At 35.7% G+C, this 72,089-nt stretch overlaps 2 long non-coding RNA genes across 2 annotated transcripts in view; one reads left to right on the forward strand and one right to left on the reverse strand.

Annotated features, from left to right (window-relative positions):
• The window catches only part of LOC140635020 (uncharacterized), a 20,560-nt gene extending 1,740 nt beyond the window's left edge, over positions 1–18,820 (reverse strand). The window contains exons 1-3 of the long non-coding RNA XR_012032371.1: positions 18,710–18,820; positions 12,081–12,109; positions 7,964–9,100 (exon numbers count right to left, since the gene is read on the reverse strand). This is a non-coding gene — a long non-coding RNA (uncharacterized lncRNA). The remainder of the gene's footprint in view (positions 1–7,963; positions 9,101–12,080; positions 12,110–18,709) is intronic.
• Positions 18,821–29,187: 10,367 nt separating this feature from the next.
• On the forward strand, positions 29,188–35,188 carry LOC140635019 (uncharacterized). The gene is made up of 4 exons (XR_012032370.1): positions 29,188–29,293; positions 32,705–32,805; positions 34,835–34,929; positions 35,045–35,188. It is a non-coding gene; the product is annotated as an uncharacterized lncRNA (long non-coding RNA).
• The last annotated feature ends 36,901 nt before the right edge of the window (positions 35,189–72,089 follow it).

Here is a 72,089-nt window from a genome sequence, read left to right on the forward strand (position 1 = left end):
TTTCCATGAGCGCCTAAGCCCAACTCAGGGGGTCGGGTCAAACCACAATGCAAATAGTATTATGATGATATTATAATAACCTGGCTTTACTAGCGGACAAGGTCTTTCTTAAGTGCACATGCTCTAAAGTTAGGAAAATCCTGTAGCTGGTTGTATAAATCAGTTGTATTAAGCCACAAAAAGAGTTGGTCTAGGAGGGGTGAGGCTGTGTCTGGGCAGAGATCAGTGGTCCCTGGCAATTGTCCATTTGTCATCCTCCTTTTTCCCCTCCTGTTCATATCTATCTAACTGCCTACTCTAACACAGGAACCATACTTTGACTGTCACAAGTCAGTGATTTTCAAACTTGATTGTACCTTAAGTACCTTGGAGAGCTTTCAAAAATTCCTAGTAACTGACTGCACTCCAGACCATTTAATCAGAATTCTGGGGTGTGTTGGGGGTGAGTCCTGGTATCAGAATTTTTAAAGCTACCCAGGTGATTCCAATATATGCACAAGCGGGGGACCTCTGCCTTACAGTCTGCTCACTGGCAGCTGGGTGCCTTTGACATAACGAATACCATTAAGCTGCCAGTGCACCTGGGCTAGTTTCAACAGCTCTCCATGAACTCCTCCCTGGAGTCAAAGTCTTGTGTAAAATGAGAAATAGGATAGCACTATGCAAATATAGAACTCTCATCATCAAACTTGCAGCAAACATTTTGACATATATGGGTTTAACAAAGAGTAGAAATTTCTCCATGTGTCACTTGGTGCGAAACTAAAAATTAATTATTGGAGCTGAATTTTGCACAATGGTATAATGAAGAGGGAAAAGATACTCTTATTTTCAAAATGTCTTTTTGGATTATGCTGAAGCATTATGATATAACCCAGGATCTAAAAATTGACTTTTGTGAATATTTAGACTGTTTTATGGAGAATCAACTTAAAATGGGCAAACTGATTATAACTTGATTTTATTTAAGTATCAGTAGGTTTGTGTTTCTTTGTCATTGTTGAAGTCACTAGGAACTTTCTCATCAAAAATGGCCCCCTTGACATTGGCAGCTAATTGTAATATATAAAATTATAAATAAAAAAGTAGAGTTAGATGACACCATAGAACACTTACCATTCTGAACATAAATGAGTCAAGAACTTATAAATTTTTTGATGACACACAGGACTTGAGTTTAAGAGAAGCCCTGAGTTTATGCACTTGCTTTATGACCTTGGAAAATTCACTTAAACTTTTTGATGCTGAGTTTTTTTTTAATCTTTAAATTGGAGTTAATGACACCTACTAATGAGTATTACTGGGAGGATGAAGTGAGATAATTATATGACAATGTTTGCTAAGTTGCAGAGTACTGTACAAAACAAATATATTATGTTCAAGATAAAACATTATTAGGATGATAGTTTATTTTTCAGCAAATGTTAACAAATTTCAGTGAAAATTCATTAGACTGCAGGACTTTTGAGGGTAGGGGTTATACACTTATAATTGTATCTTCACTATATAGCACAGAGCTGGGGATACAGGAAAAGCTAAATTAGTGATTGCTGAGTAAATCACCAACTAGACATTTTAGCTTAGTTCCTTTTTAGATCAGTAGCTCAAGTTTACATGAAAACAAGGTAGTAAGCTAGGGAACAAAACTTTTCATTGTGTGAATATAACTTATCTCTGAGGATTAAAGTTCTACCCTTTCCCTCATTAGCACCAGAATCTAACCTCCTTAGTTAATGGGATCAGACACAAATTTATACATGTGCAAGCTACATCTTTCCCTTTCATGCTGTGAGCACTCCTAATTTAAGAGCCAAACAACCAGTAGAGAAAATAACTTTTATGTTATCAGAGGGATAGGTAGTTGACATGTTTCATTGTTCCTATGGCCTAAACTGCTTTTCTGCAAAAATGAGTCAGTCAGTCGTGATTTACTAATCCTTTTAGGCCACGTAATTGAGAACATACACAAAATGAGCACCTTAGAATTCAGAGTTACTGATTTTTGTGAAGCGCTCATTTTCTATAGCACCTGGAAGATATTCAGGAACCAGAGAGAGACCCTGTATCATTATCACCTTGGGTGTTTATCTTTGTGATACTGAAAGCAAAAATATGGGTGTGGGGGGTGCAGGCAGGAGATCAAGCTGAGTAATATAGTTCTAAGCATATATGGGTATGGATAAAGTAGGGCTACAGAAACCTAATTTATGAAATTAGGAATAAGGAGTCTTTTATTTATTTATTTTTTTAATTTACTTTTTTATTGGAGTTCAATTTGCCAACATATAGCATAACACCCAGTGCACATCCTGGAAGTGTCCCCTTCAGTGCCCATTACCCAGGCACCCCAAACTCCCGCCCACCTCCCCTACTACTACTCCTTATTCATTTCCCAGAATTAGTTGTCTCTCATGTTTTGTCACCATCACTGATATTTTCACTCATTTTCTCTCCTTTCCCTTTATTCCATTTCGCTATTTTTTTTATATTCCCCAGATGAATGAGACCATATAATGTTTGTCCTTCTCCGATTGACTTATTTCACTCAGCATAATACCCTCCAGGTCCATCCACATCGAAGCAAAAGGTGGGTATTTGTTGTTTCTAATGGCTGAGTAATATTCCATTATATATATATATATATATATATATATATATATATATATATATATTCTTTATCCACTCATCTCTTGATGGACACCAAGGCTCCTCTCACAGTTTGGCTATTGTGGACATTGCTGCTATAAACATTGGGGTGCAGGTGTCTCAGTCTTTCACTGCATCTATATCTTTGGGGAAAATCCCCAGCAGTGCAATTGCTGGGTCATAGGGTAGCTCTATTTTTAACTCTTTGAGGAACCTCCACACAGTTTTCCAGAGTGGCTGCACCAGTTCACATTCCCACCAACAGTGCAAGAGGGTTCCCCTTTCTCCACATCCTCTCCAACATTTGTTGTTTCCTGTCTTGTTAATTTTCCCCATTCTCACTGGTGTGAGGTGGTATCTCATTGTGGTTTTGATTTGTATTTCCCTGATGGCAAGTGATGCAGAGCATTTTCTCATGTGCTTCTTGGCCATGTCTGTGTCTTCCTCTGTGAGATTTCTGTTCATGTCTTTTGCCCATTTCATGATTGGATTGTTTGTTTCTTTGGTGTTGAGTTTAATAAGTTCTTTATAGATCTTGGATACTAGCCCTTTATCTGATAGGTCATTTGCAAATATCTTCTCCCATTCTGTAGGTTGTCTTTTAGTTTTGTTCACTGTTTCTTTTGCTGTGCAGAAGCTTTTTATCTTGATGAAGTTCCAATAGTTCGTTTTTGCTTTTGTTTCTTTTGCCTTCATGGATGTATCTTGCAAGAAGTGGCTGTGGCCAAGTTCAAAAAGGGTGTTGCCTGTGTTCTCCTCTAGGATTTTGATGGATTCTTGTCTCACATTTAGATCTTTCATCCATTTTGAGTTTATCTTTGTGTCTGGTGTAAGAGAATGGTCTAGTTCCATTCTTCTACATGTGGATGTCCAGTTTTCCCAGCACCATTTATTGAAGAGACTGTTTTTTTTCCAGTGGATAGTCTTTCCTGCTTTGTCGAATATTAGTTCACCATAAAGTTGAGGGTCCACTTCTGGGTTCTCTATTCTGTTCCATTGATCTATGTGTCTGTTTTTGTGCCAGTACCACACTGTCTTGATGACCACAGCTTTGTAGTACAACCTGAAATCTGGCATTGTGATGCCCCCAGCTATTGTTTTCTTTTTTAATATTCCCCTCGTATTCGGGGTCTTTTCTGATTCCACATAAATCTTGAGATGATTTGTTCCAACTCTCTGAAGAAAGTCTATGGTATTTTGATAGGGATTGCATTAAATGTGTAAATTGCCCTGGGTAACATTGACATTTTCACAATATTAATTCTTCCAATCCATGAGTATGGAATATTTTTCCATCTCTTTGTGTCTTCCTCAATTTCTTTCAGAAGTGTTCTATAGTTTTTAGGGTATAGATCCTTTATCTCTTTGGTTAGGTTTATTCCTAGGTTTTTTATGCTTTTGGGTGCAATTGTAAATGGGATTGATTCCTTAATTTCTCTTTCTTCAGTCTCATTGTTAGTGTATAGAAATGCCATTGATTTCTGGGCATTGATTTTGTATCCTGCCACACTGCCAAATTGCTGTATGAGTTCTAGCAATCTTGGGGTGGAGTCTTTTGGGTTTTCTATGTAGAGTATCATGTCATTGGCGAAGAAGGAGAGTTTGACTTCTTCTTTGCCCATTTGAATGCCTTTTATTTCTTTTGTTGCGTGATTGCTGAGGCTAGAACTTCTAGTACTATGTTGAATAGCAGTGGTGAGAGTGGACATCCCCTGTCTTATTCCTGATCTTAGGGGAAAGGCTCCCAGTGCTTCCCCATTGAGAATGATATTTGCTGTGGGCTTTTCGTAGATGGCTTTTAAGATGTTGAGGAATGTTCCCTCTATCCCTACACTCTGAAGAGTTTTGGTAAGGAATGGATGCTGTATTTTGTCAAATGCTTTCTCTGCATCTATTGAGAGGATCATATGGTTCTTGTTTTTTCTCTTGCTGATGTGATCAATCACATTGCTTTATGAGTGTTGAACCAGCCTTGCATCCCGGGGATAAATCCCACTTGGTCATGGTGAATAATCTTCTTAATGTATTGTTGGATCGTATTGGCTAGAATCTTGTTGAGAATTTTTGCATCTGTGTTCATCAGTGATATTGGTCTATAATTCTCCTTTTTGGTGGGGTCTTTGTCTGATTTTGGAATTAAGGTGATGCTGGCCTCATAGAATAGAGTTTGGAAGTACTCCATCGCTTTCTATCTTTCTATCTTTCCAAACAGCTTTAGTAGAATAGGTATGGTTTCTTCTTTAAATGTTTGATAGAATTCCCCGGGGAAGCCATTTGGCCCTGGCCTTTTGTGTCTTGGGAGGTTTTTGATGACTGTTTCAATTTCCTCCCTGGTTATTGGCCTGTTCAGGTTTTCTATTTCTTCCAGGTCCAGTTTGGGTAGTTTGTGGTTTTCCAGAAATGCGTCCATTTCTTCTAGACTGCCTAATTTATTGTATAGCTGCTCATAGTGAGTTTTCAAAATCGTTTGTATTTCCTTGGTGTTGGTGGTGATCTCTCCTTTTTCATTCATGATTTTATTAATTTGAGTCTTTTCTCTCTTCTTTTTAATAAGGCTGGCTAATGGTTTATCTCTCTATTAATTCTTTCAAAGAACCAACTCCTGGTTTTGTTGATCTGTTTCACAGTTCTTCTGGTCTCTAGTTCATTGAGTTCTGCTCGAATCTTTATTAATTTTCTTCTTCCGCTGGTGTAGGATCTATTTGCTGTTTTTTTCCAGCTCTTTTAGGTGCAAGGTTAGCTTTTGTATTTGAGTTCTTTCCAGTATTTGGGTGGATGCTTGTATCCATCCAAATATTTTTTACGATTGTATCTTCATTCTCATTAGTTTCCATGAATCTTTTTAATTCTTCTCTAATTTCCTGTTGACCCTTTCATCTTTTAGCAGGATGGTCCTCAACCTCCACGTGTTTGAAATCCTTACAAACTTCTTCTTACGATTTAGTTCTAGTTTCAAAGCATTATGGTCTGCAAATATGCAGGTCTTTTGGTATTGGTTAAGACCTGATTTGTGACCCAGCATGTGGTCTATTCTGGAGAAAGTTCCATGTGCACTTGAGAAGAATGTGTATTCAGTTGCATTTGGATGTAAAGTTCTGTAAATATCTGTGAAATCCATCTGGTCCAGTGTGTCATTTAAAACTCTTGTTTCTAAAAAAATAAATAAATAAAAAAAATAAAACTCTTGTTTCTTTTGAGATGTTGTGCATAGAAGATCTGTCTATTATAGAAAGCGCTGTGTTCAAGTCACCAAGTATAAGTGTATTATTATCTAAGTATGTCTTAACCTTGGCTATTAATTGATTGATATACTTGGCAGCTCCCACTTTTGGGGCATAGATATTCATGATTGTTAGGTCCTCTTGTTGGATAGATCCTTTAAAATATGAAATAGTGTCCCTCTTCATCTCTTACTACAGTCTTTGGGATAAACTCTAGTTTATCTGATATAAGGATGGTTACCCCTGCTTTCTTTTGAGAGACCATTTGAATGGTAAATGGTTCTCCAACCTTTTATTTTCAGGCTGTAGGTGTCCTTACATCTAAAATGAGTCTCTTTTCAACAGCAAATAGATGGGTCTTGCTTTTTTATTCAGTCTGAAACCCTGCGCCTTTTGATGGGGTCATTAAGTCCATTCACATTCAGAGTTACTATTGAAAGATATGAGTTTAGTGTCATCATGATACCTATTCAGTCTCTGTTTTTGTGGATTGTTTTCTTGGACTTCCTCTTTCTTATACAGAGTCCCCCTTAATATTTCTTGCAGAGCTGGTTTGGAGGTCACATATTCTTTCAGTTTCTGACTATCTTGGAAGCTTTTTATCTCTCCTTCTATTCTGAATGAGAGCCTTGCCAGATATTCTTGGCTGCATATTCTTCTAATTTAGGACCCTGAATATATCCTACCACCCTTTCTGGCCTGCCAGGTCTCTGTGGAGAGGTCTGCTGTTAGCCTAATACTTCTCCCCATAAAGGTTAGGGATCTGTTGACTCTTGCTGCTTTAAGGATCTTCTCTTTATCTTTGGAATTTGCAAGTTTCACTATTAAAATGTTGAGGTGTCGAACGATTTTTATTGATTTTAGGGGGCATCTATCTCCTGGATCTGAATGCCTGTTTCCCTTCTCAAGTTAGGGAAATTATCAGCTATGATTTGTTAGGAATAAGGAGTCTTGTTTTTAATTTGTTAAAGGTCTTTTATGAAATTAAGATCAAGAAATTTTAAAAGCAGACAAGTTGTCCCAAAGGAAAGAAAATTGAGGGAATATAAATTGGATGTAAGAATAATTTATTGATATTTGAAGGGATGGGAGATTTTATGTATAACCCATTCTCTGGTATTCTTAGTCCAGGTTTATCATCAACTGAATTGTGTACCCTCCACCTTCCCCCAGCCACATTCATATGTTGAAGCCCTAACCTTCAAAGTGAGTATATTGGGAGATAGGGCCTTTATAGAGGTAATTAAGTTAAAAGAGGTCAAAAGTGTGGGACTGTCTTTATAGGACTGCTGCAAACAGAGAAAAGGCCATGTGAAGACACATTAAGGAGGCACTATCTCCAAGTGAAGAGAGAGATCTCATCAGAGACCAACTCTACTGGCACCTTGATCTTGGACTTTTAGATTCCAAAACTATATATATATATTTACTATATTTAAAAAATATAAACTAAATAAAAAAATAAAACTATATATTTATATATATAAATTATATATAGTATATTAAGATATTATATATATATATATATATAATTTTTTTCCTGTTGTTTAAGCCACCCAGCCAGTGACATTATCTTATGACAGTCCCAGCAGACTAATTCAGTCCTGTCTTAGTCTGTTCATGTTACCATAACAAAGATACCATAGACTGGATAACTTAAACAGCAAACTGTTTTTTCTTAAGTTTTGGAGACTGAGAAGTCTAAGATCAAGCCATCAGCAGATCCCATGTGTTATGAGGGCCTGGTTCTTGGTTTATATATGGCAGTATTGCTGTATCTTCACGTGGCAGAAGGAGTGAGAGGGCTCTTTGGTAAGAGCACTCATCCCATTTATTAGAATTCCACCTTCATGATATAATCACCTCCAAAGGCCTCACTTTCTAATACCATCACATTGGGTTAGAATTCAGCACATGAATTTTGAGGGGACACAAACATTCAGTCCATAATAAAGGCTGTTATTTTTTACCTTTGAACAATAAATAAGAGGGTTGAGAATAAGGGGTAGTTGTAAAATAAAAAGGCATTTTAAAAAATTCTCTAACAGATGCTAACAGAAGGTAGCACAGAAGTGAGGATGAGAAGAATTACTCACTTTCTAGTCAGATAGCTTCAAAAACAAAAACGACACCATTGGTATTAATGGGGAAAGTAGCAGGAGAGCACCAGGAAACAGCACGGCAGTATGTCTTGGCACGTTGAAATCTCCATGCATTTAAGCTTAGCACAGTTCATCTTATGTAGGTACCAGTTGGAGATCAATCAGTACCAGTGGGATAGCTGCAGCCGAGGAGGCCTTGGTTGTTACTCACAGAGACAAGGTCCCAAACCCAAAAGAGAAAGGAGAACATGAGTAATTAAAAATTGATTAGGAGGTAGTTCAAGATGGCAACATAGGAAGATCTGAACTCACATCTTCCCATGAACACAAAAACTTATAGTTTTATATGGAACAATTCCCTCTGAAAAAGACATGAAAATAGTTGAATAGCTCCTCCACAACTAATGATAAAAGAGCCACATCTTGGTGGATAGAAGAGACAGAGATGAAGTCTCACCAAACTCCCACTACCCCCTTGTGGCAACCCACCATTGGCAGTAATATACAAAATACAGGGCTTCTTCCTGAGAAGAGAGGTGTTTCTGCCCCACATCACGTACCCCAACCCTTAGGACCTACACTCAAAACTTCTGAAACCCAGGAGAACATAGGGCTATAGGGGATGGAGATTTCTTTCATAAAGGGCTCATGCATGAATTCACTAGCCCTGAAACCCAGCAGAAAAGTAGCAAGCAGCTAAACCACTTGTGAAGGAGATTCATTTTTTAACCTTAAGTTGTCTGCCAGAGGGGCAGAAGCCTACTGTGACTCTCTCCAAGGACATGTTTTACTTCTCCCTCTACTTTGCTAATGCCAGCATTAGTAGGAGCCCTTTTTGCATTCTCCTCCTAACCTGCCAGCACAGTGGGTATACCCACTTCAGCACTGCTCCTGGGCCCCACTAAAGCTGCCAGTTTTTACAACTGTTGCCAAGGGGACACTTCCAGACTCCCTGGTCTGGAGTATAGCAGGATCTACAATTACTGTCTCATATAACTATATATTTGCATACCTTAAAAGTGGTTGCCTATGGGATTAGCTTCCAATCAGCCTGAGTTAGGTGCTGCCTGAGATCCTTCCTTCTGTAACACAGATCTTGGCACACAATTGAGCCCTATCAATAACTGGGACCTATCAGAAATAAATCAGGCTGCTTAGGCAATCAAAATATTTGAGAGACAATCAAGAGCTAGGGCACATTTCAATGATAAGATTTATCCCCCCCCCCCCCCCCCCCGCCAAGGACCACTCCTTCAAGACTGGGAGAGACAGAAGTTTTGCTTAATACATAGAAAAAAACCACAGGGGATGCCTGGGCTCAGGTTGTGATCCCGAGATCCTGGGATCAAGTCCTGCAGCAGGCTTCCCTCACGGAACCTGCTTCTCCCTCTGCCTATGTCTCTGCTCCTCTCTCTGGTCTCTCATGAATAAACAAATAAAATCTTAAAACAAACAAACAAACAAAAAATAAACACAGAGTCAGGCAAAATGAAGAAACAGAGGCATCTATTCCATATGAGAGAATAAGATACAATACCCAAAAAATCCTTAATGAAATGGAGATAAGTAATTTTCCTGATGAAGAACTCAAAATAATCATCATAAGATGCTCACCGGACTTGGGAGAAGAATAGATGAACACAGTGGGAACTTCTCAAAAAGATATAAAATATAAGAACATACCAAACACAAGTCATAGGCATGAAGAACACAGTAACTGAACTGAAAAATATACTAGAGGGTTTCAAGAGCAAACTAGATGAAACAGAAGAAAGAATCACTGACCTAGAAGAAAAGTAGAACTTAACCAAAGCAGCAAAAAGAAAAAAATAATTTAAGAAGTGAGGCTAGTTTAAGCAATCTGTAAGATAATGTCGAGTGGAACATTCACATTATAGAAGACAGAGATAAGGGGCAGGAAGTATATTTGAAACAATAAAGGCTGAAAACTCACCTGATCTGGGGATTAAGATCAGACATACAGGTTCAGGATGCCTAGAAAGCTCCAAATTAGGTGAACCCCAAAAAGTTAATATCCAAAATATATAAAGAATCTATACTATTCAACAACAAAAACCAAATAATCTGATTAAAACACAGAGGACCTGAATAGACATTTTGCCAAAGACATACAAATGACCAACAGACATATGAAAAGATGTTTAACATCACAAATCATAAAAAAAAATCACTAATCTTCAGGGAAATGCAGATCAAAACCACTATGAGATACCACCTTATATCTTTCAGAATGGCTGGAAACAAAAAGTTAATAAACAAATGTTGGTGAGAACGTAGAGAAAAAGGAACCTTTGTATGCTCTTGGTGAAAATGTAAATTGGTGTGGTCACTGGGGAAAACAGTATGGAGGTTCCTCGAAAAATTCAAAATACAAATACCATATGATCCAGTAATTCCAGTACTGGGTATTTACCTAAAGAAAACAAAACTACTAATTTGAAAAGATATATGCACCCTTATTATTATTGCAGGATTATTTACAATAGCTTAGATATGAAAGCATCTCAAGTGTCCACAGCTGGGTGAATGTATAAAAAAGTTGTGGTATATGTATAATGGAATATTACTTAACCATAAAAAGGGATGAGATCTTGTTATTTACAACAACATGGATGGACCTAGAAGGTGTTATATTAAGTGAAATAATTCAGAGAAAGACAGATACCATATGATTTTACTTAAATGTGAAATCTAAAAAAAAAAAAAAAGAAACAAATCTATCTATAAATAGAAAAAACTGATGATTTCTGGGTATGGGGTGGAGTGAGGGGAGAGGGAAAATGGATGGTGGGAGTGGGAGATACAGGCTTCCAGTTATGAAATAAGTCACAGAGGTAAAAGGTAGAGCATGCAGAGAATAATCAATGGTATTGTAATAATGTTGTAGTATGATGAGAAATGGTAGCTACACTTGTGGTGAGTATAGCATAATGTATAGACTTGTTGAATACTATGTTGTACACTTGAAACTAATGTAATCAACTGTACTTTAATAAAAAATGATGAACCCAAAGGGACTCACACCAAGACACATTATAAATAAAATGTCAAATTTTAAAGATATAATCTTCAAAGCAACAAGAGAAAAGCAACTTATTATATATGAGGAAATTCCCATAAGACTATCAGAAAATCTCTCAGCAGAAACTTTGCTGGCCAGAAGAGTGTGGCATTATATATTCAAAGTGCTGGTTGATAAATGCAAACTTCTAACCAAGAATACTGTACCCAGCAAGGTTATCATTCATAATTGAAGGAGAGATATAGAATTTTCCAGACAAGCAAAATTTAAAGTTTATCACCACTAAACTGGTCTTATGTGAAATGTAAAAGAGAATTTTTCAGGCTGAAAAGAAAGGACACTAATTAGTAACAAGAAACATATGAAAGTAAAAGTCTCACTGGTAAAGGTAAATATAGTAAAAGTAGGGGACTAATCACTTACAAAGCTAGTATGAAAGTTATAAAAAATAAGTAGTAAAGATTAACTACAATAATTAGATGATACACATAACAAAAAGATATAAAATGTGATATCAAAAATATAAAACATGGTGGAGAGGGAAAATGTAGATTTTGGGGGGATGTGTTCAAACTTAATTTGCTGTCAATTTCAGACCATATATATGTATATATGGTGGAAGTAGGTGGATATATATATATATATATATATATATGCTATTATATGTGAGCCTTGTGATAACCAAAAGCAAAACCCTATAGTAGATACACAAAAGGTAATAAGAAAGGAATCTAAGCATAACACTGTAGAAAGTCATCAAAACACAAGGGAAAAGAGCAACAGAAGGAAGTAATGAAGGAACTAGAAAATAGCCAGAAAATAATTAACAAAATGGCATTATGTGCATACCCGTCAATAGTTACTTTAAATGGAAATGGACTAATTTTTTTATCCAAAAGATGCAGAGTGGCTGAATATATAAAAACAAAACAAAACAACCCCAACTATGCGCTGCCTACAAAAGACCAATTTCAGATGTAAGGACACACATCCATTGAAAGTGAAGGGATGGAAAAAGTGTTTCATGCAAATGATAACCAAAAGGAGGTTGAAAATAGCTATACTTACATCAGACACAATAGGCTTTAAAACAAAGGCTGTAATAAAAGACAAAGATGGGCATTACATAATGATAAACCCCTCCAAAAAATATAACATTTATAAATATATATGCAATCAGCAAAGGAATACCTAAATGTTTTATATATTAACAGACCCAAAGAGAGAAATTGACAGCAATTAAATAATAGTAGGTGCCTTAATATCCCACATGCATCAATGGATAGATCATCCAAACAGAAAATCAATAAGGAAACATTGACCTTAAATGATACATTCTGCCAGATGGACTTAACAGTTACATATATGCCATCCAATAGCAGCAGAATGCATATTTTTAAGTACATATGGAACATCCTCCAGGATATATCATATATTAGGCCACAACCAAGTCTCAATAAATTTAAGAAGGTTAATATCCTATCAAACATTTTTTCTGAACCCAGTGGTATGAAACTAGAAATCAATTACAGAAGGAAAAATCACAAGTAGGTGGAAATTAAATAGCATGCTATTGAACAACTAATGGATCAAACTGAAATCAAAAAAGAAATGAAAAAATCTTGAGATAAATGCAAATGGAAATATAACGTATCAAAATCTATGGGGGTGCATGCAGAAAAAAGTAGTTCTAAGGGGGAAGTTTATAGCAATACAGGCCTACCTTAGGAAACAAGAAAACCCTCAAATACACAATATATATCTAAAGGAGTTTGAAAAAGAACAAACAAATCCCAAAGTTAATAGAGGGAAAGAAATAAAGATCAGAACAGAAATAAATGAAATAGATACTAAAAAGACAATAGAAAAGCTCAATGAAACTACGAGCTCATTCTTTGAAAAGATATACAAAACTGACAAATCTTTAGATTCGTTGAGAAAAAAAGAACATTCAAATAACATCAGCAATGAAAGAGAAGTTACAACTGATATAAAAGAAATATGAAGGATCATAAGAGACTACTATGAACAATTATATGTCAACAAATGTGACAAGCTAGAAGAAATAGTTAAATTCTTAGAAACATACAATTTTTTAAGACTGAATCATGGGGAAAAAACTAAATAGATTAATAGTTATGAGATTAAATAAGTAATCAAAAAACCTCCCAACAAACAAATGTCCAGGACCAGATAGCTTCACTAATGAATTCTACCAAACATTCAAAGATTTAATACCTATCCTTCTCAAACTTTTCCAAAAAATTGAAGAGGGCGGGGGATATATCCAAACTCATTTTATGAGACCAGCATTATCCTGATACTAAACCAGTCAAAGATACCACAAAAAAGGAAAATTACAAGCCAGTATCACTGATAAACATAGGTGCAAAAATTCTCAAGAAAATATTAGCAAACTGAACTCAACAATATATTAAAAGGATCATATACCATTGTCCGGTGGGATTATTTCAAGGATGCAAGGAGTCACAAATCAGTCAACATGATAAACTACATTAACAAAATGAAGGGTAAAATGAATATAATCATTTCAGTAGATGCAGGAAAAGCATTTGACAAAATTCTGTGTTTGTTTATGATAAAAACTCTCAACACAGTGGGTATAGATGGAATGTACCTCAACATAAAAAAGGCCAAATATGACAAATCTGCAGCTAACATTGTACTCAACAGTGAAAAACTGATTTTTTCCCACTAAGATCATAAATAAGACAAAGATTCCACCATCACCACTTTTATTGCACATAGTATTGGAATTCTTAGCCAGAATAATCAGGTAGGAAAAAGAAATAAAAGGTGTCTAAATTGGAATGGAGTAAGTAACACTGTAACTATTTGCAGATAAGATGATCTCATATATAGAACAGCCTAAAGACTCTACTCAAAACTTTTAAGGTCTGTACACCAAAAACTATGAGCCAATGATGAATGAAATTGAAGAAGACACAATAAATGGAAACATATTCCATGCTCATAGATTGGAAGAGTTAATATTATTAAAATGTCTGTATTACCCAAAGCATTCTACAGATTCAGTACAGTCCTTATTAAAGTGCCATTGACATTTTTTGCTGGAATAGGACAAATAATCCTAAAATTTGTATGGAACCACAAGACCTCAAATAGCTGAAGCAATCTTGAAAAAAACAAAGCTGGAGACATCAAACGCCTTGATTTGAAACTATACTGCAAAGCTATAGTAATCAAAAGAGTACAGTATTGGCATAAACAGAAACATAAATCAAAGGAACATAAGAGAAAGGCCAGGAATAAATCCATGCATATATGGTAAATTAAGTTATGACAAAGGAGGCAATGATATACAATGGGGAAAGGACTCTCTCTTTAATATATGGCATCATCAAAACTGGACAACCACATGAAAAGAATGAAACTGGAACACTACACCTTATAACATACACACAAATTAACTCAAAATGCATTTAAGACTGAATGTAAAGACCTGAAACCATAAAACTCCTAGAAGAAAACATAGGTGGTAAGATCCTTGACATTGATCTGGGCAATAGTAGTTTGGACATGACTCCAAAGGGAAGAGCAACAAAAGAAAAAAATAAACAAATGGGACTACATCAAACTGAAAAGCTTTTGCACGTTGAAGGAAACTATCAACAAAATGAAAAGTCTAATTACTGAATGGGAGATTTCTGCAAATCATATATCCAATAGTTAATATCCAAAATCTTTAAGTAACTCACTCATATAAATCAATAAGAAAAAAGACAATTTGATTTAAAAATTGGCAGGAGATTGGAATAGATATTTTTCCAAAGAAGATATACAGATAGTCAACAGACACATGAAAAAAATGCTCAGTATCACTAATCATCAGGGAAATATAAATGTAAACCTCAATGAGATATCACATCACTTTTGTCAGAGTGACTATTATCAAAAAGACAAAAAGTGTTGCTGAGTATATGTAGCAAAAGGAACCCTTGTGCCCTTTTGGATAGAATGTAAATCAATACAACCAGTATGGAGAACACTGAGGCTTCCTCAAGAAATTAAAGATAGAACTACTCTAAAATCCAGTAATTCCACTTCTGGATATGTACTCAGAAATTAATAAAGAAAATGAAAACACTGATGTGAGAAGATATATGAACCCTTATGTTCATTGCAACATTATTTACAATAGCCAAGAGATAGAAACAACCAAAGTGTCCATAGATGAATGGATAAAGATGATGTGATATCTATACATACATACATAATGGAGTACTACTCAGCCATTAAAAATAAAAGAAATCTTGCCATTTGTGACAACATGGAGGGACCTTGAGTGTATTATGCTAAGTGAAATATGTCAGAGAATGAGAAATACATTATGATTTTTTAGATTACAAAATAAATGAACAAATGAAACAAAACATAGATACAGAATACAGATAGGTGGTTGCCAGAGGAAAGGGGTAGAGGTATGTATGAAATGGGTTAAGGTGATCAAGAGGCACAAACTTCCAGTTATAAAATAAGTAAGTCATGGGAATATAATGTACAACATGGTGACTATAGTCAGTAATACTGTATTGTATATTTAAAAGTTGCTAAAATAGTAGATATTGAAGGTTAGCATGGGCAAAATAATGTTTTATAATTCTGTCAAGTGATGGAGAGTAACTAAACTTATTGTGGCAATCATTTTGCAGTATATACCTACATAGAGTCATTTTGTTGTACACTTGAAACTAATAGGGGTAGCCCTGGTGGCTCGGCGGTTTAGCGCTGCCTTCGGCCCCGGGCTGTGATCCTGGAGACCCGGGATCGAGTGCCATGTTGGGCTCCCTGCATGGAGCCTGCTTCTCCCTCTGCCTGTGTCTCTGCCTCTCTCTCTCTCTCTCTCTCTCTCTCCTTATGAATAAATAAAATCTTTTTAAAAAGAAACTAATATAATGTCATATGTCAATTATATTTCACTAAAAATGCAATTACTTTTCCTGAGCACCTATGAGACACCTCCTGGAAACTCCTAAAATAACTGGAAGAAGAAAATTTGAAATGATTTTGAAGACTTGTAGTAATAAGCGTGAATTTATTTCTTTAACTTAATGGAATAATGTCATGGCACATACAGAATGGCAATATTAACATAAATGATGTAGAAATTGGCATCAGGAAGAAACTAATCTTTGTAAGATGCCTACTAAATACTAGGCAGTGGGCTATTATTTGATTTATATCTCATTTTTTTAATAATAATTCTGCAAGTTGGGCAGCCCTGGTGGCTCAGCAGTTTAGCGCCTGCCTTCAGCCTGGGGCGTAATCCTGGAGTCCTGGGATCAAGTCCCACATCAGGCTCCCTGCATGAAGACTGCTTCTCCCTCTGCCTGCTTCTCCCTCTGCCTGCGTCTCTGCATCTCTCTCTCTCTCTCTGTCTCTTGTAAATAAATAAATTCTTAAAAAAATACTTCTGCAAGTTAGTATCCTTGTCCTTATTTTTCAGATGAGGAAATTGGGCCTCAGAGAGGTTATGGAATTGATCCAGGATCACCTAGGGACTGTCTTTGAAAACTGGAGTACATAGGAGATGTGTTTGACTATGAAGTCCACATATAACATACTGGTATTCATAACCTGTTAAAATTTCTGAGCTTTTTGTTTTAATTGTTGTATATAGAGGAAGAAATATCAATAGTTGTTTTAAGGTAATTTAAAGATAATGCAAACTGTTCCATGTCCCCTAAACTGTTTACCTACACCCAGTGTCACTGACCAGTATATTAACATTATTGTTGTTCCTTCATTTGTGGTATAATGGAGCTTTTGCTGTGTTTTAGGCACTGAGGATATAGTGATAAATAAAACAGATATAGCCGCTTCCAGTTATGGAATGAACAAGACACAGTAATAAGATATACCATAAGGAATATAGCCAATGGTATCATAATACCATTATACAGTGACAAATGGTAGCTATACTTGTGGTGAACACGAGCTAATGTATGGAGTTGTTGAACCACTATGTTGTATATCTGAAACTAAAGTAACATTGTGTGTCAACTATACTCTAATTTTAAAAAAGAAGACAGAGCCTGTCCCTTATATAGTTTGGAAATATTAAGCAAATTATCACATCAATAAAATATGTAACTGAGCATAGTGATAATTGCTGTAAAAAAGGGCCAGAGGGGGCATGGAAAAATAATAGAGATGAGATTTAGGTGGAGAAGAAGGAAAGACTTCTTTATAATATTGATATCTAAGAAAAGACATGATAGATAGATGTCATTTAAGTAAAGCTTTGGGAAAACTCAGCTCCAAGCAGGCAGAGAGAAGAACACATAAACACATAAGGAAACACAGGAGAGAACAGACTTCACTTGTTTCAGGACCAGAGTTAAGGTCAGTGTGGTTGGAATATAGCATAGAGGAAAGTTAAGGCTCCAGATGGAAGCAGGGGCTATGTTATTTGGGACGATAGAAGTCCTTATTAAGGGTTTTTATCCTTAATATTTTTATCCTTAATATTTTTAATATTTTATTCTAAGTGTAATGTACCTTGAAAGAACATTGAAGGTTTTTGAGCCAGGGAGGTAGATGGAGTATATTTGATCACACTGGCTATTGCATGAGGAATGAATTGGAAGGGGGTGAGAGAGGAATTGGGCAGCAAGTTAGGAAGGAGAAGTTGGCAAGGGAGATTGACAAGGGATACCAGAAAAAGGAAGAAGATAATGCAAACTAAAGAAATCAACTCCTGAAAAAGGCAGGTGTGGTATACTGCCAAAAGGAAAGGACAAAAGGAAGTGAGAAACTGAAACCATCTATGTCATCTAAGCTGAATAAGGATAGGAGCACTTGGGTGGCTCAGTTGGTTAAGCATCTTACTCTTGATTTTGACTCAGGTCATGATCTCAGGGTCATGAAATTGAGCCCCCAGTCGGGCTCCATATTCCACAGGGAGTGTGTTTGAGATTCTCTCCCTCTGTTCCTCCACACCACTGTGTATGCTCTCTCTCTAAAATAAATAAATAAATCTTTAAAAAACTGAACATGGATATGGATAGAAGTGAAGACTAGAAGAGCTGGTAGGAGAAAGTGAAGGATTCCCTGTGGCTGAGGACTGCTGAAGGACATGCAAGTTAACATCCCCAAAATAAATAATCAGTCAGGAAATGGGCAGAAGACATGAATAGACATTTCTCCAAAGAAGACCTACAAATGACTAATAGACACCTGAAAAGATGCTCCCCTTCACTCATCATCAGGGAAATACAAATCAAAACCACAATGAGATACCACCTCACACCTTTCAGAATGGCTAAAATTAACAGGTCTGGAAACACTGATGTTGGCAAAGATGTGCAAAAGGGGAACCCTCTTACACTCTTGGTGGGAATGCAAACTGGTGCAGCCACTCTGGAAAACAGTATTAGGTTCTTCAAAAAATTAAAAGTAGAACTACCCTATGACCCAGCAATTGCACTACTAGGCATTTATCCAAAGGATACAAAAATGGTGCTTTGAAGGGACTCATGCACCCCAATGTTTATAGTGGCACTATTTAAAATAGCCAAATTATTTACAAATTAATCTTTGTTTTTGGCAGTATTAATTATGAAAAATATGTTATACTATGAAGAAAACCTATTCCATATAGGCAAGTAAATGTACAAAACTTTCAGGGGATACTAAAGATAAATTTTACTTACGTAAAATGGTAATTTCAGATGGATTGCATAGTCACATACCCTTGCTCTTATTCTCATTCGGTGAGAGTTTCGAGAAAAATCAGTGTAGATAGAATGGAGTAGCAATGTCTGTGTTTCCACATACAATATAATTAGCCTATTAAACTGATTTTAATGATAATATGCTTACTCTATAATCAGTTAAAACTCCACTTCAATGAGATCCTATTAGAGCAGTGCCTACCTTTATGTAGAAGGAATGAGTGAATGATGTAAGACATATCACCTTTTTCATCTCATACCCATGTACCACTCAGACAGACTGTCTGGTTACTGTGGCAATAAAAAGTATTGAAAATTCATCCTGATAAAAAGAATATTTTAAGACATACAGTTTTTTCCTTTGATCTTTATTTGCTGTTCGAGCTGATGATCAAACTAGTTTGCCATGTAATAACCAAGACAGGTAGTATTGTCTTTACTAATGGCACCTGTACATGTAAATTACCTTGCCAAAAATAAATAATAATGCAAAAATGAACAAACGTCGTTACACATCATGCATAACAGGATCAAAATGAGTTGCTAGTTCATTCCCTACTACATTGTTTCCAAAGATCTTAGTTGGGGAGGGACTCTGAGTTTTCAAAAGAATGCTCTTTCAAGGATTTCTACCTGTTATTGACTAAAAAACAAGATTCACATAAATAATGTGTTTTCCTTTCTTTTCTTTTGGAGGAGGGGATGGAATGAATTTCATGTTCAATTCAGAATTTATTATGCACTTATGCTTTAGTGACAAAGGAATTTAATGTCATAATAGATATGATCTCTACATTTTGTTCCAGAGTAGGGCATTTACTGAAATTAGACTATGAATTCCAAATGTGTAAACACATTTTAGGAGTTTTATATAACTGTCCTCCTGCTCTGCTTGCTTATTGGTATTTATGTCTGCTAACTCCTGTTAATTGGTTAATGTTTGTAAAGTGCTTTTGAGATGAAAAGCTAATGATACTGTACTGTAGGAGGGTGTGGGTGGCTGCCGTGACAGCTTGCTGAGGGCGTATGCTGGGGATTTGACTGTGAGGGCTTGTCGTGGACTCTGGGACAATGAGGAATCCCTAAAGAGTTCTATGTTCCTGTTCCCCAAAGACTTTTGTGTTCAATTCTCCTGGTATTGCTAAGTCAGTCTGGACATAATAAATTCATCAGTCTTGCAAAGCTTTGCGAAGGGTCTTCAAAGACTTTTTACCCACTTTACCACTAGTTTGCTCTAAGGCAGTTGGACCACATCTATATTCCATTATGAAGGAAACCATAATAATAATAATAGGAATACTTTAAAAGTTCAAAAAAGCTGTTGCTCTTAAAAATTAGGAGCATATATTTTATTATTGTATCTTTTTCCTCTGCAATTATAAGCTTAATGGGAACTGCATTTTTATTTCTTTATTTTCATGTTTTTAAAGGTAGACATATAGTTGTCAAAAGTTGGCTAAGAAAAACACAATTGTGAAATGATAAAATTTCCACCTATTTCTACCACACACCTAAGGGAAGAAAGGGAAGTTAGACAGTTAAAGGGAAGAAAGACAGTTTTTAAAAAATTGAAATTGAAATTAAAATTAATTTTTTACTATAATTACTGAATTTTCTATAACTCCATAGGAATTGTATTGAGAGTTACTATGCATTGAACATGGGAATTTATTTTCCTTTTAAATAATAAATATTAAATAAAATGACAATTTTGATTTTGTTGGCTTATAGGCCTGTTTTTTTGTAAGTTCTATTTCTTGTTTTTCCTGGTTCTCTCTAATTTTCATATTAGCATTTCATAGTCACAACACTGGTTCACCTGCCTGACATCACAGCTCCTCTGGGGGCTCTCTCCTGGGGTTTGTACCATTGGTCCGATAGGGGAGAGTGGCATCCAGAGGGAACCACCCCATTGCCCAGAGACAACATTTTCCAACTATTTATTTTTAATCACCTGGTAATAGTGCTGTGAGTTTCTCTTTCTTTCTTTCTTTCTTTCTTTCTTTCTTTCTTTCTTTCTTTCTTTCTTTCTTTCTTTCTTTCTTTCTTTCTTTCTTTCTGATTTCATTTATTTATTCATAAGAGACACACACACACACAGAGGCAGACATAGGTTAGAGGGAGAAGCAGGCTCCCTGTGGGGAGTCTGATGTGGGACTTGATCCCAGGATAACGACCGGAGCCCAACGCAGATACTCAACCACTGAGCCACACACATGCCCCCTGACAGTTTTAAAAGTGACAAAGCAGATGGGTCCTGCAGCACATAAAATTGGCCCCTTAGCAAGGAGCTCCATTGAGTTTGCCCAAAATAGTACATTTCTGAACCTGTTGTTTAAACGAAGATTTGTTCTGATGCTGTGCCATACTTACCGCACTTAACTTTTAAGATCTTAAACGTTTTAAAGCTTCTTAAAAAATTAGAAAATGCTTCAAATAGAGTAACTAGGAATACAAAAAAGCTAAGTAAAAGACATATTTACATCAATTTTTACATAGTCAAGAAAAATTAGAGAAAGCCAAATGGCCCCTAACATAGACTATTTGGATGAATAATTGCACAACCACTTAACGTGGCTTTGTGCCACCACGATGACAACATTGGGAATGCTTATGCTATTATATAAAGTAAACAACAGAATAGAAAACTAATTATAAAATATGTTCTTAACTATGTAAAATAATCATAGAAACTGCTTGGGAAGAGATATAGCAAAACATTAAAAATAATTGTTTTTTTCCTTAACGATTAACTTCACATTTTAAAAAGTTTTTATGATGAAAAAATGTTTTTCTTTTTTAAATAGATGCTTAAAACATACAAAAGTATAGGATATGATGTGAAATAACAGATAGCCTTGTTGTATCTATAAGTGATTTTGCATGCTAACTTTTACAAATCTCATTTGCTAGATATTTTCACGTTTTTTGTTTTGTTTTGTTTTGTTTTTTGGTGTGTTTTATTTTTCTTTTTTTTGTGTGTTTTTATTTGAGAAAAAAAAAAGCGTTTGATTTCTCTGTCTTTTTTTCCTGGCGGTAATTACTATATTGAGGTTCGTGAGTTTTATATTTTTGTTACATGTGCAAGCATCCATAAACAATATATATATAGTATTATGTGTATTTTAAACCTATCTGTAACAATAGTGGTATACATATCTCTGCAATTTGCTCACTCACCTATATTTTTAAGATTTATTCGTGATGACATGGAGAGCCAGCTTGTTTTAAAATTATATATATATGGGGCACTTGGCTGGCTCAATCAGTAGAGCATGTGACTCTTGATCTTGGGTTTGTGAGTCTCAGCCTCAAAATGGGTGTAAGGATTACTTAAAAAAATCTGGGGCATCTGGGTGGCTCGGTTGGTTAAGCATCTGCCTTTGGCTCAGGTCATGATCCTGGGGTACTGGCCCTATGTTTGGCTCCCTGTCCAGTGGGAAGCATGCTTCTCCCTCTCCTTTTGCCCATCTCCCAGCTTGGGCTTCTCTTGTGTGCTCTCTATCTCGAATAAATAAATAAAATCTTTAAAAATATAAAATAAAAAATCTTTGAAAAAATGATATATAGGATTCCACTGTATTGGAATTCCACTGTATTTATTTATCTCTTTGTTCTCCCAGTAATTCTCCAAGTAGTATACTCTCCAAAGTTGTTTTAAACTTTTTGCCTTATAAAATGTTATAATTAATATCCTTAAATGTCTTGTACATATTTGAGAGTCTCCCCAGATTATACCTTGAAATGGTGTCATTGAGTTGAAAATAATTATAACTTAATTTAGATTTTACTGGATTATTCTCCAATTTATATTCCCAGCAGCTGAATACATGAATTACTGTTTCCCAAGTCTTGTCAACACTTGATATTGATAAATATTTGCCAAATGGATAAATAGAAAAGAATATTTTTAAAGAGTTTTTATTTGCCATTTCCTGCTTATTAGACTTTAGGATTTACTTTGATGTGAATTGTCTCTTTGCCCATTTTTCTATTAGGTCATTTGTACATTTCCTAATTGTTTTTAAGCATTCATGATAAAGTTGAGATATCAACACTATATGTGTTGCAAATTTATTCTTCTAGTCTGTAAATTGTTTTTGTATTTTAAGTTTCTTTTGATGAACAGAAGTTTTAAATTTTAATATAGTAAAACGTGTTCATTTTTTCTTCATAAGTTTATGCCTTTTATGTCTTGGTTAAAATATATGTCACTATCCTGAGGTCATAAATACATTCAATATTTTCTTTTAAAGGAGTTTATTTTCATGCTGTATTGTAGAAATCTTAAGTTTATTTATTTCTTGTATAGCTAACCATTATCCTCATAGGATTTATTAAATGGTCTGTTGCTTCCATATTTTGCAAAGCTGTCTCTATTTTATGTTAACTTTTCAAATATGGTGACGTTTGTTTCTTGCTTTTGTGTATTTGTCTGTTTGAGTATTCTTGTACTACTACAACAGTATTATAATTACCACAGCTTTATAATATGTTGGTATTTGTTAGAGCAGCTCTGTCTACCTTAGTTTTCTTCTTATAATTGTTTTGCCTGCACTGGACATTTTGTTCTTTCATATAAATTTTATTATCACCATATAAAGTTTTTTAAACAATGCTTTTGAAATTTGGACTGGATTTATAGATTAATTTTAGAAAGATTGACATGTATAAAATACTGAGTTTTTCCATCTGGGAATGGTTTATTTCTTCATTTAATTAGATCTTTTATACTTTAGCATTTTATGATTCTTTATACATCTTTTTATTGGATTTTTTCCTACTACTGTGTGTGTGTGTGTGTGTGTGTGTGTACAATATAACTACAAAACTGCGTTTTATGAATGGAAGTCTTTCTATATTCTCTGTCTCTAAGTCTCTCTAAGTCTCTAATTCTATAGGAATTCCTTTTTTCTATATTAATGCTATTTTCACAACTTTGTTGATCTCTTTTATTATAAGTTGATCTTTTGATTCTCTTGGGTCTTCTATGTAAAAAACCTTGTCACTGACAAATAGTGGCAAATATATTTCTTCTTTTCCACTTATACTTCTGATTTCCTGTTCCTGTTTACTGGTCTATCAGAGACTACTATCTACAGATTGCATTCATCCCTTCTTTCTTAAAAATGGGAATTAAATTACTCAAGCTAAAAAATTAAATTTTACAGCCTCCCTTATCTACAGGTATAGCTATTGAAATGTATATAGAAATAATTGGGTTGAACTTCAAGATAATTCTTTAAAGGACAAAATGAGTCCTATTGTAAGTTCATCCTTTTGCTTTTATCTTGTCTTCATTTCTGATACTTAGAACATAGATAGGATGTTTGGAGCTCCAGTCTCCATTTTGGGATCATGAAGTACCTCTAAGAATGTAAGCAAATGTTGAGAATTGAGGACCAGAATGAAAGGGGAACTTAGGCCATGATGAATTTATAGAGTTGCAATTTTAGGTCAGTACTGAGTATATCAGGATTTCTTTTAAGCAAGAAAAAATCCCCACTATTTTGTCTAAGGCACTATTACTTAGGTTTTCTGTAATATATAGCCAAATTTAATTATAAATATATGTAATGTACTGTATCTTCAGTAGCATTTTGATAGAAGTAATAGATAAAGTATTGATTTTGTTTTTAAATTTAGGAAAAAATGCTTCCAGGTCTCACTATGAAGTTTGTTGTTTGCTCTAAGTTTCTTGTAGAGACTTTTCAACAGGTTTCCTTTCTTTTCCTAGTTAGTTATCTAAGAGCTTTTATTATAAATGATTGTTGAATTTTGTTGACTGCCTTTTTTCTGTATAAGATACAGATGATAAAATAAGTTATACCTTTTTATCTACTAATGTGATCATTTACATTAATAACATTTTCTAATATCTTATCTTTCTAATATGTTTTTTCATTTCTGGGATAAACTCTAGTTACAATAAACTGTCTATAAATATACCATTACTTTTAAAAATATGTTGCTTGATTTGATTTGCTAATACTAGATTATTCATATAATCTCATCTGTAAATCTACCTTGGCCAGTGATCTTTTGGTGGGTAAAATTCAAATTATTTTTGAGTTGTAGATAAGACTCAGATTCTTTACTGGTTATACATTTTTTTCATTTTCTATTTCTGCATGAGATAATTTTGCTATTTTTAAATTTTTTGAAAAAATATTATATTTCTAACTTTTCATGTTTTTAGTATAAAGTTATTCCTTATAGTGTCTAATTAATCTTTATTTATATTTTTATCTATCCCCATGTTCACTGCTAATATTTTTTATTTGTTTCTTCTCTACTTTTATATTGGGAGACATCTCAGAGGTGAGTTCATTTTCCTTAATCTTTTTTTTAAAACATCTTTCCACTTTTACTGAGAAATAATTGACATGCATCACTGTATAAATTTAAAGGGCCCAGCATGATGGTTTGACTTACATATGTTGTGAAATAATTACCACAATAGGTTCAGCTAACATCCACCTTTTCATGTAGATATAATAAAAAGAGAAGAAAGGAGAAAAGACAAAGGAAAACAGTTTTTTACTAGTGATGAGAACTCTTATGATTTACTCTCTTAACAACTTTCCTACAGCAGTATTAGCTGTAGTTATCAGGTTGTACATCACACCCCTAGTACTTATTTGTCTTATACCTGGAAGTTTGCACCATTTTACCACCTTCCTCTGATTTCATCTGCTCCCATCCTCTGCTTCTGGTAACCACAAGTCTGATCTTTTTTTCCCCTATGTGTTCGTTTTTGGTTTTTTGTTTGCTTGCTTTTGGTTTTATGTATGTGAGAGATCACATAGTATTTGTCTTTCTATATCTGACTTATTTCATTTAGCATAATGCCTTCAAAGTCTATCCTTTTGTCACAAATGGTAGGATTTCCTTACTTTCTATGGCTGAATAATGTTTGGTTGTATATACATACCACAATTTATTTATACATTCATTCACTAATGGACACTTAGGCCCTTAGGGATCTTGATGTCCATTTCTCTCCCCAGATTTGGGAAGTTTTCAGCCATTATTGCTTTAAGTATACTTTCTGTCCCTTTCTTTCTCTTCTCTTTTTGAAATTCTATAATGTGAATATTGCTTCTTGCCATTGTGTCCTATAATTCCTGTAGGTTTTCTTCAATCTTTTAAATTTTTTTTTTCATTTTTTTTCCTACTGACTGGATAATTCCTAATGTCCTATCCTCTAGGTCACTGATGCTTTCTTTGGCATAGTTGAATCTACTTTTGAAACTCTCTAAAGAATTCTTACGTTCAGTTATTATGTTTTTTAACTCTAGGATTTCTTTTTCTAATGATTGTTATTTCCTTGATGAACTTCTCATTTTGTTCATTCATTGCTGTCCTAATTTTGTTTAGTTGTCTGTCTGTATTTTCTTGTAGTTCACTAAACTTCCTTAAGAGAGTTATCCTGAATTCTTTTTTTTTAAAGATTTTATTTATTTTGTTTTTTTAATTTTTTAAAAAATTTATTTATGATAGTCACACAGAGAGAGAGAGAGAGAGAGAGGCAGAGACATAGGCAGAGGGAGAAGCAGGCTCCATGCACAGGGAGCCCGACATGGGATTCGATCCTGGGTCTCCAGGATCACGCCCTGGGCCAAAGGCAGGTGCCAAACCGCTGCGCCACCCAAGGATCCCCTGAATTCTTTATCTGACAGTTCATAGATCTCCATTTCTTTAAGGTCAGTTTTTGGAATTTATATTAGTTTCCTTTGGGTGTCATATTTACTGACTTTTTGGTGATCCTTGATTCTTCATGTTGGTATCTGCACATTTGAATAATTGCACTATTCTTCCAGTCTTTAAAGGTTTGCTTCGGCAAAGAAAATTCTTCACCAGTCAGCTCCATATGGGTTTCTGGGTGAGTCTGTTGGTAAAGTCCTTGGGCAGGTGCGATCTGCTGTTATTGTCTAGTGTGGGGCAAGGCAACTGTCTCAGCTCTGAGGACAAAGGTGGATGAGTGTGTCACTTGCTGAGAACAGTTGGACAGGGTTGCTGGCTTGGTCTCCTACCCAAGTGAGGCTGTAGGATGGGCTCTATAGTTGCTTGGATCCTCTGGTTAAACTTACTAGATGGTTGGAACTGGGTCCTAAATTTTGTAGTAGATGGAGCTATGAATCAGCTTGCCTGCCTTGGGAGAAACAGTAGGCCAGGACCCAGGGCTGGTATAGTTCTGGGGACCTGAATCTGACCTGAGCATGCAGTGAATTCCCTGGTCATAAGAGGCTGCTGATCTTGATCTGTAGATAGGGAAACCATGTGCTATGCTCTCTATACAAGTGACACTGTAAGGATATTGAATGGCAACATAGCTTCCCCAGTACTCTGGTTAGATTCCCTAGTCAGACAGGTTTAAAGCTGTATTTAGCACTGAGCAGGGCTATGAAGCATATTCCCTGCCTGGGTGCAGTGAGAGAAGCAGCTCTAAAGCCAGTAAAGCTATTTGTTATATTAACTCAAGATGACTCACACCCCAGGTTCTCTTGTCTGAACAGGGCTATGGACTTTGAAAACTATCAGCTCTGCTTGTCTTCCCCTTGGTTTATGTCTGAAAAACTTCCAGGATAATCTCTGGCTCTTCTGGTCAGATGGGGTCATAGGACACTGTCCACAGTGGGTGGGGCCATGTCTCAGCTTCTTGCCTGGGTGTGGGTGAACCATACATACTCTAGGATTTCCTCATTTGAGAATCTAAATCAGGCAGAACTGCACCGCACCAAGCACCCTAGTCAGAGCGTGCTGGTTCTGCAGATGAGCAAAACCACTGGGTGGGATTACTAATTGGGCACTGCAGGTATGAATTTGGTCTGCCAAGATCCATGTGCTGGTTGTTGCAAGCCCTTCCTTTCTCCGTCAAAGTCAGATTCCCAGTAGTTGAGCCCCCTGAATTCTCCATACAATCCTGTGTTGTGTGATTAGAGTAGGGCTTCCATAAAGTGGCTCACAATGCTGGAGAAGTTAGCTGTCCCCCCAAGTTCTCTCTCTCTCTCTCTTTCTCTTTTTTTTTAAGATTTTATTTATTTATTCATGAGAGACACACAGAGAGAGGCAGAGATGTAGGCAGAGAGAGAGGGAGAACCAGGCTTCCTGTGGAGAGCTGGATGTGGGACTTGATCCCAGGACTCCAGGATCATGCCCTGAGCCAAAGGCAGATGCTCAACCACTAAGCCTCCAGGCATCCCCCCACAGGTTCTCTTTTTTCCACTGGAGGAACTAGAGGCCAAGGTCCTGAGCTGACATAGGGGAGGGGCAATGCAATCAATGTGTAGCTACTTCTCTTATCCTTCTAATGCAGTCTGTCTTGTTGCCTGAACTACAGGGGTGCTTTGGCCTAACCCCATGTTCTAGGATTCTCTCAGTGGTGTCTTGTTCATGATTAGTTGTTTGTTGTTCTTGTGAGGGAGAGTGAAGTGAGGAATGACCTATGTTACCATCTTGGTGATATCTAAAACTTTTTTTATTCTACATCCTGTTTTTTATTTCATTAAATACTGTGAATTTGGGGATCCCTGGGTGGCTCAGTGATTTAGCGCCCAGGGCATGATCCCGGAGTCCTGGGATCGAGTTCCGCATCGGGCTCCCTGCATGGAGCCTGCTTCTCCCTCTGCCTGTGTCTCTGCCTCTCTCTTTCTCTGTCTCTCATCAACAAATAAATAAAATTTAAAAAAAAATACTGTGAATTTTCTTACTTTCACCTATGTAGGGCTTATTTTATTTTATTTTATTTTATTTCATTTTATTTTATTTTATATTTTTGCTGTTTTCTGGCCTTTTGAGTTGAATGTTTACTTTTTTATACTATTAGAATGTATTTGAAAAACACATGTTACCTGTGGAGAAAGGAATAATTTGAGTAGTAGAAAAACTCCTTCTGCAGGGAATTCAGACTCCTGTGTTAAGCCCTCTGGAGCTGGAGTCTAGGGCATAGAAGAAGGTGAGGCTAGGTCCTGGTTATGAAAGACCTTGAATGAACTATTTATCTTCATTTGTTTCAAAGTTGTTTTTTCCCCTAACATTGGAAAAATGACTTTTTTCAACTTATCTCTTTATTTTTTTAAAGTCTACATATTAACTATAGTAGTCTACCCATACCCACAGGAGATACATTCCAATAACTCCAGTGGATGTCTGAAACCATAGGTAGTACCAAACCCTTTATATACTGTTTTTTTCTATACATATATACCTATGATAAAGTTTAATTTATAAATTAGACACAATAAGAGACTAATAATAACTAATATTCAAATAAAACAATTGTAATGATATGCTATAATAAAAGTTATGTGAACCTCTCTCTTTCAAAATATCTTATTGTATTGTACTTACTTCTTCTTGTGAAAATATGAGATAATAAAATGCCTATGTAATGAGATGAACTTAGGTGACTGACATAGGCATTGTGATGTAGTGTTAGGCCACTGTTAACCTACTGATGATACATCAGAAGGAAGATTATCTGCTTCTAGAACACTGTTGGCCATGAGTAACTGAAATAGCAGAAAGTAAAATCATGGATAAGAGGCGATTGCCTACTAGGTAATTAAGATAATCTAAGGTGTTAATAATCAAGATCCATGCTCCAAATTATCATACAGTGAACAGATACAGGATTTTGGTCCAGTTTCTGTCTTGGAGATGTGAAGGAAAAGCCAGTTCTATTTTGAACTTCTTAAGGAATCACAGTACTATTTTCTATAATGTCTGTACCAATTTATATTCCCGTGCACAAGGAATTATATTCCGTGCACAAGGTTTCCTCTCCTTCAAACAGGCTGCCAACATTTGTTATCTCTTGTATTTTTTGACCATTCTAACAGGTGTAAGCTGGTATTTCATTGTGGTTTTGATTTGCATTTTTCTAATATTTAGTGATGTTGAGCACCTTTCCATGTACCTGTTTACCCTTTATATATTTTCTAGTGATGTTGAGCACCTTTCCATGTACCTGTTTACCCTTTATATATTTTCTTTGGAGAAAATATCTATTGTTTCTCTAGCCATTCTTTAATCAGATTATTTGGGTGTTTTTTTTTTTTGTTTTGTTTTGTTTTTTTGCTATTGAGCTGCAGGAGTTCTTTACATATTTTATTTTATTTATTTATTTATTTATTTTTACATATTTTAGATATGAACCCCTTGTCAAATATGTGATAGAAAAAAATGACATTTTGCATCAACTTAGCAGATGCCTACATCTGGATTATATTTTGATTCCCTTAAATGATTCCATCTACTTAAATGAAATAGGAGTTGATCTAATTGATTTATTCTAATATAATTATATTGGATGAAATAAGAGTTTTTGAAATTCTGGTGCATATAAGTCACTCAGGAATACTATTTTTAGTATTTGCCATAAAAATATAATACTAAGAACTTTATTCCTGAATGAGATAGATATAGACTAAGCCGGGTTCTGCAGTTTTACTATGACAATTTCACATCACATGCTATTTATGCTACTTGTGATTTTCTGAAAGAGATACTAATAAGACTTGCAAATTAATGTGCTTAGCATTTTACTCAAAAATAATGATTTCGTTCTTCACCTTTATTTATAATCACTGCAAAGTTATTAAAAGGAACAAGATGGGGAGCTTTCACTAAATTGGTGAAGCTTAGGAGAGTACTTTCTAGACTAGTATGAGGTAAGGGGACGAAACTGGGAAGCACAAGCCCAAAGTCTTTTAAAATTCATTTATAATTATGTGTTATGCTAGACCCAGAAATTCACAAGAAAACATTTGTTATTCTAGTCTTAGTTTCAATTAAAATTTTAAGTAAATGTGACCTTTTATTGTATGCTAGTTAGTTTTTACTTAATCTTTTTTTTTTTTTTTTAAACCAATCCATCTCTATTGTTCTATCTAGGTATTTTAATGTCTGTTAGGCATTGAATTGAATACAATGAAACATAATATGTGGTTCCTTTGATCAATACCTTGCTATTTTCTACTTTTGCTTGTCTAGATTTTGGTACATAGGTCATCTTTAAAATGGATTATCTCTGATTTGAATTTGTGAACTACAAATGCCCCCAACAATCTGATCATGTGTGGTGTTTTCGCAAATGTGAATAAATGAGGATTAACTTTATACTACCTACTGTAGTCAGATCTCTTGCAGATCTGAAGCTAAATTGCAGAAGTGGATGGTGATACATCAATATAGTGTGATAGTTTATTTATCTTCAGTATTTAGAAATGTCTGAGTATTGAGAAATAATACAAGTTATGAGAATTATTAATTTTTCTTTCTTTTTTTTTTAAAGATTTATTTATTTATTTATTCAGAGAGAGCGAGAGAGAAGTAGACACACAGGCAGAGGGAGAAGCAGGCCCCATGCAGGAAGCCCGACATGGGACTCGATCCCGGGTCTCCAGGATCACACCCCAGGCTGCAGGCAGTGCTAAATCGCTGCACCACCGGGGCTGGCCTTAATAATTTTTCTAAGATTATTTTTGGCAAACTTGTAGATTGAAGTCCATTTATTACAAAGGAGGAAGAAATTGCAATTATTTTGCTGGATTTCTTAAAGCTTTACAAAAGATGCTATACTAAATGGAATTCAAAGCATTGAAATGTAAGCATTTAATTGAAATTGAAAGTCTGAAGAGAGTGCTGTGTGATTTTAGGCTCTGAGAAACAAGAGAAAAGACTCCTTGTCTCACAAGAAGTTATTCCATTAAATTGATCTTCTGATTTTAACTTTTAGAAGGAGAACCGGAAAGATAGTTTTTTAAAAACAAGGGAAGAATGATGACTCAGATGAAGAGCAAAATATAATAATAATAAGTGATTAATTAGGAGAGGACATTTTTACCTGGAAACATTAACTGTAACAAATTTAGCTGACATTTGTCATAGCAGTTTCAATGTTGGGTACAAAAGAAAACATATTTAGCTATCAATTTCAAAACAGAGAGGAATCACCAAATCTAAAAGTGATATCTCTTAAAATGTTTCCATTCACTCAGCAAATATTTATTGTTACTATTTATCAGGTACTATGTAAAACAGTTCCTCTCCTAAGGAGCTCTTAGGAGAGCTCCAGGAAGTGTTAAGAGGTGGCCAGGAGACCAGTGACTGCTTCCAGTTTGAAGAGTGTTGTGGATGAAAAGGGAGGGACGTTGAACTGGAACTGGAAAATGCTTAAATGCACATCTTCCTTTTCTGTGCTTTTATGCTTTTATCACATTCCTTTCTTGGTCAATCTGCCCTGTTTTTTTTCCACTTTTAAATAGACTTTGTTTTTTATGGCAGTTTTAGGTCCACAGAAAAATTGAGTAAATAGTCTAGAGAGGTCCTATTCATCCTATGCTTCCTTTCTTATCACCATGGCTCACCAAAGTGATACATTTGTTACAGCCTATGAACCTAAATTGACACATCATTATAACCCAGACCCAGAGCTGGCAGTTTGTCTTAGGTTTGCTCTTGGTGCTGCACATTTTATGGGTTTTGAGAAATGTATAAGGTTTTAGTATCATGCAGAATAGTTTCACTGCTCTAAAATTCCTCTGTGCTTCACCTCTTCACCTCTCCCTCCCCCTTATGCTCTTAGGTTTTAAGTCATATTATATGTCAGTGTGTGGTTAAAATTTTCATTTATGCTACAAATTTGAATGTGCATTAAAATATGCAAAGAATATACTTAAAATCTAGAGACTAATGCATATTTATCAAGGCCGAGAGCTTTAAAAAGATTGTTATTATTATTGCTCATGTTATAATGCAATTTTTAGTAACAAGTTATCAAGATTGAAGCTTCACTGCTGTGGAAGTTCCCCAGTGTAATTAAATTCACTCTTCAAGTCTTTCAGGAAGTCATCAGGAGTAGAGAATGTATGTAAATAGTGCTTTATGTGGTAAACAGACACACACACCTATATCAATGTATAGGACAGATTATTTCTATTTTAGCACAATAAATTATTTCTTTTTCAGTTTGCCACAAGGAAAACTAACCTGGTGTCCAGGACCAAGGATCTTTGACTTGAAAGCCATCACCTGCATTTATTTGGAGCTCATCATTTTGGGAACTGGATGTATGTGCATGTGCGTGTGTGTGTGTGTGTGTGTGTGTACATGTTCAGTAAATTTTCAGCATCAGAGATCAAAATAAGAAAGAAGTAAACCAGCTGGGGAGTGGGCAGGAAAAGATGGCAATGGATTTATTTTTTAATGATTTAAAAAAAAGAGCAGTAGAGAGATAACAGAACAAATGGGGGAAAGAGAAAAATAAGTAGAGAGGCAACATGCAGGTGCAGGAGGAATTGGGTCATTTTGGAGAAATGCAGTGAGAAGTGGCTAATGACATCAGGATCCTCATGGCAAAAACAACCTCTTTTTTCTCTAGTGGAGACCTGAGGAGCCCAGGGCGGTGATGAATATCTGTGTTGCTATTACTCACTGACTTTTCCCCCTGGCTGAGAAATAGAAGATTCTCTACCCATTACTTTATTTGGATTTTAACCACAGCCAGGAATCTATTACTTTACATAGGGTGGTTGATTTTTTTTAGCTTCCTCTCACCTGCTTATAAAGATTGTTATTGTTTCAATTTAAGCAAATTAGTCCAAGTTTCCTGATTTAGGTACCTCACTAGGAAAACCTTTGAAAACTTTTCCCACATGGGCAGAGAAGTTTGATGGAATAAATGTCAAATTGCAGTCTGTCGAGGTTTATGGAATAAACTGGTCTTCATAATAGATGTTTTCTGGGAGCCAAAAGAAGCACGTGAACTATAAGAAGCCACAGAACTAAAGTATTAACGTTGAATTCTAATCTTGCCACATCTTCAACATAACATGTTTTAGAGAATATTTTTATTTCTCATAATAATCAAAGCGCAGTTCATGGGTCCCTTTGCAAATTTGTACAACCCACCTTCCTTTGTTTCCTGATTTGGAAAAAAAGAGTTCCAGCAAAGAAGATAAATTATATAATTAAGATCCATTGCTATAATGCTATTAGCATGATCTTTTTCTGGTGGGATGAGGGGTAAAACATTGTTTAACAACATATGTTGAATACTCTTTTATAACAATATATCTTTCTTTTATTAGAATGGCAAGAAATAGTAAATGATTTAGAGCTTCTGAAAGGGTCTGTTGGATTCTTACCAGGATTTGATAAATAAATGACATTCATGCATAATTGTACTCTAAACACATGGTTTTTGAGTTTATTGATATTCCATTTCCTTGATATTTCTTTGACTTTTAGCCACTGCCTGCATTTTTATTGCTCACTTCAGGGCCTTTGTTTCTCATTTCAGCCATTATTGGCACAAATGCAAAGAACAGATGAGGAAGCAGGGAGGAAAGAGAGAACATAAGAGAATGACAACTCAAATAAGCCATGTCATGGTCCAAATCTGCACTAGAATTAAATTGGGCTACATCAACTGGCAATTTCTAAAGCTGTTTCTTTGGGATCATGTATCCTGGGTTCTAAACCAGTGAACTATAGTCAGGATTTGGAGTGTGGTAATGGTGATAGGGATAGGGTTTGGGCTTTGTGAGGATGGGTGGCTCCTCTTATATTATTATTATTATCATCAAGGCACCTGTCACACGGTCTAGTGATTGCTTACTTGTGCTATGCTTCACTACACTGTTAGCAATAGGGCCTTCTTGTTTTTTTCTGTCTCTGATGCTTAGTAGAGTGCCTGACACACAGTAGGCATGAAGACATCTTTTCTGGATGAATGAATGACAGGAGCAGAAAACTCTGCATCTAAAACAGTGGTAAAAATAATCGCAATAATAATTCTAATGATAAAGCTATAGCTAATATTCATTGAGAGTTAACTATGGGTTTGCCAACTCTTTAAAGTACTTTTATATGTTCTTATTTAATCCTCACAATAGTTAAATACTATCATTATATTTGTTTTATAGATGAGGAAGCCAAGGCAGAGAGCTGCTAAATTTACACAAGGTGTCACAGCTAAAAAATAAAAATGTGTTGGGACCAGTATTTGAATCCTAAACATCTAGCTCCAGTGATCATACTTGCTTCCCACCACAATAAACAAGCTCAAATCTCCTGCTCCCACCTCATTTGTTTCAGGTGGTTGTGATATAAGCCGACTCTACTCTTGTGGTGATCCATGGTCAAGGCTGCAGTGGAGCTGACTTATAAAGATGAAGCAAACATGGACAAAGGTAATTTGGTATGGGAAGAATTTCAGTCATGTGGTAGAAGGGAGACCTGGATGTAAGCAGCAAACTGTGGGTATGTAACCTGCATTCTCCTGATTTGGTTCATTTCTCTATGTAGCCAGACTTCAATGACCATGGACATTCCTGTGAGCCTCTGGGAAGAAGTAGGGAGCCAACAGGGGCCATATCCTTTGTCTAATGCTCATACCGATTATAGTCTTTGCACCATTTCTCTGCTAGTTTGGAAATAAACTGAAATAAAAGCCACATTCGACTGAATGCAAATTGTCATTATTCCTAGTCTTCCATTTTGGACAGGGTTCTGTGTTATAATTGACTCTTCTGGGCAATTCACTTAATACCTGTCCCTTGTTTGCCTCGTTTGTAAAATAGAGATAATATATTCTCTACCTCACAGGATTATTGTGAGATTAAATGAGTTAGTACATATAAATCTTTAGAAAAGTGCTTGGCACATAGTAAGTGTTCAAAAAAATTACCTCTTATTCCTATACAACTTTATATGCTTGAAATTTCAATTTAACTGAGTTTTTAGTAGTTGGATAATTTCAGTTCAACTAAAGTCATGGGGTAACCATTAATCTGAAAGTTACATTATTGGTTTACTCTGCCACGAGCTGGAAAAAAATGTGAAGAAACAAGGCGCTAGATTTTATGATAGAGAAACTGAGGCTGAATAAGATCAGATAATCAGTGCACAATTGCTGATCAAGCTTGATAAAGAATTCTTAGGCAGTTACTCTAAATGGAGTATGCTTGTGCATATGTTTATTGTGTTGGAATGAATTGTAATAAGCCTGGTGAATTTCAGGAAGGCAAACCTTCTGAGAAGACCCATGACCTATTTCCATGTCCCAAATGACCAGTAGCCTAGATTTTTGTCATGACTTTTGCCGACACTTTAGAGCAAAATTAAACTCTATGTACCTTTTGGAACACACTGCCTGATGATTACTAGTAAAATGCTTTCCATGTGATGCACAGGGAGAAATGATTTGCATGACCTATTCTATCTCAGTCTCCAGAGTGGTTTTTTAAATATTTTTTTAGAATGTATTCATTCGTAAGAGAAAGAGAGGCAGAGACATAGGCAGAGGAAGAAGCAGGCTCTCCATAAGGATCGAGTCCCAGACCATGGGATCACACCCTGAGCCGAAGGCAGATGCTCAATCACTGAGCCACCCAGGCATCCCTCCAGAGTGGTTTTTTTAATTGACAGAATTTCTTTTCTGAGAAGAAAGAAATCCCATTTTATTTTTATTTTTTATTGTTTTTGTTGGAGTTCAATTTGCCAACATATCGCATAACACCCAGTGCTCATCCCATCAAGTGCCCCCCTCAGTGCCCATCATGTAGTTACCCCAAACCCCTGCCCACCTCCCTTTCCACTACCCCTTGTTCATTTCCCAGAGTTAGGAGTCTCTCATGTTCTGTCACCCTCACTGATATTTCCCACTCATTTTCTCTCCTTTCAGGAAATCCCATTTTACCAGATTTGCCATTTGCTTTCCATGTGGTGAAAGGCTTGGAGCTGTACATAGAGTTTCTTGAGTTCCAAGAGATCTTAGGGACCATCTATCTAAATCTCATACTTGACTGATGAAAGAGGTCAAGAGAGCTTGAGGAATTGGAGCAAAGTTATATAGCTCATGGGATTAGAGAGGCTGCAGCTCTGGCTTGGTTTGTCCCCAAGTTCCACTGCCTCTGCTAACTCTTCCTCCTGTTGTCTGAGAATGATGCCATATGAAGATTGATTGGAAGATTGTCCAAATGACCATGACAGTGGTGTCTAAGGATCATCCTGAAGGCTATGTGGGATTCTAGATACTTCCTTTTAAATCACTCCTTACCTTGGAATTTAGCACCCTTAATTGACCAAACATTTGGAAATTAAATACTTTTTAAAAATTTTCTCTAAATGGGTATTTTAAATAGTTACAGTTTCTAAGAGAGCTAGTTATATTTTGGACTTTTGAAATAAGACAAAAAAAAGCATTAATTGGACTTATACTTCTTATTTGTATGGTTTGGAACTTGGTATCTTTTGGCATCTGTGCCATATATACTTAATATAACATTTTTATCCATTCATCTACTGATGGACTCTTTGGTTGTTTCCATATCTTGGCTATTGTAAATAATGCTGCCATAAACATAGGGATACATGTGTCCTTTGAATTAGTGTTTTTATATTTTGGGGGCTAAATACCCAGTAGTGCGATTGCAGGATCAGAGCATAGTTTAATGTTTAACTTTTTGAGGAACCTCCATACTGTTTTCCAGAGTGGCTGCACCAGTTTGCATTCCCACCAACAATATAAGAGGATTCCTTTTTTTCCACATCCTTTTCAACACTTATTGTTTCTTGCATTGCTTATTTTAGCCATTCTGATAGGCGTGTAGTGATATCTCATTTAGTTTGATTTGCATTTCCCTGATGATGAGTGATGTTGAGCATCTTTTCGTGAGTTAATCGGTCATCTGTATGTCTTCTTTGGAGAAATGTCTGTTCGTGTCTCTGTCCATTTCATTGGATTATTTGGCTTTTGTGTATCGAGTTGTATCAGTTCTTTATATATTTTGGATACTAACCCCTTATTAGATATGTCATTTGCAAATATCTTTTCAAATATCTTCTCCCCATTCAGTAGGTTGTCTTTTGGTTTTGTTGATTATTTCCGTCACTGTGCAAACACTTTTTACTTTAATGTAGTCCCAATATTTTATTTTCGCTTTTATTTTCCTTAGCTTGGAAGACATATCTAGAAAAATATTGCTATGACCAACAGCATTTTTTTTCACAAAACTAGAAAAAGCAATCCTAAAATTTCCATAGGAACCACAAAAGACCCTGAATTGCCAAAGCAATTTTGAAAAATAAAGGCAAAGCTGGATATATCACAATTCCAGACTTCAACTTACATTACGAAACTGTGATAATCAAAACAGTATGGTACTGGCACAAAAACAGACACATAGGTCAATAGAACAGAATAGAAAACCCAGCAATAAACCCACAATTATGTGTTCAACTAATCTGATAAAGCAGGAAAGAATATAGAACAGTAAAAAAACTGTCTCTTCAACAAATGGTGCTGGGAAAACTGGTCAAGGACATGCGTAAGAATGAAACTGGATGACTTTCTTAACACCACACACAATAATAAACTCAAAATGGATTAAGGAACTGATATGAGACCTGAAGCCATAAAAATTCTAGAAGAGAACTTGGGTAGTAATGTCTCTGACACTGGCCATAAAATAGTTGTATCTTCTGATAGAATTACATTCTCTTCTTTAAAAGTAAGTTACCATAGAAAGTTGCTTTACTGTTTAAAAATATGGTTTTTATACAGAGCTCCAGTTTCTTCTCTCACATCTTTTGTACGTTAAGTTTCTTTTTTGAATTTCAAGATCATGTAATACACACACATTTAGAATGTTTTAGAGAATTATTATGTTGCAAGTCCAGAATTCAGGATGAGAATTCAGGATGAGATAAGTGGATGTATTATTTTTGAACTGGCCTAATTTAGAAGGCTCACTATCACATATAAGGTACATTTCAATAAGTTTTTTGTTAGCAACCTTACCCATAAAAAATCATTTTTGTAATATTCCTGTTGACAAAAAAAAAATGACAGACTTAATAAGATTTCTGGCCCATTATAGATCCAACTCAACTCTTTTGGGAATAGTAAAACTTGTAAAACTCTTATAAGCATAAATCCTCATGGGTTTTATTATATGGTCTTTAAATTGTAGATTTTAAATGCAATTTTAGTTTCTTAAAATTAAAGATAACTCATAAAAATAGAGGTAGGCAGATTACATTTCCAATAAGATAAATAAAATAATATGAAGAATAGAAATTAAAATGTAAGGATGCCTGGGTGGCTCAGTCAGTGGTTGAGCGTCCGCCTTTTGCTCAGGGCGTGTACTGGTCACAGGATCGAGTCCCACATCGGGCTCTTTGCGAGGAGCCTGCTTCTCCCTCTGCCTGTGTCTCTGCCTCTCTCTGTGTATCCCTCATGAATAATAAATAAAATCTTAAAAAAAGAAGTTAAAATTTAAATTATTAATAAATCTGTACTGTGCTACCATATGAGTAGTTCTCCATTTTTCACCGTATCGTATAATGTACTATTCTCTCAAATTGTGCCCTCTTTTGACATAAACTCACTAAAACAGATGATATTGAAACCATGAGGCTTTTGCAGGTTTGAGAGATGTGCTTTGCTTTCCAGAGCTAGTATGAATTTAGTGCTGCTGAATATTATGGAAGAAAACCTGATTTGGTCAAATTTGTATACATGTGTTGTTTTGTGGGAGGGAAAGTAACAATTAAGGATTTGTTTCATTGAACTAGAAACTTTTGTGAGGGAAAAATCAATCACACATTTGCGATGTGGAAATAACATGAATTTTTAAGCACTAGATATGCCTTCCATACTTATTAAGTAGAAGATTATTTTCTAGTTCACTTGGTATATCTTCACAAATGTTTTCAGAGCTCATAAAGAAATAACTGTTGGATTCATTCAGCCACTTATTCCACAAATATTTATTTACAACCAATCAGTTTTCTAATGGCTGGAGATATACAATAAATAAAATAGCATATCTCTGCCCACATAGAATACGCACAATACTGAGGTGAGAACAATTAAATATATGCATGTGTGTATTGTATATATGTACATATCCTTATAAATAAAACATTGTTTATCAAGTATCATGAGCATTAAAAAAAAATGTTTGTGTCTCCTCAAAATTCTTATGTTGAAGCCCTAACTCCTAATGTTTGGAGGTGGAGCCTTTAGGAGGTAGTTAGATGTAGATGAGGTCATGAGAATGGAGTCTCCATGATGGGTTTTGTGTCCTTATGGGGAAAAGAGACCAGGGCTCCTCCCTCTTTCTGCCATGTGAGACACAGTAAGAAGGTGGCTACCTGCAAGACAGAAGGAGGTCTCATCAGTGACCGAATCAGCTGGCTTCCCAATCTTGATTTTCCAGTCTCCAGAACTGTGGGAAAATAATTTGTTTTTAATGCCATCTGGTCTACAGTATTTTGTTGTAGCAGCCTGAACAGACTAAGACAGAAAGAATAGGGGCGGGGGGAGTCTGAGAAAACCTCACTGAAAAGATAATATTTAATCAGACTTTAGGAGTTGAGTGAGTGAGCCATGTCTTGGGATGCATAGGGAACTGCAATGCCATGGTCTTGGGGAGGGAAGGTACCTGGCTTTTTCCCAGAACAGCAAAAAGGCAAAGTGACTGAAGCAGCAAGAACAAGCACGAATATTAATAAATGAGTTCAAGGAGATAGTGACCTAATTTGGGTAGGAAATGTCCATTTTAAGGACTTTTTGTTTTGCTCTGAGTGAGATTATAGGTAATTGGAGGGTTATGAGCAGCAGAAGAAAATGCCCTGAATTATGTTTTAATAATAATAATATTTGATATCTGTGTGGGGAACATGTTGGCAGGAGTGGAGCAAGAGAGAGAGAAAGAGGAAAGCAGTACGTGATGGTGGCTTTGATGGTAGAAAGAGGTAGTAGCCATAGAGGCTGTGAGAAGTTAGATTCTGGATATTACAGTTTCAAGGTAGAACCAAGAGAATAAACAGGCTAATAGATTGGATATGGCCTGTAACAGCAAGAGAAGAATAGGAAATTACTTTAAAATTTTGATGTAGACAACTGCAATGAAGAAACTTTCATTAAATGAAACGAGGAAGTCTCTAGAATGCAGATTTGGGGAGAAGATCAGTAGTTTGTTTTAGGAGGTACTGTTTGAGAAACCTGTTAGACAACCAAGATAAGATATAGAATAGGTTACTGAATGAATATAGAACTCTGAAGTTCAAGGGGAAGATCCAGAATTGAGATATAGATTTGAGAATCAGAAGCTTGGAGGTAATATTTAAAACAACATACAGGTTGCAATCACTAAAGAAATGGTTTCAATGGAAAAAGTGCCAGGACGTGGTCTGAAGACTCTTCAATATTAAGAAGTTAGAGGTAAAATGAGCAAGGGAGATTGAGCAGTAGTCAGTGAGGTAGGAGGAAAGGCAGGTGAGTGTGATAGCTATTTCTGGACTCTTTCTTCTGTTACTTTCATCTGTAAGTCAGTTCTTTTTCCAGTATCATATTGTTTTTGATGACTTCGTTATACTTAGTCTTTTTTTCTAAAAGATTTTGTTTATTCATGAGAGATACACAGAGAGGCAGAAAAATAGGCAGCGGGAGAAGCAGGCTTCCTGTGGGGAGTCCAATACAGGACTTTAAAAAAAAATTTTTTTAATAATAAATTTATTTTTTATTGGTGTTCAATTTGCCAACATACAGAATAACACCCAGTGTTCATCCCGTCAAGTGCCCCCCTCAGTGCCCGTCACCCATTCACCCCTACCCCCCGCCCTCCTCCCCTTCCACCACCCCTAGTTCGTTTCCCAGAGTTAGGAGTCTTCATGTTCTGTCTCCCTTTCTGATATTTCCCACACATTTCTTCTCCCTTCCCTTCTATTCCCTTTCACTATTATTTATATTCCCCAAATGAATGAGACCATATAATGTTTGTCCTTCTCTGATTGACTTATTTCACTCAGCGTAATACCCTCCAGTTCCATCCACATCGAAGCAAATGGTGGGTATTTGTCGTTTCTAATGGCTGAGTAATATTCCATTGTATACATAAACCACATCTTCTTTATCCATTCATCTTTTGATACAGGACTTGATCCCAGGACTCTATCCCAGGATTCTGAAGGCAGAGGTTCAACCACTGAGCCACCCAGGCGTCCCTTGTTATACTTAGTCTTCAAATCAATTAGTGTGATTCCAACTTTTTTTTCAAAATTGTTTGGCCAGTTCTTTTGCTTTTTCATATACATTATACTATCAGCTTTTAATTATTTTCAAAAAACCTACTCAGATTTGCATTACAATCATATTTTATCTCTACGTAAGTAAGGAGAGAACTAGCATCTTTAATTATATTAGTCTACCACTCCACAAATGTTGTGTATTTTGCTGTTTATTTAGACCCTTTTTGATATCTTTCATCAGTGTTTTCTAGTTTTCAGAACACAGATCTTACACATCTTTTGTTAGATTTTTACCTAATTATTTCATGTTTTTGAAGTTATTATGAATATTTTTCAACTTCCAAGTGTTTGTTGCTATGTAACACATATTTTTGTTAACTTCTTTGAGATTTTTTTAAAAATAGACAATATTGTTGTCCATGAAAAATGATTTTTTTTTGTCTTTTCCAATGAGTATGCCTCTTATTTCTCTTTTTTTCCTAATTGTGCTGGCTAGGACCGCTAGTCCCATGTTGAATATAAATGGTTAGAGCAGATTATGTTCCTTAGATAGTCTTTTCTTATTTATGATTTTGGTGGGATAAGAGGGATTATTCAGAATTATATCATTATTATATTAACTGTAATATAAGCATTTCTTTCTAAGCACTGCTTTAGTTTGGCTCATCATATCTTGATATACTTTGTTATCATTTTAAATTCTTTCAAAACATTTTATATTTTCCTTTTCTGTGATTTTTTTTCTTTGACCCCATAGGTTAGTTAAAAACATGTTGTTTCCAACCATTTGGGGATTTTTAAAATATTATTCTGTTATTCATTTCTAGCTTCTTAATCCCATTGTGTTCAATGAACCTACTTTGTATAACTTTAAATTTTAAAAATTTGTTCAAATATGTTTTATGGCTCAGAACATGCTTTATGCTGATGCATGTATACTTGCAGAGAATGGATATTCTGCTGTTGATTGGCAGATATGTAAAATTGGATGAAAATATTGTTCAGACCTATATCCTTCCTGATTTTTTCCCCTTATTTGTTCATTTACTGAGAGAGGAATACTGAAATCTCCACTGATATTAGTGAATTTATGTGATTCCAATTTATCTCCACTATTAGCTTATTAGATATCCTTCTTTTTATTTTATTTCATAGTTACACTAGGATTTTGGAACATATTTTCAACTTACTGCTGTCTCTCTTCAAATGGTATTATATTACCTCACAGTTTGCACACACATATGTCTGTTCATGTTCATGTGTACATTATTATGTTAGTTTTCTCAGGCATTATCTTCAGTTATTTCTTCTGCTTCATTTTCTCTCTCTTCTTAAGAGTTTTCAATTATGTTAGACTATTTGATTGTCTTATAGCATGTGGATACTCTGTTTTCATTTAATGCTTCAGATTTTAATTTTGTATTTCAGTTTAAGTTACCTGAGTTTTGCATCTGCTTTGTCTAGTCTACTGATAAAAGGGGGTGGGAGTTGGTTTTACACTGATAAGAGTTTGAACAGACCTCTGTAAGAGACTATGTTCAAACAGATTTCCTGCTCCTTTCTTAGGATTGGATGTCCTTTGCTTCTACTCTTCCTTTAGAAGCAACGTGCCTTTGCTTGGAACAGGTGACAAGACACTTTTTTATTTCTCTGCCAGTGGGAAGCTGCTTTTGCTTGTGACTAGGTGCGATGCAGATTGTGAGTGATAAGCGAAGGGATTTCCAATCTCTTCCCACCACAAAAGACAGGTAGTTTTTGTTTCTCTCCCTTGACCAACTGCGATTCACCAGTGCCTGGGACCTGGGAATGGGAGGATTTTCTGCCCTTCCCCCAGCAGCTTAGAGCTATTGATATCTAAGAAAAAAGCCTAGAAAGAAGGTTGAATTTCATTTGTGCACTATAAGGGCCTCTCTCTGAATTTGCCTTCCTTGCCCCTAATCTTTATTTTGAGCACTAGGTGGAGGTCAGGGGAAAAGAGGTTGAAGTGAGTGCAGTGTCAGCTTGTGTCTGAGGGTCCAAGGGATGCTAGCACATACTTGATGTTTAAGAATTTTTAAATAGGGATCCCTGGGTGGCGCAGCGGTTTGGTGCCTGCCTTTGGCCCAGGGCATGATCCTGGAGATCTGAGATCGAATCCCACATCGGGGATGGAGCCTGCTTCTCCCTCTGCCTGTGTCTCTGCCTCTCTTTCTCTCTGTATCTGTCATAAATAAATAAAATATTTAAAAAAAAGAATTTTTAAATATTTTTACTATTTTCTTCTAGACCACTCTGATGATGGTAGCCCTTCCTCTTGTGCTCTGCCAAAATTACATCACTTTATACATCTCATCTCTCCTTACAGAGGTGCTTGACTCTGGAATTCAGTTCACCTGGATGTCTTGCAAATTTAGCTCTCTAATGGGCTTTAGTAAAGTTATGATTTTGTGGATTACCTAGCTTTGTCTCATTGTTAGGGTGCAAGTAATGCTCTCCATGATTTTCAACATCTGATTTGGCTGTCTGTATTCTCTTAAGATATGCATTAGGGTTTTCTACCTTTCCATGTAGTCTTAGAAGAAAGAAAATCCTGCAGAAATCCACTATTGGATTTGCAACATACTGGTCATTGGTAAATTGAGAAATGCAGTTTCATTGGAATGATGATAGCCAAATCTTGATTGGGGAGTAGGTTCAAGAGACAAAGAAGGGAAAAGAAGAATTGGAAACCATGAGTTTAAATAACTCTCTTGAGGGTTTTCCTCCATAAAGGGCAATGGAGAAATAGGTAGCAGCTAGAACAGGGGAGTACATTGCTGGAGCTACATCTTTGACTAGGTAAAAGGTTGGGATCTGGTACTCATGTGAAAGGGCTGGCCTCTGGAGCATGGAGAGTGCCCTATATAAACAGGAGAGAAAGCCAAGTATACAGGCACCAACACTGGTAGATGAGAAGATGTGGGGAAGGGAGCTTGTGGAGGTTCTTTTGTGATTGCTTCACATTATCATTGCCTGAGGTAGCCAGGTATCCTGTGAGAGAATGGGGGAAGAATGGGGGAAGAATGGATAGCTCTGAAGGTGTGAAGGAGTCATCTAAGATAGACTCAGATAGACTCAGATGGAATAAGATTTGAGAATAGATTATTTTCTACACTTAAGTAAACAGAAACAATAATAGTAAAACTTTTCCTTATTTCTCTGTGACTTCCATCTATTATCCTGACAGAAAATATATTTCATTTTTTCATAGTCACTTTTTTGTACTATGAAATACTAACACAAGCAATTGAAGTATTAAAATCAATTATCCACTTATTTGGCATCATGTGGAAAAAACTACAGAGATGTTCATGATTCTAGCTATTTTTTTATAAATTTATTTTTTATTGGTGTTCAATTTACCAACATACAGAATAACACCCAGTGCTCATCCCATCAAGTGCCCACCTCAGTGCCCATCACCCAGTCACCCCCACCCCCTGCCTACCTCCCCTTCCACAACCCCTAGTTCGTTTCCCAGAGTTAGGAGTCTTACATGTTCTGTCTCCCTTTCTGATATTTTCCACTTATTTTTTCTCCTTCCCCCTATATTCCTTTTCACTATTTTTTATATTCCCCAAATGAATGAGACCATATAATGTTTGTCCTTCTCCGATTGACTCATTTCACTCAGCATAATACCCTCCAGTTCCATCCACATCGAAGCAAATGGTGGGTATTTGTTGTTTCTAATAGCTGAGTAATATTCCACTGTATACATAGACCACATCTTCTTTATCCATTCATTTTTCTATGGACACCGAGGCTCCTTCCACAGTTTGGCTATTGTGGACATTGCTGCTAGAAACATCGGGGTGCAGGTGTCCCGGCGTTTCATTTCATCTGTATCTTTGGGGTAAATCCCCAGCAGTGCAATTGCTGGGTCATAGGGCAGGTCTATTTTGAACTCTTTGAGGAACCTCCACACAGTTTTCCAGAGTGGCTGCACCAGTTCACATTCCCACCAACAGTGCAAGAGGGTTCCTTTCCCCACATCCTCTCCAATATTTGTGGTTTCCTGCCTTGTTAATTTCCCCCATTCTCACTGGTGTGAGGTGGTATCTCATTGTGGTTTCGATTTGGATTTCCCTGATGGCGAGTGATGCGGAGCATTTTCTCATGTGCTTGTTGGCCATGTCTATGTCTTCCTCTGTGAGATTTCTCTTCATGTCTTTTGCCCATTTCATGATTGGATTGTCTGTTTCTTTGGTGTTGAGTTTAATAAGTTCTTTATAGATCTTAGATATTAGCCCTTTATCTGATAGGTCATTTGCAAATATCTTCTCCCATTCTGTAGATTGTCTTTTAGTTTTGTTGACTGTATCCTTTGCTGTGCAAAAGCTTCTTATCTTGATGAAGTCCCAATACTTCATTTTTGCTTTTGTTTCTTTTGCCTTCGTGGATGTATCTTGCAAGAAGTTACTGTGGCCGAGTTCAGAAAGGGTGTTGCCTGTGTTCTCCTCTATGATTTTGATGGAATCTTGTCTCACATTTAGATCTTTCATCCATTTTGAGTTTATCTTTGTGTATGGTGCAAGAGAGTGGTCTAGTTTCATTCTTCTGCATGTGGATGTCCAATTTTCCCAGCACCATTTATTGAAGAGACTGTCTTTTTTTCAGTGGATAGTCTTTCCTCCTTTGTTGAATATTAGTTCACCATAAAGTTGAGGGTCCACTTCTGGATTCTCTATTCTGTTCCATTGATCTATGTGTCTGTTTTGTGCCGGTACCACACTGCCTTGATGACCACAGCTTTGTAGTACAACCTGAAATCTGGCATTGTGATGCCCCCAATTATGGTTTTCTTTTTTAAAATTGCCCTGGCTATTGGGGGTCTTTTCTGATTCCACAGAAATCTTAAAATATTTTGTTCCAACTCTCTGAAGAAAGTCCATGGTATTTTGGTAGGGATTGCATTAAATGTGTAAATTGCCCTGGGTAACATTGACATTTTCACAATATTAATTCTTCCAATCCATGAGTATGGAATATTTTTCCATCTCTTTGTGTCTTCCTCAATTTCTTTCAGAAGTGTTCTGTAGTTTTTAGGGTATAGATCCTTTATCTCTTTAGTTAGGTTTATTTCTAGGTATCTTATGTTTTTGGGTGCAATTGTAAATGAGATTGACTCCTTAATTTCTCTTTCTTCTGTCTCTTTGTTAGTGTATAGAAATGCCATTGATTTCTGGGCATTGATTTTGTATCCTGCCACACTGCCAAATTGCTGTATGAGTTCTAGCAATCTTGGGGTGGAGTCTTTTGGGTTTTCTATGTAGAGTATCATGTCATTGATGAAGAGGGAGAGTTTGACTTCTTCTTTGCCCATTTGAATGCCTTTTATTTCTTTTTGTTGCCTGATTGCTGAGGCTAGGACTTCTAGTACTATGTTGAATAGCAGTGGTAAGAGTGGACCTCCCTGTCTTGTTCCTGATCTTAGGGGAAAGGCTCCCAGTGCTTCCCCATTGAGAATTATATTTGCTGTGGGCTTTTTGTAGATGGCTTTTAAGATGTTTAGGAATGTTCCCTCTATCCCTACACTCTGAAGAGTTTTGATCAGGAAAAGATACACTCGTAAAACAATCAATGTGATTCATCATATCAGCAAGAGAAAAAACAAGAACCATATGATCCTTTCAATAGACGCAGAGAAAGCATTTTGATAAAATACAGCATCCATTCCTGATTCCAGCTATTTTATATTGTGTAAATATTGGCCAGTATGACCAGTCTCTCTAGTACCACCGATCCAAATTATTTGATGAATGAGGAAACAGAAATCATTATGGCTTGTTGGCTTGAACCCTTTCTTGGCACTTCCAAATGATATAATTAACTACTGTTATGGGAAATCCTTAGCAAATTCCCCCAAATAAATTACGATTCCTGGAACCACATTGTAACATTTTTTTCTTCTTATAGGAACCGAAGACTATAATAGAATCATGACCAATTTTCTTAAGCAAAGTGCGACAAGGTCAATATGCCCTTTTCTAATCTATAGAAATGGATTTCTTCATTGAGTGAGGAGTAACATCTGCATATCATCTGCTCAGAGGGCTTCTGTTTGGGAATTCTCTTCGCTTTATTTTTATTATTTTTTGTGAAACCAAAGTCTCTGGGTAGATTGGTAAGACAAGAAAGATTTCTCTCTTTGTATCTTGTCAAATGAATATTATAATTGGATTTCACCATGGCCCAGAACTTTGGTCCATAGAAAGTAATAAAAAAGATCAGCATACTCCTGGAACATTCACTTAGTGCTCCCTAAGTTTTTGAGATGTGTGCTGTGTATACCTGTTGGAGGGAGACATCCCTCTGTCATCCTCCTCCAAGACATCAAGTGAACAATTTTAGCTACTGTTTGTACAATTAAAGATAACCATGTTCAAACAAATGCCTGGAGGGAGCTAGGACAATATCTGGATATTGCTAAACATTGTATTTGCTAGGGGGGAAGAGATTGAGAAAAGTTTTGTCTATTTCTCTCATTTACTTGGAATTTTCATGTATGGTTTTGAGAAGAATCAGTCAGGTTTTTTTATGGAAAAGGTAATAGATTATACCAAGTTTGGTAAAACCTAGAATAGCTATCCACAGCTAAACAGCTCAGGTCTCTAAACATGCAAACACTTTTGAAAAAAATTTGTACAACGGGGTCAGTAATTTGAAAAGATTAGCAAATATTTGAATTGCAGTGATCTTTGCATGAAAGATCCACCATGATTTAATCTCATGAGGCCTTCCATGAATAACATATAGGATCACTCCATAGAGCTGACCTCCACAAACCCTGATATCTCTTTGCACATCTCATGCTCTGTTGCTTTTGCTGTTGGATTGCTTAATTCAGTCACTTGTCTGTCTCCTAAATATACTATTGGAGTTAGCAGTTTGCAATCACACTTTATTACTCTTCGGGGTGAATGGTATAGATTGAATGTTTGTATCTCTCCAAAATTTATGTTGAAGCCCCCTACTATGATGGTATTTGCATATGGGACATTTAGGAGGTTAATTAGGTCATGAGGATGGGGTTTCCATGATAATCAGTGTCCTGATTAGAAGAGGAAAAGAGCTAACTCTCTTTTCTCCACCATGTAAGGGTACAATGAAGAAGGTGGCTGTCTATAAACCCAACCATACCGGCACTCTGATTTCAGACTTCTAGGCTTCAGACTTCTAATTCATTAATGGGAATTAAATGTTTGTTGTTTAAGCCATCCAGTTTATGATATTCTGCTTTAGCAGCCCAAACTAAGATGGTGATTTCTTTTTGAACATCTTTCTACTCTAAAATATGTTATACATATATCACTCATGCATAATATTTTCCTAACTTCACTTTTATTTGAGGCCCCTATGCAGTATTCATACCAAATGAAAGATCACATGATAAAATTAATTTCCAGATCTATCAGTACTTTAATACTCAGAATTATTTCCTTCTCTGGGATAGGGAAGTGTCTAAAGACCATGAAATTATTGTTTCTGTTCAAGTGAACCAAAACTTTGTTGCATTCTACACATTATAGTTGACTCATTTCTCTGTACCTGACTAGCTATCTGTGCCCTGCCTGGCCCTTCTATGTCCATGTGAAATAGTCTTTGATCATCTGGTCATATATAGGTTACAATTAACCTCATCCTCTCACTTATTTTTTCAGCCTAAACTGGAATCTCCTCATTTGTGTGCCTCAGCTTGGTTTCTTTTATGTAGAGCAACTACAATCTCTCCTAGAAGTTACATGCACAGAGGCATATCTACCAGGATTTTGAATGTAGTTACCAGTTTCTTTCAGAATTATATCTATAAATCTCTAGTTGCATCAGTTTCAAAATCATTACATTTCTACAGATCTAGGTTAAATTCTGGATCTGCTACTTATCAACTGTGTGAACTTGGGCAAATTGCTAATATTCTCTGGGCTTTAATTTTATCTTCTCTAAAAGTTTTATTTGTGGATATGATTGTTTTAAGAATTAAGTAAGATATTTATGTAAAATGCTCAGTACAATATCTGGTATGTAAAGTACATAGTATGTGCAATAATATTAGCAATTATTAATATTTTTGTTATAGTTCTTAATAAATGATATGACATTATGATAATGGAAATTAATGGTATCAGCATAGTAACTAGCAAGGTGTAGTAGACATTAACAGTGTCCATGAATATTTGGTTCTCTTCTCATTCTGAGTATACTGGAGGATTAAAATTCCCAGTCTCTTGAAGATAAACGTGACCATACTTACTTATGGTTAATGAAACATTTGAGAACTGGTATGTGACTCTATATTATTCTCTCATCTCTTTCTCTCCCTGTCTTGGTTATTGCATAATCATTTATTAATAAGGCTGAGCCAACTCATGGAGCACTGGAAAGTTTAAGCCATTGAGATTTTGGTATTATTACCAAAGCATGATTATCTTACTGTGACTTATTTATAAAGTCAATGAAGGAAAAATTGATACAGGTGATTGTTTCTTGGCTGAGCTTGCCTGCAAGGAAAGTTAGAATCTTAGAAGTGGTCAGAGGAACTAAATCTAGGATCAAACAGTGAGTGATTTAAATCTCTCCTAAGAACTATGGTGATCACATGCTTCAGCTGACCTGGCTCTCATAGCAGAGAGTGATGTGAATACTGAGCTAGGTCAGGCACAGCCATCATCTCAGTTCTAGGGAGTATACTATCCAGTCACTGGGCATGAGAAGAGGTCCAGCCTTTGGAAGGACAAGACTGCAACATGGGCTTTAATGAAGAATTCCAGCATCAGAAGGTGACCTAGAATATCTATAATAAAAGTGAGGCAGAAACTCCAGTTATTGAACTTGGTAAATATGGTGTGTTTGTGGCAGAGGGGCAGAGTTTGATAAAATGGAAAAGAGAGAAATGCTGAATTGTTCTCTCATTTGAAGTAAAATATTAAAAATGTTGTATTGTGTTTTAAAAACTTTAAACTCAGACTATTAGACAGATGAAACCCAAAGTGCCCGAGGAAGTAGTCATATAATTAAATAGTCATAAATTAAACCTAGTATAGACTTCACTCTTGAAATTTCATTAGGGCTTGAGAAAATTTTATAATTTAAAAATACTGTAATGCAGTAATTAAACATGAAATAGTATCACTTGAAAGGGAGAAACTGAACCCTGTCAGGAAATGATCAGGTCACAAAAATTATGAATTTTATATTTCAGCTATGCAGAAAGTTTGAAGAAAAAGAATCCTTGGGGATTTTTACTTGTCAGTCAGGAAGAATAAGCTGATGGAGTGAACCATGCCAATTTAAAGGTTTAGTGAGCTGTAACAAGAATATTATCAGTAAAAATGGCCGCATGTTATGTGGGAATGCCACCTCCTTCAGATTTTTTATAAATAGCTCCAGGTCTTGCTGCCATGTGGATCCTGATGATTTTTTTTACCCTTTTCTCTGGTTCTCTATGGACAAATATGTCATCTATTTTTCTGAAGTTTGCTAAGGAAATTTTTACTGCTGCTGCTACCCATTGGTATAATTTCTGAAGTTGCTAGGGACTAATGTTGGAGAGACTGTAGCAGGTGCACAGAAGAGAAAAAAATCCCCAAATAACAGATTAAACAAGATACAAGTTTATTTCTTTCTCTCATAAAAACAATAAAGGTCTGCCAATAAGGACCCAGTATCCTCTGAGGCTAAGCTTCGCCATCTTAGTTGGTCTTGTCTTCAAGATCATCCTTTTGTTGCAGGCCATGAATGGGAGAAAATACAGAAGGGCAAAAATATGCTTCTACTATTTTGTCAGCTTTGATTAAAGGAAGCATTTCTACTCACATTTCATTGGCTTAGGCAGCCATATGGCCATGCCCAACCACAAGGGAAGATAGAATATGCAGACCATAATTCTAGGCAGCAGGTAGGATTTCCTACTATTCTGCCAGTAAAAACACACAGAGATCAGAAGGCAATTAGCTATCTTTGTCATAATGACCAAAGCCACTGGCACAAGTGCTATTGAGAATTTTATTTCAATGTCCAAGGCTTTTTATCCTAAATCAAAACAATATTTTTTTATCAAAAAATACATATTCATTATGTAACACAGAACAATGACAAAAAAGGAGACTATTAAATTTTTTCTCTAATTGCATCATCCAGAAGTAACACTATTGACATCTTGGCATATATCCTTTCATTATTTCATATATATTTATGCACCTTTATATCTATTTACATAAACTAATGAATATATATAGTATATTATAAATATGTACACATACTGATATATATAAATATACATTTAATTGAGCCATATAATACAATTTTATTCATTTTTTACTTATTAATGTTTGCTTATATTAAATTATTTTGTGGAACAGAATTCAAAACTTTTTATTGGTCTATAGTATTTTGTTATATCAAAGAGTTATCTTGAATGATTTATTTATTTATTTATTTATTTTACCTTGACTAATTTAAATGATACCCAAAAATTCTATAAATATATTATACCTGATGTACTTTATGTGATGGTGAACATTGTGTTTTTATTTGTTTGGGCCCATTTTGGATTAATTCCTTAGTATGAATCATTAACCATAGAACTGTTTAGGCATAGATTTTATATTTTGACAGTTTAACATTATGTATCACACTTACATATTTATATTTATTTTTTAAAGATTTAATTGATTTATTCATGAGACACACAGAGACAGAGAAAGAGGCAGAGACACAGGCAGAGGGAGAAGCAGGCTCCATGCAGGGAGCCTGACATGGGACTTGATCCCGGGTCTCCAGGATCACGCCCTGGGCTGAGGGCGGCGCTAAACCGGTGAGCCAACTGGGCTGCCCACATTTTTATGTTTAAATAACTTTTATAACTGAGAGTATTTAGTAAAACTAAATCTAAAACACAATCTAAATTATATAATACCTTATGAAATTAGAGGAGTTTACACAGGCAGTTTTTTAAAGGCTACTTTAGAATGTTAGTGCTTATAAGTTTGCCTTAAAAATAACAACGAGAACAGAAAAAAAAGATGACAGCAGGAGACACATCATTACTTTTCATATTAAGTGAATCATGAATTCTGTCTTTTTAATATTTCTTTTTTATGTCAGGATTGAACAAAATATATTTTCTTTCTTACATAAGGAAATACTGTGTTTATGAAGTAGGAAATTATCACTTATCAGTAATGCAACAAGAGCACAGGTCATTGTGTATGATTTCATAGGGGAAAATTACTCCTTGCAGTGCATTGGTCGTAGCATGTGAGAAGACACCATTTCTTTCAACCTTGAATTCAGGCCTATGTCTTAGCTTCAGGTTGATTAAGTGGGAGAATGCCAGCGACAAAAACACCTCATTTATAACCAATTCAAACTCTCTCTTAAGACACTTGAAAGTAAGACCAAACTTAGAAAAGTCAGATATTTCAAAGTAGGCTGCTTTAATTGTCTTTGGTATATCTTATACATCTTCTTAATTAACAACTTGGACAGAGCTAATCACCCGGACCCTCAGAATAGTTTAATTGTTCATAGAAGAACTGACGCCCTGAAGGTCTTTCTAAAAAGAGAGTACTGAATGTGTGTATTTGACTAGCAGGGGTTTGAAGAAATTTTTAAAGATGTGGTTGTTAATATGGACAAGGAGAGAAAAGGATCTGCTCAATAATTATAATTAGAGATTTGGTAAGAAATCTTTAAAATTTGCTTAGTATTCCTTTTGCTTGATTTCATCCCAAATGAGCAATTTAACAAATCTCATCCTTGAGAAGTTACTCATTTTTATGGGTTGGAATATAAAGCATTTACTCCAGGAATCATCTCTTGATTTTTTTTCAAACTTCAAAAGAATTACTTTATAGTAAAACTTCCAGTTAGGACATTTGCATTGAAAGACATAAGCATCTTCTTTTTCTTAAAACACTATGGTGATAGAATAAGGGCTATTTATTGAATGCTTATTCTGGATTAAATTCTTCATGTGTGTTGCTTCTAATCTTCATAACAAATCTTCAAGGAGGAATCATTACCCTTTTATAAATGAGGAAACTGAGTTTCAGAGAGGATAGAAATTTGTGTCCTGTCTCACAGCTGCCACATGTCAGAGGTAGGACTAGAACTTAGGGCATTTAGGCCAAAGGAACCAGGATGATTGCCTAAGGCAGGCACTGGCTGTTGGATGGAGAAGATAAAATAAGAGGTACAACTGCATAGAATAACTCTGTGAAAAGTATACATGAAGATTAAAAAACCCCCACAAAACTTCTAAGTATTACTTCTGAGTTTGTTTTTTATTATTTAAAACAAAAATAGGGTGGAAAGGGGGAGTTTCAGAATCAAATATTAGTCAACACACACATTATGATAGAAAAGGACACTTAGCATCTTAAATTTCTGGAAATTGTATAGTTTTGAGCATTTATTCTGATTTTATCTATCTATAAAATAGAGGGAAACATCTTTTGAGTTAACTAATGAAATAAGTGGTTAGTTTTCTTCTGAGGGCCTCATATACTTCAAAGTTTATAGCAGTGTCAACACTTACTGAAGGCTCCAAATGTATCCAATGCTAAGTAGATACACTTAGACAATTTAGGAAGGAATACTTTGAACAAGATGGGAGTATAAATAACATTGTATTTTCTTTTTTTTTAATATTTTATTTATTTATTTATGAGAGACACAGAGAGAGAGGCAGAGACACAGGCAGAGGCAGAGGGAGAAGCAGACTCCATGCAGGGAGCCCTACATGGGACTTGTTCCTGGGTCTCCAAGGATCACACCCTGGGCCAAAGGCAGCACTAAACCGCTGAGCCACCTGGGCTGCCCAGCATTGTATTTTCATGTAGAGCTTTTTATTCATTTGTAATGTTCAAATGCTTATTGGATATCCAAAATGCAATGTTTAAAGAGTCTGATATGTTTAGTTCTTGAGAGGCAATGTAGCTTAGTGCTTACAGTCTCCTGAGCAAGGTTTCCTGGGTGCAAATCCTGAAATCCTAAATCAGCCATTCACCACTTATGTGTTCTTTATGGTAAGTTTCACCCCTCTGTGCCTCAGTTTTCTTATCTTTAAAATGAAGCTAATAGTACTTTTCTCACACGGTTCTTATGAGGATTATATGTGTTAATATTTGTAAAGCATTTAGAATACTTTATAATAGTGCTTTGTGAGTTTGATACTTGTTTTAGGGAACAGTGTATAAAGTTGGATACATGGGTGAACAACTTTATTCATACCACGTAATTCTGAAAATGCAATTCAGCTATTCTTCAATCTCTTTAGGGTCAAAGAGGTGAAATGATAAGTTTCTGTGGTAATATGATTGTGTTTAAAAAACTCATTCAAACACAATTTTGGAGGGATTAGGAGTCTTTAAAATGATTTGAAATCGGTTTTCTATCTCAACTTGTGGTTCTTAAGGAGGAAGTGGAGTGAGATTAAAACTTTGACCTTTAGAATATCAAGAGCAAAAACATATCCTAAACAATTCCAGAGAAAAAGAACTTGAGAATTGAAATTGCATCTAGGAAGACATTATACTAGAGGACAAGGAGGCCACAGTTTCAAAAATTCGAAGAGAATTGTTTTAATCAAGAATTCTTTACCCAGTCAAACTTTTAATCAAGTGTATAATGAGATACTATTTCTAGATAGTCAAAGGCTCAGAAAGTTTACCTGCCAAACTTCCTCAACTTTAATTGAGAAGTTACATAAAGATGGACTACAGCAAAACGAGATGCAAACTAAGAAAGAACAATATATGGCAGCTGGGGAAATTTGATCTCATTCTGGAGAGTAATGAAGCACATTCCTATGCTGATGGCTAGATAGTAGGCCCTTCAGACCATTGGTTCAGGATGAGCAGGAAGACAGGACCAGAAGGGAGGAAACTATGAAAAGGAATTTAAAAAAAAATTTAGTAATGGTCTTGAGAGAATGGATATGTTAAGGAGACTGTATAAGGAAGAAGGAAAGGCAATTAGGATAAATTTATAACACTGTTCTTTTGATTCAGGGGCAATACCATGTTTTTTTTCTTCTCTATCACTTCTCTCTTGATTTTGTTCTTGGCTTCTGTATAGTACATTCACTGAAGTAAAGCTCTCTGGCTCCTCACTTTTGTGTACAGGGAGTTTGGTGGTGGTAAACTGGTTACATCCTCCTTCACAAAGCCTGGAAGAGGTTGCATTGCCTCTTACCAAAGCTAAGATGGGCCATATTTGGTGTGTGGCAACTATTGCAGCAGTCACCAACCATAGACAAAACTGATGGGATGGGGAATATCTTGTTAATAGGATGACAAATCGGTTAATCTTTTGTTCAGAAAAAAACAACTTTTCTTCCTTTTATTTTTTTGCTTTCTTTTCCTTTTTTCCTAGAGAGTGTGCGAACACATGTGAGCAGTAGGGGAGGGATAGAGGGAGAGGGAGAAGAATCCCAAGCAGGTTCCATACCCAGTGCAGAGCCCAGTGCAGGGTTCCATCCCATGACCCTGAGATCATGACCTGCCGAAATCAAAAGTCCAAACTCAACCAACTGAGCCATTCAGGCCCCTAGGAACAACTTTTCTTATCCACATCAAGCAACTGGTTTATTGCAAAGGGTAGAGTCTGTCATAATAATGAACTGGGACTTTGTTTCAAAATTTTTTGCCATGTGCTTACTCTAGATATGCTGCTGTACAGCATGCTTCTAGTACACACTTCCATTTTCATACTGTGATCTTGTTAGCAGCATGCTCTAAAATTAGAGTTTGATTAAATTTTCATTATGCTAAAAATTTGGACTTTGTGCATTAGTATATTTGGGCTTTAAATAATGACAAAGTATTTATAAATAAAAAATAAATCATTATATCAAAGAACACATTCAATACAGGATGCCAAAAGTGGCACTCCACATAGAAAATCTGGAGGTCTAATGACGATTCATTCATTATCAGACAATCAGTTATATATGATCTTTTTTGCAATCAGGAAGGTTCAGGAAGGATGGCCTGTGGTGCAAAATCGTAGAATTTTAATTAATGTTTTCCTCATCATTTTCCCATAAGTTATTTTGTCAGGTGATAATAGCTTCTCTCAGAAATGGGCTTTAACTCTATATTTAAAACTTCCAAAGAAAAACAATTCCAAAGATATAATAATTCTTATGAATTGCACCAACTCTGACCTTGGGAAGCCTATTTTAAATATGACAGAAAAGCTTCAGTTGACTAGTTCATGAAGTATCAATTATTTTATCCATTTTCTCCCTTTAAAGGATTTGCATTACTTCTTGGTGCAGCCTTATAATTAATTTGTAATTATTTATAAAGAATTGAGGAGAGATTAATGTTCCAAATCTAAGTTAAAATGAGTGAGATATATCTTCTTTGAGAGGAAGAACTCTGCTATATTACCTGATAGTATCAGACACTCATTATCAGACAGTTATATTTCTCTCATTAGTAGTAAAACCTGATTACTGACAGAAATAATGATAATCTTATTTATGAAATGATTTTCCATTAACAAAAGCAATAGTAATAAAATATACAGAAATAAATGACATATAGAAATTGAAAGAAATAAGAAAAACATCCTATTAACCTTGTCCAGAAGAGAATCAATAGGACTGATATTTTAGGTCGGTGGTCTAGCAGTGTAAAGGATGGGGGATAGCATTTAGTCCTCATTTAGCCAGGGACAGAAAAAGTAAATTGTTCTAAATATTTCTATATTTCTTTTTAGAAGCTTGATTTTTTTTTTTTTTTTTTGAGAGAATAGTTTTCCTATTCAAATGGCAATTCTGGACATGTATAACATGCTGTGTTTTCTGCCTTCTTAAAATAACCTTCTCAAATGCAATTAACATGACAGAGACCCAATTAGAAGCAAATGAAGTGAACTGAAGGTCAGAATGTAGAGGACCTATGATACATAGTTGATGAGATAATAACAAAGATTTGGAGGGATGACATGGCTTTTATATGCATCAATTTGGAGTTTTCTCACTCAGGGAAGAATAGTCGTATAATAAATTATAAGCTGCTGTTAGTACTGACATCACTCACATTTATTGAATCTACCACTCATCTGGCCCTACCATATTCTCCCTTTGGTAGTAGCTCCATTCAAATACATTTTAAGAATCAGGTGGTCACTGTTTTCTAATACAAGTTCAAGAAATTTATACTCTGAAACCTATCAGATTGCCACTAATTGAAAGTTGGCTTTATTTTATCGGGGAATCAGCAGCATAATGTTTAAAATATTGTATCAACCAACTTATGTCCTAAAATTTTTACTATTAAATACTAAGATTTCTCTAAAAAAAGAGTGATGTAGAAATTCACATTTTTTTCTTTTTTGTCAAAATATTAAGATGTTAGTGCTAGAAGTGATTTTAAAAATCCAAATCAATCTTCTAAATATTTCATATTTCATGAGGTTATATTTCACAAGGTTAGAACTTCAGGAATAAAATGGCTGCTTAATTTTTGCAATTATATTTTCTTCTCTCTGTAATTTACTAGTCCTTTTTTTTCTCTTGTCTTGCTTTCAAGAGAGCTTTTTTATCCTCATTGAATCAGATACTGTTGGGTTCCTACCTGGCATCCAATTTCCCTCTTTTTTTCCTGACAATTACATGCTGATATCCCCAAATATTGGGGAGAGGCACCCCATCTGCAGGCCCTATGTAACCCTAATTAGTTTAGTGATAGTTATCTTACCTGCTTGCCATTGGTTTGTTTAGGAATAGGCATAAGGTCTAGTTTGGGCTGATGAGATAAGAAGGGATGTCTTGTCAGAGCTTTCTAGGAAAAATCTCCTTATGGGATTCAAAGAGTATATCCAGAGAAGTAATAAAGCACAGTCTTTTTTTTTTTTTTTTAAGTTTTATTTATTTATGATAGTCACAGAGAGAGAAAGAGAGGCAGAGGGAGAAGCAGGCTCCATGCACCGGGAGCCCGACGTGGGATTCGATCCCAGGTCTCCAGGATCGTGCCCTGGGCCAAAGGCAGGCACCAAACCGCTGTGCCACCCAGGGATCCCGATAAAACACATTCTTATGTTGACAGCTATGCAGTAGGCCCAGAAAGCAATTGGTGTCAATCTGAATAAACAATGGCGCTCCAGAGGGGGCTACTAAGAAAAGCTGTTTGAAAGAATCGGGTAATGTCCTTGAAAGATTGGTTGTATTAAGGCAAACAGTAGGGAAAGAAAAGGAATTAGAAAGTACTTTAAAAAAGAAAAAAAGATTTTATTTATTTATTCGAGAGAGAGAGAGAGAGAGAGAGAGAGAGAGAGGCAGAGGAAGAAACAGGCTCCACGCAGGGAGCCCAACGTGGGACTCGATCCCGGGACTCCAGGATCACGCCCTGGGCTGAAGGCAGACGCCAAACCGCAGAGCCCACCCAGGGATCCCAGAAAGTACTTGAAAAAATGAATTCTGTGTCTAATGAGCTCAAAGGCATCACTAGACAACTCTTTGGAATCACTTCCTTCTTGATTATATTGTAAACGTAAATGCCACCCATTCACTGAAATAAACCCCTCTAGCTCCTCACCATTTCTGACGTTCTTTATACTTTTCTAAGAAGTGGTCTGTTTTTCTGTTCTTGGATATGGTCTGATTGTAAGGTCAGGAGCAGCTTTAATCATCTGGGTAGTTTCCTGAAGCCTAAGTCAACATGAGGAAGAGAGCAACAGCAAGAGAATCACAAGGAGGTGAGGTGAGCCCTGTTCCCAGCCCTGGGTCTGCTTTAGGTTTATTGTTATGTGATGTAAACAGTCATCTTATTATTTATTCCAATTTGAGTCTGGGATTTTTGTAATTGTGGCTAAAGGATCCAGTCACAAAAACAAACACTCATTGACCTTTATAGACCATGTTAATATGCTATATGGATGGGAGAATTAAAGTTATACAGACAATCATAAATATATGTGAGGCCCATCTCCTTTATCCTCCTTTCTCGAAGTTTTTAGGCTAATTAGAAATAGAGATCCTCTGTTGCAATGGCTTTTTCTGAACCCTTACCATCAAGTTAAATACACTTATTTTCTGTCACATTGTCTTAGGGCTTAGTTCTTGGATCTCATGGTTCTATAGTCCACCTCTGCTTTCTAGATGATTACATATTTTAAGTACCAAATGACACACTAATGCTTTTTAATCTACTGCTCCAGCCTGAAACTTTCCCCCAAGCTTTAGACTCCTATCACCTGGAATCAACTGATTTCTTCACATCTCTACTTGGGTTTCTAATAGCTGAAATTTAGGAAGTCCAAAAGCCAAACTATGACTCCTTTACCCCTCAAAGAAATCTATTCTGTCATAATATTCTTGCTTAATGCCAATTCTTTCTTTCAATCTAAAAACCTTTGAGCCATCTCTATTTTCTTCATGCCCACACCTGATCCATCAACATAGCCTGTTGCCTATATCTTCAAAATATGCCTATAACCACGTACAAGAGAAAATGCTCTGCATCACTTGCCATCAGGGAAATACAAATCAAAACCACAATGAGATCCCACCTCACACCAGTGAGAATGGGAAAAATTAACAAGGCAGGAAACCACAAATGTTGGAGAGGATGCGGAGAAAAGGGAACCCTCTTACACTGTTGGTGGGAATGTGAACTGGTGCAGCCACTCTGGAAAACTGTGTGAAGGTTCCTGAAAGAGTTAAAAATAGACCTGCCCTATGACCCAGCAATTGCACTGCTGGGGATTTACCCCAAAGATGCAGATGCAATGAAACGCCGGGACGCCTGCACCCCGATGTTTCTAGCAGCAATGTCCACAATAGCCAAACTGTGGAAGGAGCCTCGGTGTCCATAGAAAAAGGAATGGATAAAGAAGATGTGGTCTATGTATACAATGGAATATTACTCAGCCATTAGAAATGACAAATACCCACCATTTGCTTTGGAGTGGATGGAACTGGAGGGTATTATGCTGAGTGAAGTAAGTCAATCGGAGAAGGACAAACATTATATGTTCTCATTCATTTGGGGAATATAAATAATAGTGAAAGGGAAGGGAGAAGAAATGGGTAGGAAATATCAGAAAGGGAGACAGAACATGAAGACTCCTAACTCTGGGAAACGAACTAGGGGTGGTGGAAGGGGAGGAGAGTGGGGTGTGAATGGGTGATGGGCACTGAGGGGGGCACTTGACGGGATGAGCACTGGATGTTATTCTGTATGTTGGCAAATTGAACACCAATAAAAAATAAATGTATTATTAAAAAAATAAAAAAAATATGCCTATAACCAGATCCCTTCTAACAGTGGTGTACTACCACTCTTGCCTCCACTTGGACTCTCTCTGGTAAGTGCAGATTGGCCTCACTCTCTGTTCTTCTCTCTACTACTCTTCCCTTTTTATGCATCTTTGCATGAGTAGTGAGGCTTTCCCTGACTCTTTTTGCTATCACATTTTCTCTTTTGTCCTAAGGCTCCTTTCTGTCTATATGATTTTACTTCTAAACACTTAACCACCATCTGGCATTCTATATGTTTTATAAATGTATTGCCTTATCATCTGTTTCCTCCTCTAGAATATAAGTTACATGAGGGTTGGGATTTTTGTCTGTTTTGTTTATTACTGTATCTCCATTGACACATGTAAGTACATGATAAATACATGTTTAATTAATGAAATAATCCCTGTCTCTCGGCCATAACTAACCTGGTAAGTGAGTTTTCACTAGTACGTACCAATGGTAACATACTAAGATTTTAATGTAAGAGATATGCCTTAATATGACTAAATATTTCATTTAAACATAAGCTCTGAAGTCAATATTTTAACAAAAAGCAATGGTTTTAATAGTGTAGATCTTAGTAGTTATGAGAAAATGAGCCTTTTCTTAAATTTTTGTATCAGATAGCATTCTTTCAATTGTAAGAAATAGAAACCCAATTCAAATTAAATAATAAAAAAAGTATTAGCTCACTTTAAAAGAAGGATTTTATTTATTTGAGAGAGAGACAGGGAGCATGAAAGAGAAAATGAGCATGAGCAGGAGAAGGGCAGAGGGAGAGGGAGAAACAGACTCCCTGCTGAGCAGGAAGCTGGATACTGGCTCCAACCCAGGACCCTGGGATCATGACTGGAGCTGAAGGCAAATGCTTTTTTTTTTTTTATTATTTTATTTTATTTATTTATGATAGGCACACAGTGAGAGAGAGAGAGAGGCAGAGACACAGGCAGAGGGAGAAGCAGGCTCCATGCACTGGGAGCCCGACGTGGGATTTGATCCCGGGTCTCCAGGATTGCGCCCTGGGCCAAAGGCAGGCACTAAACCGCTGCGCCACCCAGGGATCCCCTGAAGGCAAATGCTTAATGGACTTAGCCACCCAGGAGACCCAAAGTATTAGCTCACTTAACAGAATGTCTGGGTTTTGGTCTGAGTTCTTATAATCTTGGCTTCACTTCTGTTTCCCAGAGGTCTCTAGTCTCAGTCTTCCTTCATACATTGACTTCTTCCTCAGACTGGTAAAATGTCTGTAGACCTTATAGCTTCATATCCATTCATGGCAATGTTTAGAAAAAGGGAGGGGAAGTTGTTTTAGAAAAATTCTTAGAAGAATCAGGAGTTTTCCTAGCAGTTCCCAGAAAACCACTCCTCAGGTACCACTTGTTCAATGGAAGTCACATACCCATTCCTGAATAAATTATTGGCTAGAGATTTTGCATTATCCATAGCTATTAAGCCTACTCCAAGAGCTGGGAGGAGAGGAGGCTTCTCCTGAGGCACATGGGATTTCTGGGAAAAAGGGAAGGCTAATTACTCCAGGTAATTTTGATTCTATGAGGAAGGAGGAAGTGGGGAGACAACCAAATGTTGGCTGTACCTTTTATATCTTATGGATGAATTATTACCATTTTCCAGCTTTGGGAATAAGTTTATGATCTGCAAGATAATAACAATAAAGTGTTCTTATCTTTAGACTTCCTCTGAAATTCATCTAAATTGCTGCTGGCTATGTGGGTGAAGAATTTGTTTTTCCCCTAAATGAACTCAGTGTCACCTAAAGGGAAAGAAAAAATGCTTAATTTTTATTTTTCAAATGCTTTGAATTACATAGCTAGTGCTTTGTGAATTGTGAAATGAATTCATTAGTTCTGAAACTTATACTTGCATTATTGTTTATGTCATTGATATGTCTTAGTTTTATTATAATAAATGCATTTAAGGTTATGAAATGCAAATGAGATAAATATATGTCTTTTCATCCTGAAAATTATATTGTATATCCTTTTTTTGAAAGAATATTTTGAAAATATGTATTAGGATCAGCTTCAGAACTGAAATAAAATAACACAAATCTGTCATTTGCATCTTAAAATGTAAGACATAAAAAGAATTATTAGAGAATTTAACAGCATGTAATTTGGGTTCTGACTCTAAATCCAAAACCAGATCCAGTTTTCATGGGAATTTTCTAGGTATTTATAAATCTGTTAGTCTCATTGGCTTCCATTCAGCATTATTTGATTATATCTGTACATAACTTTAACAAGGTGTTTTCTTCTTGGTTTCAATAGCAAGCCCTAGAAAATTGGTCTGTGGGGAAAGAATTCTTTATGATCACATTGTCTATGGCTAGAGCTGTGGCAAGACCATTGCACATCGGGCATTAGGGTCATCAGAAATAAAATTGCAAGGCACACAGACATGAGAGGGTGGAAGTCTATCAAAATAGAGCAGAAGCATTCTCTCTGGAAGAGGGATTTATAACTCCACAAATCCTATCTTCAGTTCATTGGTTAGCTTAACCTCCTTTGTGCTCTTCAGATTTCTCTACAAAGAATCAAATCTGACAGAAGGAAAGCAGAAATTAGCTATCTTCAGTCTACTAGAAGGTTCCTTTGTGAGATTTCTGTCTATAAAATCTGAGACTGAGGCTCTTTCCTTTTATTTCTTTGTTCTTTCTTTTCTTTTCTCCTCCTCTCCTTCCCTCTCCTTCTCCTCCTGTTTCTCCTCCTCCTCTTCTTCCTCCATCTCCTCCCCCCCATCCTCTTCTTCTTCTTTTCTTTCTTATTCCTATTCCTCTTCTTCTTCTCCTTCTCTTCCTCCCTCTTTCTCCTTTTTATTTTATTTTTATTTTTTTGATGCAGCTCTGAAATATTAGATAGACTAGAGTGGACTGATAAGAATTCTGTCATTCAACAAAAGAAGAGTTATTTCCAGTCTAAAACGCATTCTTGAGATGAACTCAGTCAAGCTAAACTCTCAGGCTTACTAAAAGAGATAGACCTGCATTCTAAACAGAATGCTCCTAAAATCATGTTTTTGTTTTTTTTTTTTTTTTTTTTTTTTATTGGTGTTCAATTTACTAACATACAGAATAACCCCCAGTGCCTGTCACCCATTCACTCCCACCCCCCGCCCTCCTCCCCTTCCAACACCCCTAGTTCGTTTCCCAGAGTTAGCAGTCTTTACGTTCTGTCTCCCTTTCTGATATTTCCCACACATTTCTTCCCCCTTCCCTTATATTCCCTTACACTATTATTTATATTCCCCAAAGGAATGAGAACATATAATGTTTGTCCTTCTCCGACTGGCTTACTTCACTCAGCATAATACCCTCCAGTTCCATCCACGTTGAAGCAAATGGTGGGTATTTGTCATTTCTAATAGCTGAGTAATATTCCATTGTATACATAAACCACATCTTCTTTATCCATTCATCTTTCGTTGGACACCGAGGCTCCTTCCACAGTTTGGCTATCGTGGCCATTGCTGCTATAAACATCGGGGTGCAGGTGTCCCGGCGTTTCACTGCATCTGTATCTTTGGGGTAAAATCATGTTTTTATATTAAAAGGAATATTGTTTCCAAAATAGTCTAAGAAAATAAATTTCACTTGCCTCATTAAGACCAACTAACCAACTGTTGTGCCTTCTAGGAATTCTTATTAAGAGATTTGGAAAGATTCATGTATAATTAATTGTGAAAGTTAAATTTTTGAAGAAAACCATCTCCTGTATCTTGTGATATAGGGGTGTTGTTCACATGGGCTACTCAGTAGTCATTCCATAATGTTTTGTTGAAAGAGGTGACTGAATTACACATTACAAATAGATTGAATGGTATGAGGTATAAGATAGCAGCATTCTAATAATTCAAATTAACTGATGCAAGAAATGGACTTTCTGTTACTGTTTGAGAGAACCTTGGTCTGTGGCACCACTGGATTGTTTAAGTATCAGGAAATTATCTTGTAAGTCCATGGAGGATCTTTGTTGGACTAAATGCAGGGAAAATCCTTGCCTGCATAGGCCACAGTTTATCTTCGCAAGGGATGGCCAAACAATAAATATTTTACTTTATAAAAGCAAATTAAAAGGCTATATATGCTTCACAAACCGATAAATTGATAGCATAATAATATTTTTTAATTTTATTTATTTATTTATTTATTTATTTATTTAATAGCATAATAATATTTTCAGGTTTGCCAATCTTGAGTCTGATGACATTTTTATCCTTGTCTTGGCTAGAACATATTCTGATACTAATTAATTGCAAAGAGACTGATATTTTAAGATTTTTGAGATAGAAATAACTAAAAGAGTCTTAACAAATCTTATAGTTCCTAATGAATGTAATATCCTCTCCACTTGATAATGTAGATATTATCTATAATGCTTCTAGCCTTCCTTATGCCTAATATGAGCCCCAGAGCTGGCATTGCTTTTTGGTTGATTAAAAGACAAATGGTAAAAAGGTTTTGTTCATACCTTAGAGCCAAACTCCTGGGAAGAAGAATAAGATACTTTTAAAGTAAAAAATGAGAGAGATTCCCCAAGGCAGGATTGTAGATCAGTAAGGAAATCTTTCTTTCATTTGCCTTATTGGAATACAAAGAGAAGTCATTTCCAAAGATGTTTATACAAACCGTGTCTCAAAAGACCAAGCCAGGAAAAGAAAAAAGAAAAAAAAAAAAAAAAGACCATGCCATTACAATTCCTAAATGAAAGTAATTTAAATAGGTGTTATCTGTATGATACTCAATATTTCCCAATTTAAGCAGTGACTTAGGTCTGGATAATCTATTAATTTCATTTGTTCCTATGGTAACAAGAAAAGGCAAATAAAATAACAAAAAGCAATAAACTAGTAGGAAAAAGACAAAGAGGATAAGAAAAATTATGATGATTTATGAAATTAAATATGGAAGTGAAAATAGTAGAGGAGTCTTATAATTAAAATAACCAAACTTATATAAGAGCCAGATAGTCAGAAGGATGTAACTATTATGAAAGAGAGATTATATTCCTTTAGTTTACCATTATATCCCTGGCAGTTAAGTAAAATGAAAGAAAAACATAATATTATAGAATAAAATCCAAATGGGTTGAAAGGAGAATAGTTAATGTAATGTCTTTATGTAAATGGATCTCAACCTATTTTTTTATATTAATCCCCTCCACCCTTAACCAAGGAGCCTTCTTAGATATTTTTTCTATTTGTCCTCATTTTTCATGAAACTTTAAAACCACAGATATACTGTTTATGTGCTAATGTGCTGTGACCCTTTGCAGGGCCACAAACCACTGTAATAGCTAAGGTTTTGTTTGTTTGTTTACCTTCCAAAACCAATTTTTGCTCCGTAGTGGAGATTAAAATTTCATTAAAATTCTATTCCATTAAAAATGCATGTTCATGGAAAACAATGTTTTATCACAAACATGGCTTGAAAGTCAAGTTAGGATTGAATCTGCTCCCGAGTATATGGAGAAGTTACTCAACCTCTTTGAATCCCAGGACAATAATATCTACCATGGAAGTTTATTGTCAATGTAAAAATGCCTGCTACTCTGGAATGTGAATTGACAGTGCATAAACTGTAGTTCACTTACCCACAGTCATATTTTCAAGAAAGTGGTAAAAATGTTTAGCAGATATACCAATTAATAGTCTTCTCTAAAAGATGGTACTTCCTTGAGAAGACCTCTAAAGTATACATTTTAATACCCATGAGCTGAAGAGCTAAAACAAAACCTTTAGGTTCCTACCTTTTGCCTTTTCCCTGCCCTATTCTCAGTCTAAATTGATGCAGGGTATGGGTCCAAAGGGAAGCATCTGTAAAACCCCTTTCTTTCAATAATAAACTGAAACCTAATGTGTAGAACACATTGGAGCTCAGTGACTGTGACTGAATCTGGTGGAAGGGTCCCATTTATGATTGCACATGGAAAAGACAGCCCTCAAGATACTTCTCTAGAATCCCTAGGGCTCTATGAACAAATAGGAAAACTATTACGTTATATGATTCTTTCTAGTCTTAAGGTTTAAAGACATTGGTATGTTGGGTTGAATTTCCAGTTGCCTCCATGTTCTAATATTTTTTTTAACATGGTTGATATGTTTAGAAACAAATGAGAAATCAAAGCAGTTGGTTTACTTTATGAACCTAGAAATTAACCTATTGGATTTTTTTGGTTATAGATTAAAAACCTCCTAAGAGAAAATAACTTGGTTATAGGTAATGATAACCTTATTTTTTCCTGTTGCTTGATAAGAAGGAGCTTCAGTGGATAAACTTCACAACCTAGCAGCCAGTATAAATACTGAATTCAACAGTATAGGGGAGCCTAGACTCTAAGTCAGGAAAGATTATTTTCTTTCACTTTCTAATAAAAAATGGAAACATTCCTGTTATTTTTTCTGTTCTCACAGGGATAGTGACAATAAATCACATGATGTAGTAAAGGGTGAAAATTGTAAGACAATGTTGGTGGAATAGATGTTGACATTGAAGCTGCTGCTAATGGGATAGACATGTACAATTATGATACTCTCTTGCTGGTAACTATTTTGCATCTTTCACTATGTGTTTGTGTATGTTTTGTAGAGATTTGTTTGTGAAACTACTGCATAATGAATATAGGAAAGCACTTTAGTCATGATGTATGGTGGAAAATAATCTTTACAACTAGTGAAAAAACTATGCCTAGGTCTTCATCAAGAATAATGTAACAAGTGAAAGATGTCACAGATGAGTTTTTATTTTTGTTTCAAAGTATTATTCATTCCAAGGCTTTCCATGGATGTTTCAGGAAACTAGTTGTATCATAGTTGAATGGGTTTTCACAGGAGTGGCAAATAGCAGTAAAGAATTTTATATAGACATATAATTACTTTAATGATTTGAAAAATGTCATAGATAATAGACACATAGCTAAATACGAACATTTTGAATAATTAACAGTGCATAAGTAATGGCCTCATGTATAGAAATTACAAAGGTGAAGAGAGCTTGTTGTTGAAACATTTTCATTAGTATAAACAAGTCTCTCTCTCACCCACAGATGTGCTAAGTATAAGCACGAGCCAATGCATTGCTGTCTTCCGTGAAGGAATTTTGTTTTTGGTAAGTGACAACTTCTCTTCAGTTTCCAACTTGTGAAATAAAATTTCTTGAATTCTTCACAATTTTTCCTTTTCTGCTCAGGGTCTATGTATATCTCTTTGGTTTTTAGAGGCCTTTATAATCTGAGAAGCATGAGAAAATGTGTTTAACATTACCAGGATGAAGAATTATCTCCATTATTCTGAAATTAAATATTTCCTTTCAGAAGAACCATAATAATAAGACCTGCCATTTGACTTCTGAAATCAATGTTCATCCCTGGACATCTAGAGTAGAGGGAAAAACTGGCAAAAACATCTCTACCTTCTCTTTGTTCATTCTCCCTTGAATAGAAAGTGTGTCTTCTGGTTTTTGATTTTTCAAATGTTCATGAGAAACCCTTTTTTCTATGTAGGGGCTTTTTGCAAATCAAGGTGCCATTAGAAAGGCAGTGCCAAAATCTAGCTACTTGACATTCAGTAGACTAACCAATAAAATAATTTAAAATTAGCGTTGGCATCTTGACTTTCTTCTGGGCTATCCATAAATGCTCAGCATTTTATCTATACATTTTAAATAGTAGATTTTAAATAAATATGTTAATGGTGAAAGAGAGAACCTAGATCTAGGTAACAATGATGCTATGTCTCCAAATAGGCTGGCAGTAAACTGAGACAGATGTTCTTGGGGTGGAAGAGGGGGCTGCTAATTACTATTCATAAGCATATGGCATGTGATCAGTTTGTAAAATACTTTTCCAATATTGTCTGTGACATGGTAAATCCAGATTCCTGAATAAGAATGGGGAATAGAGAAATGGATAGATTTTTACAAGAAAAAGCTTTCCAAGAAAAATATTAAAAAATTCAAGAAAAGTGTAAGTTTCCACATGTACTTGGATATATTTTAGTGAATACTTTAGGTTGATGACTTTAAATATGGAATGAAGATAAAAGTGGGGGAAAAGATATCCTTCACCATGTGTTCTTGTTTTGTCACATTGGCATTCAGGATATTCAATGTAAACTCTCCAAGTTTATTTTTTTATTGAATTTGGGATCTATGGTGGTGGTCGTGGGAAATCCAGACATTTAAGGATGCTGTAATACAATAAAAATCTGGGAAATACCCATACATAAAACTGGATTGCTGTGGCACTAGTTTGGGTACAGGCCAAGAATGGATACCTGCAGGAGACAAAAACAGCTTCTATCTGGTTAGCTGGGATGCGATGATCCTGAGAAGGCAGAAGGAACAGCATATGGACACAGTGCAACATAACTCAAAACAAAGTAAAACAGAGAAATCATAGCTTCTAACAGAAAAACAAGATGTGTATCTCTAACACACGCCAAGTGGCTTTTTAAGACTTTGAGTTCATCCAGAATAAAGAACCACATTCGTTATAAACCTCATCTTGAAAACCAGCTATAGATAAATTATCACATTATAGATCCAGAGCAAGGCGAAATTATGGAATTTGGTGACTTTATCTTGTGTACCACCTGACAATCTTAGAGAAGTTTATTTCTGGAGTCTTTGATGAGATTCATGTCAATTAATATAAAAAGTAAACTAGGATCAAGTTGTATTTATTGTTGTACTAGGGCAGGCAGCTAATCCATGGGTAAATTCATCAGCCTGGGAGTCACAAATTTAGGCTCAAATTGTATTTCCTCCATTTACTTTGTAGGTAGGCTTGAGGTGACATGTTATCATGACCATCATCATCATTGCCCCCTGTGAGTTGAAAACTCAGGTTTGTCAGTCTCTGCTCTAACATTTGAAACATATTATCTCATTTAATTCTTGCAAGTGATTTATGTGGTAGTTACTGTTATTGCATAAATGAAGAAACTGAGACCCAGAGAGATTAAATACTTGTTCCATTTCATTTAGCTACTAAGCAACAGAGCCAGTATTTAATCCCAGGACTTCAAAAATATTGTCTTAATCACTGTACTCCTGTCATACTGTTGTCTTCTGTGAGTTTCAGTTTGTCTCTTAAACTAGGAAATTGAGCTATAAAATCGCTAAGCAGCTTCTCTCAAATCCTAATTCTGACCTTTAAATTTCTTCTAGCTCCTCCACTACTACCCCACAACAACCCTGAGGATATCTCCAACCTTGGAAATGAATATCATCTTTCCTTCCTCCTCCTCATTCTTTTTTAAAGGGACATTTTTGTTTCTTTGATATTCTTTTTAATATTTATGTAGGGCTCATTGTAATTCATGTGACCACCTCTGCACCTCCAGGGAGGCTAAAATGAGATTAGAAGATTAAAATTGTATTAGCACAGATCCTGGGAACAAGTTGGACTCCTTGGAGGCTGTTAAAGCTAACCCAGTAGTCCCCCAGCTGTCCCAACTGGGGAAACGTATGTGATCTGCCCTTGCCTGGTTTACAGACAGAAGCTGGAGCACTGATTGATGATGATATTTGTAATGAAACTAATACATTGAAAGAGCAAGTTATTCAGGTACAATGAGCTAAAGTTAAGGAAAGAATTATATGTTAAAGTAGTAAATTTAGATATCAGAAAAAATATTCAGAAAAATCTAGGCTAAGTCTAGTAAGTAATTGGTTTTACAATTTTACCAGTTTAGAGTAGTTGCTTTTACAGCACAAATTTCTTGAATATTAGTTTGACTCAATGTCATTTTTGCTGTGTAGACTTTACTTGGGGAGTTTGGACAGTGTCATTTGCATAGTTAATATGTGATTATGCTAGGAAATGATGGCTTGGGAAATCTCTTAAGTGTGTTTCAAATTACCAACTGTCCTTAAAACTTATGGTACTATGTAATTTCACTATATTAGAACTTGAAAGATACAGATGTGATAGTTTATAAAATTTGCTTGGGAATAATGAACACAAATAATTATAAAGTAAGGTTTCTTAATTATTACTTTAGACTCCAAACTGAAGATTGATTTCACCTGGAGCATATAATGGTCTTTACTACTCGAGAAGATTAGCTGAGAAGTGATATTAGATACTCCACTTTATAATCTACAATGCTATCTGATAGAAAGTTCTGTAGTGATGTAAATGTTTTATGTACACTGGCCATGTGTGGCTATTGAGCACTTGATTTGTGGTTAATGTGTTTAGGAACTGAATTTTAATTTTAATTTTAATTAATTAATTAATTAATTAATTATTTTAAAATTTTTAATTAATTTAAATTTAAATAGCCACATTTAAATAACCTACTGGTTACCCTATTGTACAGCACAGAGTTAGAAAGAAGTTCATCCTAAATCTATTTCTGAATTATACTTCAGCTTCAAGTTGAGACAACAATTCATTATTTTATTACAGAGATTGCTCCATGGATAATATGGACAACAATCCTTAAAACAAAGAAAAAGGAAACATAAAGCCTTTCTGTGTCCAAGACTTAATTGCTTCATGCCAAAATAGTGAGTCTATTTATTCACCTTCAAGTTGGTCTTTGGAAGTCCATCTGTTCTCTGGATAAAGCATGTGGTTAAAATAGTTAACAGAACATTTCATACTTCAACTGCTTGTGTTGTGTCAAACTTAGAACTTTTTTTTAGAAAGTTATAATTTATTTCAAGAGAGAGGTATAGTAGTATTCTTGAAAATATTAGATATTTAGGAAAGCAACTCAGGCACTGTGGCTTCCATAGCAAAGTTCTCAACCACTAGCCTCTAGTGCTTTTCATTTCATTGTGGCTATCATCTTCCACCTTATTTTCCCTCCACCTCCCTGAATCTTGATTTCTTCAAGTAGAGAATGAAGGCAATATGGCTAAATATTCTTATTCTTGCACTGACTATTTACCAGGTAGGTGACCTTGAAGATACCCATTTCTACCTTCCCCTCCTCCTCTTCCCCCTCCTCCCCCTCCTTCTCCTCCTCCTCCTCTTCCTTCTTCCTCTTCTTCTTCTTCTTCTTCTTCTT

The sequence above is a fragment of the Canis lupus genome, chromosome 6, assembly GCF_048164855.1.
Source record: "Canis lupus baileyi chromosome 6, mCanLup2.hap1, whole genome shotgun sequence".
NCBI lineage: Eukaryota > Metazoa > Chordata > Mammalia > Carnivora > Canidae > Canis > Canis lupus.